This window comes from Phocoena phocoena, chromosome 3 (genome assembly GCF_963924675.1).
Source record: "Phocoena phocoena chromosome 3, mPhoPho1.1, whole genome shotgun sequence".
Taxonomy (NCBI): domain Eukaryota; kingdom Metazoa; phylum Chordata; class Mammalia; order Artiodactyla; family Phocoenidae; genus Phocoena; species Phocoena phocoena.
Window position 1 is genome coordinate 3,251,210 of NC_089221.1, and position 72,089 is coordinate 3,323,298.

Sequence of the window (72,089 nt, forward strand, 5' to 3'; positions counted from 1 at the left end):
ACCATCACACACACCTTCACCCAGTAGGGGTGTGAAGAGTTGCTGAGCTTTTATGAGCAGTGCACACTCTGGATAACTGCTTTGTTTGGTTTCACTAAAAAATAAAGACAGAGCATTTTGTTTTGTAAATTTGTTTTATGCATTTTATTTTCCCTTGGAATTTTTAAGTCATTACCTATCTATCTATCTATCTATAATCTATCACAGTTACTCCAAGCTATGAGTGTTTGAGGTACTATTAATTCTATTTTAGAAATTGCAGATTTCATTAAAAATGGAAAGAAGATACTTACAGTTTCACTGTGGCTCTATTATATGGTGAAGTTGGAATGAGAAACGAATGTTGAATCTGGTGCTTCAATCCAGCAAAAGAACATCAAAATGCAGCCTAAGTGTGTCTTCCAGCTGAGCTGACTTTCCTGGTCAGTGTTACCAGGTAGGCGCCCAGGGACCCAATGCCAGAAAACCAGGCTTACCTGTTACTCCAACTGAATCCCGAGTTGGAAGGCTTTCACAAGTATTTTGAAAGTTGAATCTCTCTCTCTTCTTTTTATTTCATTCTACCAACTATGAAAAAAGATGCTGAAATATTGTTTTATTTTAGAGTACATCTATAATTCCCCAAATAATGAAATTGTACTTTCAAACAGTCACAATGTTTAGAATTATTATATGTAGAGCAGGGGTTACCAAATTCTGTCCCTCAGGCCAGGTCTGATCTGCAGCTTCTTTTGTAAATAAAGTTTTATTGGGACACAGTGAGGCCCATTCTCTTGTGTATTTCCTGAGGTTGCTTTGTGCTCCAATGATGGCAGACTTGAGTAGTTGTGACAGACCACAGGCTCTGACAAAATGTACAACAGTTACTCTAGCCCTTCACAAAAATGCTTACTGATTCCTGTTTTAGGTTAGATCAAAGCTAACCTGCTTATTCACAAATTATACAATTTAGGTCTATAGTTGTTAGCTAACCTCTTTCTCGCCTTCTAGCAGCACAGGTGAAATTTTTTACTGTGGAGGTTTACATAAATAAAATATATGGTATAGACTCTTTCATATCTGACTTCTCTTGCTCAATCTTATATTCTGAGATTCGTTCATGATGTCACGCATAGCTGTCCTGGTTCATTTTTATTAGCACATGAAATTGTATGAATGAACGCATTACAGTCTATTTAGTCTTTCTGCTGTTCATGAACACTGGGTCAATGGCAGTTTGGGACACTGCAAATGATGCTGCCACGAACACTTCTGTTGAGTCTTGAAGTACATGGATGTGGATGCACACATTTCTGTCCGGTAGTGTACTAGTTAGCTATTGCCACATAACAAAGTACCCCCAAACTCTGCCACTCAAAACAGAAAGCACTGATTTTCTCAGTTTCAGTGGGTCAGGAGTCTGAGGTAGACTTAGCTGGATGATTCCAGCTCAAGGTCCCTCAGGAGGTTGCCATAAAGATCTTGAGTGGTCAGTTGATGCTGTAGCCCCTCCTGATGGCCTCCCTGCGGAGGATCCCCTTTCAAGCTCAGTCACATGGCTGTTCAGAGGCCTCAGGGTCTTTCTGGCTCTTGGTTGGAGACTTGAGCCCCTAACGACATGGGCCTCTGTGTTGGCTGTTGGAGTGCCCTGTTGACAGGGTAGATGACTTCCTTAGAGCAAATGATCCCAGAGAGAGAGACAGAGACTGAAAGAGAGAGAAAAAGAGACAGAGATGTGCACACAGAGAGACACAGAGAGACAGGAAAAGGTGGAAAGTGAGAGAGACAGAGAGATATAGAGAAACAGAGACAGATAGAGACAGAGACAAAGAGAGAGAGACAGAGAGACAGAAAGAGAACCAGAGAGAGTTAAAGAGAAATAGTAACTGAGAGAGAGACATAGAGAGACGGAGAGACGGACAGAGGTGAAAAGTGAGAGAGAGACAGACTGATACAAAAACAGCCAGGATGGAACCCACAGTCCTTTTAACCACGTCACTTCTGTGTCGTCTATTTATTAGAAGTGAGTCACTAAGTCCAGTCCACACTCACGGGGTAGAAATCAACATCCACCTCTCGGAAAGAGGTGTGTCATAAAAGCTGGGACTGTGTTTTGGTGCATCACTGGAGCCGAATGACTGGTTTCCAGCATCCTCATAGGTTCGCTTTCTTTGGCAAGGGCTACGCAAGAGTTTTCCAAGGAGACTGTGGTAACCCACACCTCTGCCAGCTCCATGCAAATTCAGGAACCCCCCAGGGTCCTTATCTACTAATGCCAATCTTTCAACTTCAGCCATTCTGAAAACCACCAATGATGTTTTTAAAAAATGACAGCAGGAAAGGAAAGGTACTTATGGAACTTTTACTAGACATGAAGCTCACAACCTGATAACACACGTGTGTAATCACCTTAGGAGGTATCACTCTCCTTAGTTTAGGGGTGAGCTCAGGGCAGTTCTGTGGCCTTGCTTCCAGCAGCAGAGCCTGGACCTGGGAACAGATCTTGCTAGTGCTTTGCTCAGATCTTGATCTTACACGACCCTGCAAGGCTCTTTGGAACTTACGTTGAGCCAGTGGAAGCTGATCCCTGGTCTCAGCTGCATGAGACTGGGGCTGCGTTGCCCCGTCTCGGCCACTGTTCATGTGGGGAGGGCCCTCCCTTTTAACCACATCTTTCACCAGAATCTGATACCCATGCTACACGGAGTTTGGGAAGTGCCTGATCTGTGCTTGTTTGATGGGCTTCAAGGAGCCAGGACCACCCGCCTACTTAATGAGAAGGGCAGCAGCCTTGACCTGGGATCCTCCACCCTCTGGGAGCCTCAGGCAGCTAGGCACAGGGCAGAGACAGGGGCCCCGGAGAGAAAACTCAGAGGACATGAGGTGACCTGGTCCTGTGTAGCAGGGAGGAAGCACTGGGACCGAGGGGCCGAGGGGTGAAGGCAGTGATGCACTGAAGGAAAGAGAAATGCATTTTGTAATATTTTTGTCATCTCAGCAGGTTAAGCAAGACACAATCACAACTAAGGCCAACACTTTGGGCACTAGATGCAAATTCCACATTTATACCTAACAGTGCAGGACATTCTGGGGCTCCAGTATGTATTTGACAACTGTGTGCACAGGGGCTGCTTGATGGGGGTGGTTCTTAAGGGTCCAGGAAAGCGAGGAAGGGGGTTAAATGCCACTGACTGTCATGAATGCCAACGGGTGTGGATTTGACATAAACATGGTACAGACAAAAATGAATCTATGCTACGTATTGTTCACAAACAGCCAGCATCACCTACCTGTAGCCCAGGTACGAGCTACGGCCCCACCTTGCTGGAAGCTTTCACACCACAAGCATCTTTTTGCCCAGAAGAGCAGTTATGATAGTGGCGTGATTGCTCCTTTAGATCCACTTCCCAACTGCAAATCATTTCTTCAAGACTATCCAAGGTTTCAAAGACCTTCCAAGATTTTAATTCCCTTCAGTTAAATTAAGGCAAATTCAGCTGTTAGGAAGTTCGACAGAATAATCTTTATAATATCATGACTATTCCATAATCCCCGATGCTGAAATATTACTCTTCACATTTGTTTTGCGCTGCTATTCGACGCATTGTTATTGGCTATATTGCAACACCAAATAAATAATACATTTTGAATTCTGACAAAGTGTTATGGGCCCAATGCGTGTAGAGGCATAAGGGTGGGTATACAATGACTGTACGTTATACATGTGTGTGCATACGTACTTTGTGCGCTTGATTCGATATGCACATAAGATGGGTTTTTTGCCATTTCTTATGCACGGGGATTTTTAACAATATTTTATGTCTCTCAGGCTTTTTTCACTGTTGAGGCAAAAGGGCAACTTCAGGAATTAAGGAGGGTAAGTATATATAGGTTGATTTTATTCAGCTTAAAACAATATTTTACAGTTCTCCTGAAGCTTGTATTAATGTCGATGAAGTAGAAAGGGGTCTTTTCCTCCCTCACTGGGGCGCTGAGCATGGTTGCCTGTGCCCTTGGCTGCCACCTAGCCCCAACTCCGGGCCTGAGCGCCTGGCACCCCACACGGCCTGCCCGACCTCCCTTGCTGGGCTCTGGCGTGGGCACGAGTTCTGCTGTCCGTCCTACTCTGACACCTGGGACTTCCTCCAGAATTTATTAACCTCTTTCCTTCATCTTTTTCAGAGAAGCCCAGCAGTTTTAACGGTGGATCATTTTTCATGAAAGCAGAGAACATTTTTTGAATGAATTTCTAGTTTATGAGTCTGTCTGGAAGGGTTTGCGAGGGTGTGCGTTTACCCTGCTGGATAATGTACCATAAATTTTCATGAGTGAAGACTAGGTTTCCAAACCAAAGTCGCCTATTGTGAGCAGTTTGCCATCAACCTCATTTCCCTGCTTCTGCTGTGGCTTCAGTGAAATCTCCTTGTGAGCTTCCAGAAGCTGTACTTTTTTGTTTCATTTTGGAGGAACCCGCTTCTGTGTGACCCTCCGACAGGATAATTGCCCGAAGGGAGTTCAGCGACCCAGATAGGACCCACAGGAAGCACATCTATGAGACTAAATGTACTTTGAGAGAATTCCCATGAGTGCAGTGGCCACGGGGACTGAGAGGGGTGATTAGTGATGAGAAGGAGAGACCAACTCAATAGCAAGGGCCTTCCGAGTTCCCACCCTCACTATCTGTCCCTGGATCCTGGCAACCAGTTTGGGAAAGTCCTGGACCACTCAGGAATCTGAGAGATGCTGCTCGCATTAAACTGCTCAGAGCTTGGCCTGGCTTTGAGATGTGTTAACCTGGCCCACAGGTCATCACAGCTGCGCCTAAACAAGGACTTATGCACACAATGCCTTCTCCCAAGGAGTTTAGTTGATTTGCAAACTAGGAAGAGATTAAGAATGAGAAGATGTCAGTGAATAAATCAAGAGAAAAAGTTTGTGGGAAGCAAGAGAGCAGCTAGAGGCCCAGAGGAAAGGTAAACCAGATCCATTTCAAGACTTGGGGTGGGTGGGTTTTGCTCTGCGCACTTTGGGAACCACCCCCGGCCCTTGCTGCCTCGGGCCCAGGCTGGGTGCGAGAAGAATTTCTGTGAGTGTGAATTAACAGCCTCATTTTACAGGAGGACTCCGGAGCAGGTATTTCTGCAAATCCCAAATACCTCGGCCCGGTGTGAGAAAATATCAACTTTTCACCCCATGGGTCAAGTCTCATCTGCCTCCCATCCTCCTCCAGGCCCAAGAGGCGGAAGTGTCAGGGACGTGTGGTCAGGGGTCCAGAGCTTCTAGTCTAGGAGATCAGGTGCAAGCCAGCATCCCCCAAGGGGCACTTCTGGGGAGACCACAGCAGTTTCCCTGAGTTACGTGATCTCACCGTCTCGGGTGGCAGCCACCTTGGGGATGAGCCACCCCAAACCGTCGGACTCATCCTCTCTTCGGTGGCATGAGGACCGGGGCTTGCGGCTGAGACCACCGGCTCAGAGAGCTCATCTCACCCCCTTCTGGCATTTTTATGGGCCTTGTGGCTCTTATCCCACCAACAAAACCCACTCTTTTTTCGTCAAACTCGAGGAGGGAGGCAAAGCTAGGATCCCTCCTGCCCTTGAACTGTTCCTCACCATGCTCACCCAGAGCGCTTTCAATCCTGTACACAACACGTGTGTGCGCAAACACACACACACAAATACACATACAAGACACATTTCTTTTTCTGAGTGTAAAAAGTAATTCATCATTATAGCTATTTTGGCAAAGAAAAAAAAATTATACGTATTTTAAAAATTAAAAATATGTTTATATATTAACATCTTGCTTTGGTCCCTCAAAACTATATTTTGCTCTTCTAAGTGTTTAATACATTGTGATGCCCACTTTATAGGACATTCTGAGAGGTGATGCCAGACTCACCACAGAGGCAAAACTTTTGATTCAACAGAGAGGAGACATCTCACACAGCTGAGAAGGCCACGTATCAATATCGGAATAAACACGAAAAACACCCCACGGAAGTTTAAGGAACGACTAGGAAAGAAACACGTCTCCCTTCCCCTTGCCAGGTCTCTCCTTGAACATGTCTGTGACTTTAAAAGGCCCTTAAGCAGGTGTTGACCGAGGAGAGAACCACCAAAAACAATCCCACAGCACCCGTTTGAGATGGAAAAATCTGAAATTTTCCATTTACCGCAAATAACATATTAGGAACTAATCCCTCCACAGAGAATTTTAATTCACCTCTTGGAAGGATGTTGAAAAGTGGAGACCTTTCATATTGGGTGTATTTATGTATTTATTTATTTTTAAGAAATTCTTCTTGTTCTAAGGCGTTTCAGCCTCAGATCCATGTGTGAAGTGAAGCATCAGTGTAAAGAGGATTTTATCCCCATAACGATTGTCGCCAGGACTGAATGAAGCCATGAAGCAGCTTTTGCAGAATCACTTTCCTAGGCTCGGTGACTACACATCCAAAAGCTGTTTTGTTTTTCAAAGACTCAGAGCCCTTGAATTCCAACTAAAATTTATATGGTTTGCTAATTGCCTACGCGTCAGGAAGGGTGAGCTTGCAATTTCCTTTCACTGTAATTTGAAATCCCATAATTAATAGTTTCTCGTCGTCCACTGGGGAACCGAAGGCTTGGCAAGCTCCAGGCATGGGAGGTTAGCCCTGCAGAGGCATATAATACTGGCACAATGCTCTGTTTTGTCCTCAAAACAATGTTTTGCTGACTCTGGCATTTTGATTTAATGAAAGACTAATAAGTCCAGAAATTCAAATTTAAGAACTGTTCTTTTATTTTTAACAACCAAGAGTAACGATAATCACTAGTTTTCCTTTAAAAAAATGTAGAATTCAACTAAATTAAGTTCATAGACTTTTTTCTTGGACTTATATTAATTTGGCTTTACTGTTCTAGGTCTAAATCTTGAAACATTTATATCTCTGGTTTCAGTTAAACTAATAAAGTATTACTATATTAATAATTGCTACCCACTTTATTAAGAACTATAGACATCAAATCCTTTATATTCAGGACAAGAAAGCCATTGGGCTCTAAATACTTTTGGCAAATTAGTCCTTAAGATATAATCGAGTATAACATGAGGTCTGATTTAAAACATGAATTAAAATTAAGGACACTACTTATATTTGCAAATCATTAAAGGTCTAACTTGGAAGATAATTCTTGTGATGACATTGAAATAGGGACTCACAGGAATAAAAGGGCTTAACTTAGGGTGAGCTTAGAAATTCTTTGTGCAGATGGCGGGACCTTCAATATCACTGAGCTGTTTAATATAAACCTGCAATATTCAAGGTAACAAATAAAGAAGCATAAAGGAAATGGCACACTCAATTAAAGCGACTCATGAGCTGCCTTGAGAGAAAGAATAATTCAGGGGAAAATGCCCTAATTTTAGAGGCATTTTGGAGGTCCTGGATGAGCAGTTGCCTTCTCATCCAATAATATTCAAACTGAGATCAGTTCCGCAATTGGAATTGACCAAGGGTGAGGGAAAAACACTGATTTCTGGAGGGTAGGAGCCTGCTTTACCTCCAAGGCCCCACCAGGAGCACGTGTGATTCAAGAAGGCTTTCTGGATTGGACTGTGATTACTCAAGGCTAAGTGCTTGGGATAGAAATGTGATTAGAAAGTGGTCCCCATCCTTGAAGACATTACTAAGGAGGAAAGTTGGGCTCGAGCATAAAGAGCTATATCACAAGGCAGACTCTGGTCACTGATAAAATTAATATGTAAATAAGTATCGTGGATGTGGATTCTGCTTAGGGAAGAGGCATTTAATAAATGCAAATATCAATAGTGTACTTCTCAGTGGTATGAGCCTTACATCTCATGTTTTCTCAGTCCATGATTACATTCAAATAGATGAGTAAATGCATCTTTAACCTCATTTTCTCTTTTACTATTTTTCCCTCTAAAGATTTATACTACAAAATTACAGCATTGGAAAAAAAAAAGTGCTCTATTCAACTCTCTAAAAAAATGACAGAAACGGAAACTCATGCTTGAAGACATTGGATGAAGCTATACAAGGCCTTTCAGTCTTATAAATGCAAAAAAAAAAAAAAAAAAAAAAAAGAAGAAGAAGAAAAGGATTGGTTCATATCCAAGCATGAAAGCTAACTACTCAGGACTGAATCCAAAAGCTCAGATGGTGCTGATCTGAACCCTTCCTCCCTCTTCTGTCCATTGATTCTGCCATTTCTCATCTATGTGTCTTGGTCTCATCATTTTCCACCACAGACTGGCTTGTTCAGTGTAGCCAGAGAAGAATCCCCACACTGCTCATCAACCCTCTTGAGAAAGGAGCCTCTTTCTGCAATCCCTCCATCAGTCCTAACGAGTGCCTCCCACGGACCCACTGGGTCCCATGCACTTTCCTTGGCGTTATTGCCTGAGTGATGGGGTCCTGTCACCCCTCCTTCCACAAGTAGTAAGGGGGCAGATCATCATGACTGAGGGGCTCATTCAGCCACAGGGGAGAGGGAAGCAGGGTCCCCAAGACAGACATGTGGGCAAACAGAACATCCCAAGTCCCTCCCCATGGCCCTTTGGTGGAGGAGGCAAGCTGAGATGTCCACACTCTATGAACCCATCACTCTTTCTGCCAGACCCCTTGCCTTCCAGACAGGAGAGACTCAAGACAGGCGAGTCAACACTCTGCTGATGAAAGCAAATGAGTCAGAACTCTAAGCAGAACACAACTGGATGGTGAAAATATCCCCACAGAACCAGGCTGCTTTTTGTGTTCTATGCCGTGTTCTCATATCCAACATTGGGTCCTTAATGGAATAACATCTGGTCATGTGATCACTGAGCAGGGCTACACTTCAGTCTTGTCTCCCTGACTCTGAGACCTGGTTTCAACAACCTCCACCTCCAAATCCTCCCCTTCACATGCCATCTTACCCCAGGCAGATGCAGAAAAAGTGGCAACCCGGACATTCTTCCCTTTGCAAAGTATAGGGTTTAAGAACCCAGGCACTTATAAAATTTGAGAAGGAAATGCATTTTACCATTTTTTGTGGCACAAGGCTGTATAGATCCATACAAGTAGATGGTGTCCATGAGTTTAGGTCAGAACCTAATGTCATGCATGGAAAATTTTAAGAATATACTGTATGTATTTCTTATAGGCATCTCTGTCTATTTGCCTTCCTTGGTTCTATTTCATTTATACAAATATTCTCCCTCTTCTCTCCTCATTTGTGTTCTAAAGATGTAAAACTTTAGAAAAATTAGTATCTTAAAAATCAGCAAGATTTCCCTTATATCCAGTCTTCCCTCCCTCTCTCCCTCCCCTTTCTTTCTTTCTTTCTTTCTTTTCTTTCTTTCTTTCTTTCTTTCTTTCTTCCTTCCTTCTTTCTTTCTTTTCTTTCTTTTTTCTTTCTTTCTCTTTCTCTTTCTTTCTTTCTTTCCTTTCTTTTTTCTTTCTTTCTTTCTTCCTTTCTTTCTTTCTTCTTTCTTTTCTTTCTTTCTTTCTTCCCTTCCTTCATTCCTTCCTTCTTTCCTCTCTTTCTTCTTTCTCTCTCTCTCTTTCACACACACCAACACATACACACACACACACACACACACACACACACACACACACACACACACACTCTTGGCATTGAACAAGGCAGGATAAGTCTAAAAGATCTGTATAACTGACTAGCTCCTTCTATAGATGCAACCAAATAGACTCAGGCAAATAAATCTCACTCAGTGATACTCTGTAATCATTTGTTTAAATCATAGAGTTTCATTCTACTTCTAGAAATTGTAAAACAGAGTGTGTCATTATTAACATTTGTAAGAAAGTCGCCTAAGCCTCCATGCTGGCTCTGAGCACACAGTTGTTGATGCAAGGCGTGTGTTTTCCTGTGTAGCTGAGGCCCCACCAGGGTGTGCAGGGAGCTGAGGATGGAAGGAGAGAGGGGCCAGGGAGGCAGGGAAGAGCCAGGAGGACCTTCACTGTGTGAAATAGGAAGGCATGGAGGGCAGCAGCGCAGGTCTCCTCACACCCCTTCCATAGAGTAGGGATGAGCAGGCCAACTTGTGTTTGACTGCACCTGCGTTTGAAGACAGTTGTTGATGGGATGGAAAAGGATCATAGGCCAAGGTCATGGTCTGCTAAGGAGAAGCCCCTGGCCCTTCAGTGCTCCCGCACAGCATGGTCAGAAGCAGCCTGTGGAGCCTTCCTGTGTGCAGAGCACCCCCTGTTTGTTTCCAGGTCCAATTCAGTCAAGAGCAGATCACAGTTTAGACTGTGACCTGTTCTAGACCTGTTCCCGGGTGTGGCTTTGTTCCTCCATTGGTGCCAGCAGATCATATGGCTGCCACCCCTAGTTTGAACTTTGTCAAGCTGGGGCTCGTTCCAAGGCACCAAGGAAATGCACACCCTACTTCACCTGCATAAAGCCCCGCGCCAGGTACTGATGTTACCCGCAGAATCGCAGGTGGAGGAATTGGATGGTGCTAAGGTCACTGGTAAAGAACACACAGTTAAGGAGGCTTTCTAGTTCAAAACCTGAGCCCTAAACCCCCAGCTTCCCCAAACCTTAAGAAGATGATTGCAGCACAACTTCACTGCGTGTCCCCAATGTGGAGATGCTCGACCAGACATCCTCTGCATCTTCTGTGCCTGGCTCAGGACATCTTGCACTATAACATCACGGACAAATGAATGAGAAATAACTAGAGATGTGGTTGAGGACAAACCCTTCTGACCTTCCTAGTTTCCAGCATCGTCTTCCCTTGTTGTCCCTCCAGGCTTCACCATGAGGGAAGTGGGTCACCTCGGGGTCCTGCATCCACCATGGCTGGGGTGATGGTGCTTGCTGCCCAGCCTTTGTGACCTGTTGAGGGTATGATTTCATGAAGGTTGTGGAGCTTTGGACAACAGTCTTCCCGGGAGCCACGTGAAGGACTGTCACCCACATCCCGCTCCACTGCTCAGGGGTAAAGTTAGATCCCGTGGCATTCTCCGGGCTGACTTGCTGTGAGCCCAACCTCAGAACTATCTCTATCCCTCCTAACAGCACGTGACTCATGATCAGTCCTGGTTCAGGAAAGATGAGCTCATGATGGAAGGCACTTAGCAGCGTGTCTGGTGCTTGGTGGCTTGGGGAGAGTCCAATAAATGTCAGATGTTGTTTCCCACCATAAATCAGGTCATGGTTTCAGGTGCACGTTGCATGCTCTATCTCCAGACCCTGCGTTAAAGGAAAACTAAGGGAATGCTAACTTGGGAAACATTTTAAATACTTAAGACATGAAGATGATATCTGTATTAAACTCAAATCACTGGTATGCATAGGATTTCCATGAAACTTCCAAAAACAATTGTAAGTATGGTAAACATTATTAGAAGTCTAAACATCCCCAAACACACACACACACACATGCACCAGTAGTAGATGGATGAATCATGCTTGAATTAATATGCCTTGGAAATGAGCCTCCGCGGAGCAGGCTGTGGTCAAACACAGCACAGAGTGAATGGTTGGCACCAAGTACATCTTCACAGAGATGAGCTATCCTGTTGTCATATTGTTAGTCCTGGAGAAAAGCCACCTGTGGGGAAAACGACTAGACACTGAGCTGAGGGTCTGAGATTGTTACCCTGAGAGGGAAGACAAGCTGTGAGCCAGGACAGTTAGAAACCTTGTCCCCCAGAACATGTGTCCCCAAGAACCAGCAGTGTCCTGGGCAAGGAAGCTGCAGGCTGCCACGGTCATCAGAGATGGCATCAGCCACTGCCAGTCCTGCACAGCTGGGGATCCAGAGACTTGAATGGCCCAGATGGTGCCCGAGAGAGGGGAGAGCACACAGGGCTCTGTGTGTCCCCAGAGCAGCTTCCTAGGCTCTGTCAAGGTGCAATCCCGACCTGGGGCAGTTGTGGCTGAGGAGGGCACCCAGGAACAAAAGGAAAGGAAAGAACAAAGCAGCCACACCTCCTGGCTGACAGTTCATGGTTCAGGGTGATGGGACTATGGAGGGCGGGAGGCAGAGGCTGGCCGGGCTCTGAACTTTTCTTTGGCCCGAGGATCTGTCCCTGACCTCCCCCTGTGCAGGAATGGGGGCCTCGTTAGAGGGCAAAGGCCTTCCCACCCTGGGATCCCCACTAGTCCACCGGAAGGTCTGGGTCACTGCATCTCCTGCCCTCACACCATCCTGTCCTCCCCTCCTTCTGGCTGCTGTCCCCTCCTCCCACTCTGTCCTCCTCCCTCCCTGTTCTTCCAAAGCCAACAACCCAGAAAAGGTGGGCAGGTGCTCTCCTCCATGGGGACAACCTGCTCCCCACGTGATGAACCAGTGAGAGGTCCCTCCTTCCACCCACTATTAATTCCAGAAATAATAAACTCATAGGACTGTGTGTCTCCAATGAATGAAAGTGGAAAAGTGAACTCCTTTGTGACAGTTCAAGAGCAGTAGCTGCACTTATAGGAACAACTTCTGAGCAACATCATTTAAAAATAACTCAGGAAAACACTTGCCTGTGACCTGCCTCTTCCAGACACTTCCCCAGCCAGGAGGGTCCCAGGTCTTGGCCGGCAGGGCTGACAGCCTTCAGGGTGGCCAAGGGTGGCCTCAGGACACCAGTGATCCAAGGTGGGGACCGAGGCAGCCTCACTGAGGCCCGAGATCGGAGCAAAGCAAACTTATAAACTGTTTGCTGCTGTTCAGAAGCGTCCAGCCTAGGCCCCTTCTGTAAACACACACTCCTTTTCGAAAACTTCCCTGCCTTCTGCCATCCACCTCAAACGTTTTCACTTCTGCTGGAACAATTATAAGGTTGACTTTGATTTTTATTCTTAAAAACCCTCTCTCATGCCCCTTTTGAAATGTCCTCTCAAAAGTGAAACGCTACTGTTTGCTTGACCTGTAACCAATTTGAAGGAGCGTAAAGGTGTTGGTTGGGCCCATGGGTGGACGCCCAGCATCAGTCCAGGGACCTGGTGGTGCAAACCTGCTCCCTGTGGAGCAGAGGAGCTTCTGCAGGTGCTGGCAGCTCCAGAAATGCTGTTTACAAATCATTAATGAGGTGACCGCAGCTCTTTTCACTTGCTCACCGCTTTGAACTGCATCCTTAAATGGAAACACAAGAGCAGAGCGAAGAAGCCCACAACAGCCTCATTATCGGGGCCACACAAACACTGGCATGCGGGGTTTATATTAACCTCATCCATTAGGACAGGGGGAAGGAGGGAGGCTCAGGGCCGGGAAAGCAGTAGCTGGAGTTGCCCCCAAAACTTCCCTGCGTTGGACGGGCCCTGTCTTTCTGCACAATGAAAGCCCCTTTCAAAGCCCAGCCTTGGGAGCAGCACAAGAACTGGAAGTCACTGCATTCTCTGAATGAAATAAATGTCTCTTTTTAAGTCCTATAAGGTTTGTGTAAATTCCCTCAGTACAGCATCATTAGGATTCCACAGGAAAGATGCATACATTAGGCGACACTGTGTCCCTTTTGTGTTCTAAACATCAACCCTCTCCTGCCACTGGTGGAGTTTAAAAGCTTAAACAAAGTGAGGGCTCCTGCTGGGGAAAGGAGCTGCCGGCCACTGAAGCCACCTTTGTGTTTGGGAGCCTCATTTGCATAAGCAGCATGTTGTCCCTGGGAGGGCAGACGCTCCAGCCCTCCGTTCCTGCAGAGAGGGAGAGACAGAGCGTTGTATTCATTTTGTTCTTTCATTACACACTAAAACATCTCTTGGATGACCGAATTTCCCAACTACACACAAATACGACCCAGGGGAGATGTGCTGCTATTTGTGTGGCTCAGACGCGTCTCTGCCTGGGACAAGTGACTTTATCCCAAGACTTTCCTCTTCCCACACTGGCTCCCAGCTGCTCCCCTGGAAGGCATAGGGGATGCTTGTCCTCATTAACAGCCCAGGAAATCCCGGGGAATGTGAGGGAGTCTTAGACTGCGGTTCTGGTCTGTTTTCACCTTGTTTTTTCAGCTTTGATGAGACTTAAACACCGCATCGTGGGTTGAACAAGTGGTCAGGGAGATTTAGGAGCGCACGTAAATTGTCAGACTTGAAAGCTTCATTTCAAGTTGTATTATGTTCTCCCTTTCAGATTCGCAGAGATTTTTCTTCCTCACGTTCGAATGGTTTGCATCTTTGCCCTCCAGCCGTCAAGAGATTTCAAGTGTAATAGGAGCACCCTTGATTTGGAGGGAAAGAAGGGTTGCGGAGCCCTACTCATGCACAATGATATAATTCTTGATATAATTCTTAATTTGCAGGAAATTGTCCAGATCTCTGGGGGATGGAGTGAGGATCTCTTGCTTGAATTCTACCACCGTCCTGCCCGTTTCTTTGACGGAATTGCACGAGCAGTGTCTCTGGAACTAGAAAGAGAGAAGTTCGTGCATGGCTCGACATTTCATGTCCTGGGGTAGATTCAAGTAGGTTAGCATATGAGGGCTTCTGGGAAGCAAAAGTTTTAAGTAAAACATTCTGAAATGAGTGTACATGCAGAAACGTTTCCCTGGCAAATTCTAAGAGCCAAATTTGCATTCTTTTTTAATACAGCAGAAGGATTTATTTGAGTTCCAATTTTTAAAGACTTTACTTCTGGGGTTTGGACAAGGGGAAGGGGCTCAGTTTAGAAAATGTATTGGTCATTTGCGAACATCCTCAGAACTCTCCTCTCAAAAACAAAAACAAAAACAAAAAACAAAAAAAATCAAGGAAAAAAAGCAATCAAAAAGCCCTAATCTGCTTTATGGTTTTGCAGGAAAAGCATTGTTTTTATACATGGGAAGACAACATTCTCCCAACCAGTTCAAATTTAGTGTACAAGTTTGAAGTGTAAAAGTAATCTTAACCTAAAGTCTTTATACATAAAGTCTAAGTAATCAGGAAAAATACACCACAAAGCTAGCATTCTGCACTTGATTAAAATGTTTACATATATAGTTTGTACAAGCAGATGAAGCCAATTTAATTAAAATGCTATATAAAATTTCTTTGTAAAGATGCCTATCCTGTTTTGTACACATATCTGTTCACCTTTATTTAGTATTATCATATATGTGTTATTTTTTTCTATTTTATTAAATGTAGTCCAGGCATGAAACGTTACGATACAGAGAAAAGATGCTGCTGTGGCATGTGTTTTAGGAGAGGGTGTAAATCCCTGTTAATGTATTACTTGAATCACACACTTGACATAATTTAACCTGGACAGCATTCTCCCAGCGTGTAAGTTAATACCTAGGTGTAAGGTCATGCGTGTGTACACTCTGTGAAACAGAGCACGGAACAGCAAACACTCTCCACTCTGTTCCCCGCTGTTGGCCCTCACGAATAGCACAGACAGCTCAGCCGCGTCAGTCAGTGGCTGTCCTCATCCATTGAGGGGCTGTGGAGCCAAGGCCAGGTGTCTGGATTAAGCCCCGTGTGCTGTCTTCCCAGGGGTGGAAGAAGACCTCACGGGGTAGACTAAAGAGAACAGTTCCCTGATGTTTACACTCATCCTGGGTCAGCTAATAAAGTTCAGAGGTGTGGATGCTTCCAGTCTCCCAAAAGGCTTTACTAATTGGGGGGGGAGGGGTTCAACCTCAATAAACTATTTATTGATATTTTAAAAATGCAATTTGCATTATTTCACAGAGGATGGTTATGGATTGAGAATTCTTTTTTTGAGTAATTGAGCAATTTTTTTCTTTCTTCCTTCCACAAATAATTGTGCACACATCAAATATATACTAACTTGAATTAATAAGAAATACACCTGAGGATACAGAAATGAATTGATTGCTAGGTTGGACACAAGCGCTTACCTTTACTCTTTCCTCTTCTCCTGATACAAAAAGGTATAAAGTCCAGAAGATGGGAGACAAAGTTAACGAAACGTTGGAAAGGAAATGGATGAATGCTGTTCCATTATTGTTGCTGCATGACTAGCTACCCCAAGTAGTGATGTATAACCACAGATGTTTGACTGTGCTCCCAGATTCTCTGGGCAGGAAACAGGAAGCAATGGCTTGTCTCTGCTCCATGGTGCCAGGACCCTGAGCCTGGAAAATCTGAAAGCTCGGGTTGACGGAAGGCTGGGGGCTGCCTCATCCCATATGTGGTGGCGGATGCTGAGACCTCAGCTGGGCTGTTCCTTTGGACCTCCGACATGCGGTCTTTCCGTGTTGTCTGAGATTCCTCTCAGCATGGCAGTCTCAGGATGGTCAGACGTCTCACCTGGAAACTCCTGGCTCCATAGGTGAGTTCCTCTGCTAACAATGCTTAAATTGTATCTCCTTTTTTTGACCCATTCTTGGAATTCATGTAGCATCATTCTGCTACCTTTTCTTAGTGTGACACAATGCATAGGTTCAGATTCAAGGGAAGAGAATTAGGGTCCATCTAGTAATGCGGGAGTGACCAAGTTCTGGGAGGGCATGTGGAATGAGAGGTATTATTGTGGTCACCCTTGAAGAATATCATCTGTCACAAATGGTAACAGATACAGCTCACCAGAGAGAGTTGGAGCGTAACTGCTCAGAGTTGGGAGGGAAAGGTGTTAGGATGCTGGCTGTTTCTTGCTTCAAAGCCCAGTGGGTGCAGGCAAAGTAGGTACCAGCTACTGCTGAAGGTAGAGTGCAGAGGGTCCTGAAAATTAGCCCATCTTTATAAGGAGCGTCTGTGCCCCCAGATTCCTGCCCATCCATGCACAGTCAGGGGCAATCCTCTCCCCTTAGGCAGCACAGAGGAGGAACTGACACTGGTCATGGTTCTCTAGGCAACAGGAGGTCAATACCTGTACCAACTGTACCCAAACTGGAGATTAACAGAGGTTTGCATCCCCAGATATGAAGATCCATGGCTGCTTCTTCATCAGCTCCACTGATTCAGATTTTCTTCCCCAGAAAATATGGACGGTTTCTTTCTGAAGGATCAGGTTGAAATAGGAGAAAAGACACACAGATGCTGGTATATGGATATTCCGAGTAAAACAGACCCATCCATCCTCCATGACTGCAAAATAAAACCACCAGTCAGTAGGCTCCACTCTCCATCCAGAGCCTGCAAAGACTTCTCATGCCTCTCTCTTAAATATGAATGAAGCACCAAGAAGCGCCGGACACTCAATGACAGCCAGAGACCAGAGTAAACAGAGATGAAAGGAGCATGAGGCGAAGAGTGACAGAGCAGAGAGGAAAAGACGCCTCAAAGAAAACTTTTCATCCATAAACTTAGAACCAGATGTCATACAAATAAACGTTTAAGAAACAGGAAAATGTTCTGGAAAATTAATATATGTAATATATTAATATGTTTATATGTGAATTATATGTAATCTACAAATAGGTTTAAGTTTATATATAATATATCAATTATACATATGCATGTGGAAATTGAAAATAAAACCTAAGATACGGAGAAATTGAGAAAATATTTCATACAATAGACCAAAATACAAAGAGATGGGAAATGGGAGAAAAAAGAATGAGAGAATTAGGGGATCAATCTATGAGTTTCATTATCTAATAAAAAATGAAACAGAGAAGTGGGGGATAAGAAACAAGAGAGTTAAAGAAACTACAAGATTTTATCAGATTCCACTTAAAGATGCTATTGATTATCCAGAAGAGGAAATTATTTTTTAAAAAGGCTTCAGACACACACATTGTTATAGAATTTCAGAACTCTGGGAATAAAGAGAAGATTCCAAAAGAGTCCAGAGGTGGGAGAAATGACCCAGAATGACCCTGGTGGATAAAGAAGGAGCATGGGCAGGGGTCTGAGTGAAATTCTTATCTAGAATACTCTATACCCAGCTCTACTAGTCATCAAGTGTGAAGGAGAAGTAAAGGCATCTTCAGACATCGGAGCTTTCGACAAATTGGCGCTACTGCCAACAATGCATGGAGTACAGGTTCCCCACAAACAGGTGTGTGAATCAAGAAAAGGGAAACAACCTTCAGGAAATGGGTCCAGTGTGGGGAGGAAGCAGAGACGACTCCTGAAATTCCAGGATGAGCATTGAGTGGGTCCAGAGAGAAGTCTAGGCTGGAGCAAGGAGGCAGAGGGTTCCAGAGGGAGGAACACAGTGGGACTGATATTTTATTATTATTATTATTTTAATCTATTTTGAGAGGAGTTTGACAAATCTTGACAACTTTGTACACAAGGAATAAAGCATACAAAAGTCCTGACAACTCAGGAAAAAGCAGAGAGGCTGTGTAAACCTGTCAGTATAACCATAGTATATACTGAGTCTTAGATGGGAAGAAAACACCAAATGCTGCTTTAACCAAATGTGAATTACAATGATATTGAAAGTATACATTAGAAGGAAAGTAGGGTGAGAGAAGGAGGTTGAGGTATAAGTGAAATAAATTCCAATCTTTCATATGAGATTAATAGGTAAGCTCTAATTATTTTCCCAGGAACAGTTTATGTCTGAATTGAAAGGCATATATATATATATATATATATATATATATATATATATATATATATATATATATATATTCTGTATAACCAAAGGATTATTTCTGTGCTAAACCAGGTGTAAGAATTTCTCCACTTCTGAAGAAGAGACTTCTTTACCTGGGCAGTAAATAATTTGATTTCAAAGGAAAAATAGCTGATTCCTGGATATGCATACATACATACACACATATGTACATACAGGCATGCCTGCGTACATAAATACACATTTTCCTTCATTTAAGATTAGTCTTTCATTTCATTATTGAATCCAGTGTTAAAGAGAACCAGTCTAGAGGGATGACACACTGTTAGCTTCCTGAAGTTAGCTCTGAAAATTTCCCAGGGAGTTCAGTTCAGCCTGAAAGATACAGAAAAGGAGCCCAACAAATCTGAGGCTGGTATGTGCAAGTTCACGTAATTCCTAAGCAAAGGACTGAGATTTGACTAGAATCTGCCTAACAAAAGTCTGGATTCACCATCTTCTGCAGACTGCCTGGATGGATGTGGTATCGACAAGTGTGGATAAATTCTAGAAGGATAGAGAAGGTACATTATCTTCCAGTCAGTTCAACTGGTGGAGGCTTCCTTATTTTTAAGACAACTTATGATACTGACCTGCAGTTATCTCATGTTTAGATTATTTCTGATGGAAGCAGAGATGGAGCAATCCTGATTTGAGAGCTAGTTTTGTTGTTGCTGTCAACCATTTAAGATTTTTCATCTGGGTATCACTCAAATTTAACTTTGACCAAATTCAGAGAAAGACAATAGCCTGATTATTCATCAAAATCATGAAATGAGGATCTATAACTGTTAGAAGCACATCACACAGACTATCCTCTAACTTACTGAGTACACTCTTGGCAAATTCTCCCTTCCTGCTTTTAAGGTCCAAAGGCATTTTTGAGTTACCATTTCAAAAGACTCTAAATCTTGGTAATTTTTAGGGTGGGAGTTGTTTGTTTTTAGGAAGCATGAGGTTTCCTACTAAGTAGGGATTCAGTTTCAAAAGGTCTCAATTTAATTTCAAAATGATGTATACTGTTTCCCCTCTCAGAGAAAACAGGACTAGAGAAATAACTCAGAACACGTGGCAAGGGGGTCTGATGTTTCCCTTCTGCCCTGCACCATCGGTGCTGCTTCTTCCAGTGGACACTGCCTTTCCACGCACAGTCCGTTACCCTCTGCTGGTAGCCCTGCCCACACCCCTGGGGACCATCCCCTGCACTGAGATGAGCAATCTAGGAGACGATAGGTCCAGGGTGGGGGACCCACCTTCCACTCTGGGCTTCACTCCCAGTCAGCGTTTCACAACCAGTGTGTCCAGGACAGACCCCGGGAGATGCAACCTGCTGGGCTTGGACTATGAGACAGAAGGCGGGGCCAACAGGAGAAGGGCCCAGGACCACAGCCATATCCTGTGTGCACCTGGGGTCTGGATGTGAGGTAGCCATCAAGGAGGAAGAGCTGAAAATCAAGGAAGGGTTGAATCCACCCTGTGTGAAGTCGAGCTAAACCTCATCCACAGTTCAAGAGCTAGAAAGTTCTTACCCCCTTTCTCTCTTCATCCAGATTCAGCTGGAGTTTTACTTGCAACCATAAGGCTAATAGAATTCCCAGACACCTCCCCCTTCCATTCCATTCTGGTGAGTCTCTAGGTCCTTGTAGACCCTACCTTAGAAGGGCCATCCCATTCAGCAAACCTGTAAATAGTAGATCCATAGGGTAAAATCAGAAGCAGTGAAAGATGAATTTACGTTTTTGGTCCATTTACATCTTTATGGAGTAGCAGAGATACTAAGAGCTTTTTTGAGAATCTTCAAGAAAACAGAAAAAATATATGTCCTTTCCCTGTGGTTCTAAATAGTCCCATCTTCGACCACAAAGAACCCCTTCCTGTGGCTCCTGTCTTGTTCTGATACATCTCCAAGACTCCTTAAAGCTTCCTTACTTGGCACAAACTGTGTCCCAGCCTCATCTTTTAAATCAGTTTCCCCACACCTTGAATCAGCGGTTGTTTCCAAGAATCCCTGCTGGTGATGCAGAGGGTGGCTTTGTTACATCACAGCTGCTCAGGATGTCTGCTTCCTGGTTCCAGGCTGGCATGACATCTACATCTCTTCCATAAACGGAGCTGGAAGATACATCTTCTTGAAATGAAAAAAAAAAAAAAAATGATCACATAAGAAGTTCATGAGAATCTTTCCAATTCAAATTTTATATTACAGGACAACTTTTGATGTTATCATTCTATTCCTTTTCTCTTTACTAAGCATTAATATGTTCCTATAGCCTTAATATCATTACATATTTATTTATTCCACAGCACGCATGCACCATGGTTTCAAAATTTTCAAGAAATGCCAATGTTAGCACAAAGAGTAAGACTATCGAGTGAAGTCTATATTTTCTATGCACTTCCATTTGTCCTTAGAAAATATTCTAATTAACATTCCCTCAAAATATTGCTCTCTTAAAATCAGTCAATTTATTTGTCAACCCTAGGGCAATTGAAATGATTCTTTTCTCCCTATGGTTATGTAAGCAACTTGTCACACAGTGAGGGTCATTAACTTCTTTTGTATCTAATTATATAATACTTGGAATATTACATTTTATGAGGTGGTTATTGTCTAATTCTTGGTAGGATGCCTTTGATTTCCTTTAATTTAATAATATGCGTTAATGCTTCCTTTCAAGGTTGTAAATTTGAAAACTTCGTAAATTAATTTTATTAAACATTCTAGGTTTATGTATTCATTAAAGCATGTTGTTCAAAGTGACAACCGTTTAAAGGATCTTTCCAGAATAAATACTTGACCTTAGTATTTTCAACAAAAGAAAAAGACAATTATTTTAAAAGAGTAGAAAAAATAATGCCACACAAAATTTACAGTCCCAAGAAAATGCAGTTAAAGCCGCATCATTACATTTTTGATAGATGAATCATCCTCCTTAGATTTAAGGGAAGAGACCAGGATAGAACTGGAACTCTTGGGTGACTCACTTGGATTTGCATTATTTGTCTTAAGTATATCCAATTGCCCATATGTCACTTTTCAGTGCAGTTCGTGTGTGTGTGTGTGTGTGTGTGTGTGTGTGTGTCTGTGTTCTGAGCTTTTTCGATTAATTTAACCAAATTGTAATCAGTCTTCAAACCAAGTACATCACTAGATGGAGTTGCCCAATCTGGTGCTCCTAACCTTTCGTGAGGTCTCAGACCACGCGCTGAACATTTGGATCCACTAACAACTCACACATGTGCCTGTAGGTATGCTCATTCTTTAGGGACAAAAGTTTTCGTTCTGATTGTTTCTCAAGTGAATGGCAAATTCCTCTCAAGGATTTGGAGATTTGGAAATCAATGGTTCTCTTCGAGTAACCAGAAATTGAGACGTGTCCACTTCAGTAATGTACAATATCTGATTCTTGTTTGAATTCCACCAATATTTTTAATAATCTCTATTCCATGTGGATTACTATAGCCTTTCACCATATTGCTCTAACATTTGGAATTTGACAATTACATCATTCATTTGGCCTGGAGCTTCCTAAATTGGAAATAAGGTGCATTGCTTCAATATCATGGCCTCCTTCTGACGTGTTAGGCCTGGCCTGGTTTAAAATTAAGGAGCTAGCATTTTCTCCCTTCGTTCCCCATTGCTCCAGAATGTATCAGCTGTTACTGAGTGTCCCGTAACTGTGTTTCCAACAAAGATTACACAGATAGTTCTGTCCAGCTACATGTCCTGCAGGGCTGTTTTGTGGTCTTCCGATCAGTAAAAATGTAATAACATTTTCACATAGTCAATATTTAATTCTGTAAATGCAACTGGTGTAATCTAGGTTATTAACCACATGGTGATTTATGATAGAGGGCAGACAGTGTTGGGAGCAGAGCAGTGGGATGGTCCTCTGGTGACAATAAAAAGGTTATAAATTTCATAGCTCTGCCTGAGAAATGTATTTATATCCTGTATTAAGAATAGCTTTTTATAAATTTTAATGATCCATGTTATTAATGGCACTGTCATCTTCACCGCCTATATGAGACTACAGTCCTTGTTTTTTCTTTTACTTTTCCATCAGCTGAAAGTCTTGTGAAAAAAAAAAAAAAAAGAGCTCTTATTAGCAATTTGCCAAAAAAAAAAAAAAAATCTTTAAGAGTTATAAGCCTATTATTGTTTCCCTGGACTGCAAAGTCTGTGAGTGGTGGTTTGCATAAAGTTTTATGACCAAGGCACACGTTGGGCTAATTGGATAGAGCACAATGGGTGCTCTATCATGTTTACAAAAGCCAAGTCAATATGCAGAAATGAAACCAGGGCCATATCAAAAAGAGAAGCTTATATAAGGAAATTGTCCTTTTCCTCAGCCCCCTGTTCACTTGCTGACAGACCATTTGCCTTCCAGCTCAGCATGGGAGGGTACATACATGCGTGCCCAACTGGAGCTCAGCATGCTTCCAGGCAAACTCACTACCCATATAAACGCCCTTTCCAACTTCATGCATAATGTCTGCAGGCGGAAAGAAAGTAGCATTTTAGGACATGGTCTCGGCGGGGCAAGGGGTTCTCAGCTGGTGGGTTTGGCAGTGCTTCTTATATTCAGACACCGTTTTTTAAAACCAGATGTTCACAAAGCAATCCTAAACAGGCAAAACAGGTTTTGGAAATTTTTCCAAAAATTCTTCCTCCAGACCATGTAATGAAGTTAGAGAATGGCCTGTTGCCAGTTACCTGTTTTTGGTGTCAATCCATTCCACCGTTTTTCCTCCAAAGATTATGTAGCCAAAGGAAGTATGATGGAGAAAGGGGATTTAGGACAAAACAAACACACAAACAAAAATCTGTCTAATGCACAATATGTTTAGTCATTATTTTTTTTACACAAAATACTAATTTATTGTGTTATAACTTTATTTCAATCAAGTTTTAAGGGGGCAAATTTTTTTAATGATTAACCGTTTTAAACTGTTAAATAGTTTCTTTATATAGATGACACAGAAAGTTTCTGAAATCTTTATTTTGTGCTTAATCTCCATTTTGAATTGGAAAATAATGTCTACACGTTTTTAATCAGAAGGTACAAATTAGAGCTATTAGGGAATACTTTTTTTAAGACTTTATTTCTTTAGAGAAATTTTAGTTTTAGATATGTATTTATTTATTTATTTATTTATTTATTTATTTATTTATTTATTTTTTAATATCTCTGTCACCTAAAAGGAAATCATCATATGATGAGCCATGAAAGTGATATATTGGAATTTGACCTATATTTTCCAGTCATTTTTCTCTTCTCCTCATGGCTAAAGTTAAATTTGAGATAAGTCAGGTGAGAATCTGGAATCATTGAAAACACAAAGTGTTCTTTTCCTTTTCTATTAATTTTTATTGGAGTATAGTTGATTTACAATGTTGTGTTAGTTCCTGCTGTACAGCAAAGTGAATTGGTTATACATTGGAATATTACTCGGCCATATAAAAGAAAGTGTTCTTCTATTTTCGCTACTTTTTTCCTTCTGTTTCCTCTTTTGTGGTCCCTCTCCCTCTCCCCTCATCTCTCTCCTGCCGCCTTTTCTTCACCTTTACACACACAGGGAACCCAGCTGAGTGTGCTTCACTTGTGGGTGATTTGTGACTGTATGATATTCAGGACCCCAATGTTCCTTCTTCATCCCCTTTGCTCCACTTACATTAACTGCGGGATTCAAGCAGACTTGCTCCTAATTTTCCTTCCCTGATTCTTCACCTCCACATCATGGTAAATCCCCACAACAACCCCTTTGGCAAGACATCCTTTCTTTCCCTCACATTTGGATTCTACAAGTAGCCAGGACTTGGATGCTGAATGTCCAGCCCAAATTACCTTTTCAAACCATTGGACCAAGACCATAAATCACTAAGCACTCTCCAAGGCAAGACCTGTCACATCCTAAAGAATGCAATTTATTTTGTGCTGTTCCTCAGGCCTGGATGTGGGGTAGCCTTCACAGGTAGCCTCCTGTCCAATGGCCACTGGACCCCCATATTCTGCCACCTTATGTGGGCTCCATCCCACCCACCACGTGCCCAGAATGACTTGACTGCACCAATGCAAAGACACCTTCTGTGTGTTGCTTTGCTTCTCCGCTGAACTAGCATACCTATGAGACTGTGAATAACAGTTACTAACTTGAATTTGGGGCCAAAAAATGGGTAGGGAAATTGAAAGAGGGACCCACCTTAAAAATGCTAAAGTCTAGGGGTCACAGAGAGTCTGAGTCATGAGGACATTCCTAGTCAATCCATTCTTTAGAGGAACCAGGGGGAACCCTCTTTTCATTGACTGTCAGGGGTCAAGAAACTGTCTAATTAAATATGGGATTCAGTTTTCAGATTCGTCACTCCCTCCAAAATGATGAGTAGGCTAAGTGATTTCTAACAGTGTAAGATTTAATTAAAATAGCCTAATAAACAAAAAAAAGTTTAATGAATACTACGATCATCTCTGACACCCACCATATACAATCTCTATTTAATTATTCAAACAAATATGGAAAAATGTGAACTGTGTCTTTATATACAACTATGCCTAAGTAGAATATTAACTTTGTCATAATTATTATATTTTATTATTTCCATTTATACCAGTAAGTATAAAATATTACTCTTGAGTAAATTAAAATAACTCCTTATTACATAGTCTCAGGCAATGCCCAGATTTCTCTAACCACCACTTAGTTGTATGACAGCATATTTTTCTGTGAGAAATGCAATCAAGATTCATACATCATTATGTCCTTTAATCTCACTTGATCTAGACTGTTACCTTTCCTCCTGACATTGGTTTTCTAATGTCAGCCATGGAACACCCTGTGTTTTGTCTTGTGGTTGCCATTTAACTTGTGCCTCCATCCCCTGTATATCCCATAATAACCTGAAAGTTCTGGCCAGTGGTCCATCAGGGTCAGGTGAGACACTTGTGTTAAGAACTCTTTGGCAGCTACATGTTTCCCATTGAACCACATCAAACATGTAATGCCAGGTGGTTTCATCTTTAGTGATGCCAATCTTGAAGGTCATAACAGACTGAACTCTCCATTGTAGGTGCATTTTTTTTTCATTAGCAATTTACAATGACCTTGGTATTCACTGACAAGCTTTGCCTGTATCAGTTGCTCTCAAGGGGATTTCAGCATGGTGATTTTCTCACCCTGTTATTCTTTTTTATTTATCAGAGAGCATTGTTCTATAATGAATTTTCCTCCATCAACTGGGGAGGAGCTACTTTTCCTCTTAGAAGAAAGAAAGAAAGAAACAGACATGACAGCATTCACGCTCTTTACCTTTAATTATCAATTTTCACAGCATGGTTTTGGGGTAACAATAAACTCCAAAGTGATCAAACTGAGAAAAGGAGTCACCCTCCTTCTCACTCTTTTTCGCTTTCCTCAAGTACTATGGGTCCAAATTTTGTTTAAATAATCACTTGCATTTATTTTACATTTTGATGGCAAAATTATTCAGTTTAGCTGTTGATCACCCCATCCATCCAGCTTCAGGTCTTTTTCATATGCTAGCATTAGTCTTTCTGGCACAAGACATCCAGGCTGATTTTGTAAATTGTCTCCCTCAGACCTGGAACTATCCCTTCCTACAAGAATCCCTGCTTTCATTTAATGGGCGATTGTATTTGGAAACCAAGAGGTGGGCGCAAAGTATTCTCATTGCTACTGGTTGTCACAGCTCCTAGAATTTGCAGTGCACAGAAGTAGAAACATACAAATAAAATTGTAAGCATATTTTAATATATACAACTATGATTTAAATTGGCAATATTTTATTACTGTCTTGAATTTTATATTTGTATCTCTTTTCCTTTAGATTGAAAGTCATGGTTTCTATTATTTATTGCTTGTCTATGTCCAGAATATATAAAGACCTTGAAAAAATCATAACCACTGTTAATATGGCCAATAAAACCAATGAGTGAAATTTAAAATATGTTTGATTCCTTTGTTGTCCTTAGAATCTGTTCTAATGAAGATAAAAGTCTGGTGTTAGTGTTGAAAAGTTCTTTTCTCTGGGAGGTTATGTTGTTTGTCTAAAACATTACTGAGTTTATATGTTTTCATTTGTTTTACTTTTAAGGATAGTTTTTTTTTCCCCTCTTTTTGCTTTAATTTGTCCAATGTTATACCTTTACATGATTTACATAACAAAGCTGTATAAAGGGGGATACTCAGAGGAGCCTCACATGTACACCAACCCCTTCCAGCCCAGCCCCTATCTTCTAGCTTATCCTCCCAATGCTTCTTTATGCAAATATCCACATGTACTGTATTTCCCTAAATTCCACAATGGTTAGCAATCTCTAGACTATACTCAGTTCTTGTGTTCTGATCTTTCACTTCGTAAATGTCAGAGTGGCGAAGTTACTGATCAAGAGTGAGGACCAGACAGCCTTGGCTTGAGCCCTGCTTCACTGTTTACAGGCTGTGATTGCCAATCCCTCTGTGCCTCAGTTTCCTTCTTTGAAAAATGGGGATGATGATGGTACCTATCTCTCGGGGCTGTTTTGATTATTAAGTGAGTTAATTGTTGAAAGTGTTCAGAACAATGTCTTGCATGTAGTAAATACTCAGCATTATTAGCCAGTATTACCCTAAAACAGTGGTTATCAATCAGGGAGGGAGGGGAGCAGTTTTTCCCTTGAGGGGACGCTTGGCAACATCTGGAGACAATTTTGGTGTCACAGCCGGGGTAGGGGTGCTACCGTAGTGAGTAGAAGACAGGGATGCTGTCAACATCCTACAATGCACAAGACAGACACCCCCCCAACCAACAACAAATTATACAGTCAAAAATATCGATTGTGCAGATATTTGAATGATAACGAATCACTTTTACAAAATATGAAAGTGAATGAAAAATAATAATTCTAAAAGCTACTTGTAGAATTGCTTGTTTTTATAAAATTTTAACTCACTAAAAATAATTACCCAATAAAACCATAATGATTCCCTCTTCTTGACTCATGTGTTTACCTACATTAAAGAGGATAATTTAACCCCCTTCGACCTGAACATAGTCATTGATAGTGCCCTTGTGTCCCTCAGACTGGACTGACATGAGAATGTTATTCTGAGCATTTCCTCCAATAAACATATGACTCATTTAGAAAATATTTCCTCTTAGTAGAAAAGTAATATTGAACACAGGCTGGTTGCACAGAATTCTCTTCAGTATTGGAGGGAGAAGTATGTGCGGAAAAAGAACAGGGAATGTAACATTTTCTTTTGTTCACAAAGTTATGGTCATATGTTCATGACTCCAATTACTTAGCAAAAAAAGCCAGCAATTAAAGTATGAGGTCATGATTTTACTCTATGGAAATAGGCAGGAAAACAATAATGTCACACACAACATACTCTATTGTTTATTATTTTAAAACATTTATTTCAACTTTAAGGTTTTTCTTTAGTCACTTTTTCTACATATCCTGAGTATTAGAAAATTATATATATTTTTTAAGGGAAAAAGATTGATGAGCCTATAGAAGGCTTATTTCTTTAAAGTGTTAGGATTAATAAAATAGGCAGGGACAATCGAGTATTGGTGTAAAAATACTAGAATTCAAATTTCAGGGTGAATTAAGACTCTTTTGAAGATCTAAAACCACTATGTGATGCTGTCTTGACATTAGCTGGGAAAGAACTATCATTTCAGTGTTAGAGTCCAGAAAGCTGTTTGTATGCTGTTGAAAGACCTACGATTTTGGAACAAGGTCTGGGCTCAAGAATCAGGCTTTCTAGATTCCAGCTGTGTGGACTTGAGTCTTATATAAACTGCTTTGAGCTTGGATCACTTCATATGTAATATGGAAAATTCTCTACCAAATCTTTCTCCATAGGATTCATAACTTGAGCAGAACATCTAGCTGAGAAACACACATACAGTAGGTGCTCAAATAGATGCTAGTCTCTTTCCTACAGCAAGACTACAACATGCTATAATTATGGCTTATGATACAGTGATTCAAATATGTTCTATCCCATCTGAAGCATCCCCAAATCAACAGAAAGATGACCCAACCACTGATAAGTGAGATAAGCAATATGGCCCAATCTCTGATAAGTGCACAAGTGCACAGAGTTTCATGAGAATTTCACCCTTTGCCATGGTTAATTGAAATCTGAAGTGAAGTGTCATGCCTAAGTGAGCATAAATAGTATAGGGGTTAGAAATGCTATTCCTTAAATTATTGTTTTGACGTTGTAAAATTCTGCAGAATGACCTTGTTGTATCTTTAAAAACTCTAATGCTCTATGAGAGTACAACAACCCCCCACCATGTCAAGAAACAGAGACCATGCCTTCCTTAAATCTTTGTCCCACACTCTGTGGAACACCACCCTTTACAAGGCAGCACTCCACACACTGAGGGGCAGGGATGTGATAGACAAATGAGCAGATGATGCAAAATGCTGGACTTGAGTATGGAACCTTGGGGACCCTACGGAGGTCAAGAAGAACGAAGGTGGACCTGACTGTCTGCCCTGAAGGGATCACACAGCGAGGGGAGGTGAAAGGTGTTGTCCAGAGAGGTGAGAACAACTCTGGAACCAGATGCTGAATCTGATTCATATGGCCCAGCTTTTGACAGGTACAAAGACATAGGAAATGAGATCACCTTCATGATCTAAATAGCTTTCTTGTGCCACATTGGACACAGAGTATATTTTGATTAGGAAAATTATGAAAACAGTGGAAAGTGATCTTTTCTATATTTGAACCAAGAAGTTATAAAATAGATTGTAGAGTAATTAGAATCTCAGAATGGGAAATAAATCCAATGGGACCTTATACAACTGTCATACGTTTTAAAAAATAAAATTTGTTTGTAACTCCCTACTTTTGTTTACCTTGGAGACTCTTATTTTCTCTATTTTGTAACGTAAATTTAAATATTTAAATATGCAAGAGAATATATCCTTAAACATCCACAGATATTTCAATATGACTTACATTCACTGTAGAAACAAACTACTGCTAATTAGGAAACTCTTTCTTCGCTGTATCAGTGGTCTGGGCTACTCCATCAAGAGCCCCTGGGCTAACCATATCTCATCAACTGGGAGGATATCACAGCAGAGCCATGTGAAGAAGACCAGGTCATTACCTTCAAATGAAGAGATGACAAATTTTCTTCATAAAGGAGAAAAATAGAGTCTCAAATACTCTTCTGTTTTCTGGTGCCTATGGTCCCATATCCATTCCCAATGAAAGAAAATGGTGCATCACCAGCTATGGAGAGATGACCTTGTGTGCCTGTATCTAGTCTGTGTCAGTGGTGCCCCGTGTTTGTATTATTTTTTTCTATGGCTTTCATTTTGTGCACTGCTTTGTGCTTGGGTATCTTCTTCCTGTCCTGTTTCTCAACTGGGTTCTGGGTTCTTAGTGGGAAGTAAAAAGGTCTCATCTTTCTCTATAATCCTTAGGGGATGTCTGGTCAATGGTTTTCAAACCCTACATGTTTAGTAAAACATTTTATCTTACAAATTCAAAATAAATTCCTACTCAATGTAGCTAATTCCACTTTCCAATTAATGGACACATTATTGTTTTAGCGAGGTCAGTAGATAAAAGTGTTATTCAAGCCAATTTTTTTGGGTACCTGTGCAGCCTGCTGCCCTGTACATACTAGGTGCTCTATAAATATTTGCTGACTTGATTTGATCTACTGGTAAATATATATTCAAGACTAGAATAATTTTTATGCAATAATGTGAACACAGAATTCATTTTGGAAATAAATGCAGAGAAAAATGAAAATAAACATGAAGTAGACAGATCTTAACCAGGGATGTTAAAGTACACAGTAAGTAGTAACCTGCTGTCCTCATTTTTGCTATGACATTTCTCTGGAGGTCAGGGAGAACTCACATAAAGGAATAATATTAGCCTTCCATCCAGTTCAAGGTTCTGAACAAAATAGTCAAGACTTGGAATCTAGGCATTGTGCCAACACTGCTGGATGAGTTTCAGCTTTCTTATAAAAACTGCACACAGAGGAAGGTAGCAAATAACTCAATGCCTCTCTTAAAATCTGAACTTAGCTGCTCAATCTAGAGTTCTAATAAGTGCCTCAAATATGCTCATGTACAAGGGAGAATTCACATATCATCTCAGTAATTCGCTCTACAAGGCTGGGCACTGCATGTGAGCTAGACACATATTAGTTACTACTTTGAACTGCACTCTAGGGAAGATTAGTTCTCAAAGTCTTGAATATGCACACAAGGGCTCATTGGCTAACACAGAACGACCACAGTTTACAGGTGACTACTGCCAGGGAAGATGTTGTTTCACTCATTTGTACCAAGTATTTTGCTATTTTAAGTACTAAATGTCCAAAATTGCTTTTTCTTTGGAAATTAGGGTCATGTTAACCAGCATAATTAATGTTGGTAATAAGCTCTCATTAGCATTGCCTCTGTTGAATAAGTACCACTAACCACATCACATGGTCTCACCATCTCCACACTACTATCACTTTTCAGACCTCCCTCTGGCAGCCTCTCATAGGTGGTCAACAATGACTGTCTCACTTACTCCCTCCTTTCTGTAACATGATTTCCCTCCCTTTGGTCATCTTCCGTTTCCTCTTTTTCTATCCATTACAGTGTAGTCAGGTCAATACTTGGAACTACTTCATTGACTTACTTTGTACAAATACTGTCGTGGAAACGCACAGCACCAGAAGAGTGCGTATGTCAAATATAAGCTAAGGAAATGAATGTTATTCTAGGCATGGGAATTGGAAATATTTTGGTGACATGTTCCACTCTTGTATGAACAGAGAATGAGGATTCTCTAGCTTGTACCCATAGATATGGTGCTTGAAGCTTCATCCTTAAAAAGATTTATGCCCAGCTATTGGGGCAATTTTTTTTTTTTATTCCTTTGTGCCAATTCTGAAAATAATAGAAAGTTGCTTCCAGAATATAGTTTCATCAACTGTGAAATTTACTGTGAGTAAACCTTTTCTGCAAGTGAATTTTTCATGGTCAGAGAACTTCAGAAAGTAAAGAGCTGGGTTCATCATGCTTATGGAATATTTTGCATCAACCATTTTGGCTTCAAGTTTTTCGTAGCCTGATAGTGAGGTTGTATGGGAGCAGCCAACCCTCAACAAACTTTTGGGAAGATACCCAAATGAGACCTGTCAATGAGAATATGAGTTAGCAGAACAAATTGGCTTAGGGCATCTCACTGCTCCATTGTGGCCCAGAATGAATAGGGAAGCTTCATAGAGACAATACCTCTTAGGATGGACCTTGAAGGATGAATAGGATTGAGTTAATCAGAAATGGTTAGTAAAAGCATCTAGATAGAGGGAAAGAAACAATGGCAGACTGACTTAGAGTCAGCAGTGTATTCAAGAACTCACAGGTAGTAAGGTTGGAAGTGTAAGTTGGGTCTCAGATTGTGGAAAGCCACGATCATTGGATGCCTTGTGTTATATTTTGCATTTTATTAATGTACTTGTGCCTGCATTGATGTGTATGCTGGACGTGTATTTTTTGTGGAAGGTGCAGCTCTGTTTGTGCAAAGCAGCTCAGGAGTGTGTTAAGAGCTCCGCTCTGGCTACATTCTATAGGATGGGTGGGGAGGAAGGAGATGATTAAAGCAGAGAGATCTCATGTGGAGGAAGGAAGGAGGGAAGACAGGAGTAAGTTGGGTTTTTCAGACAACATGTATGTGAGGTTACCAAGAGAAGGACTAAAATGTGACAGTATTCATTATGGACAGATTGTGTATGCCTCTCCCCACCATTCATATGCTGAAATTCTAACCCTCAATATGATGGTGTTTGGAGTTGGAGCCTTTGGGAGGTGATAAGGTCGTGAGGGTGGAATCCCCATGAATGGGATTAGTGCCCTTATAAAATGGGCCCCAGAGAGCTTCCTCACCCCTCTGCCATGTGAGGACACAGCAAGAAGACTGCTTTCTATGAACCAGCAAGCGGGTTCTCTCCAGAACCCCACCCTAATGGCACCCTGACCTTGGGCTTCCAGCCTCCAGAACTGTGAGAAACAAACTTCCATATTTTATAAGCTCTTCAGTCTTGGCTGTTCTGTTATAACTGTCAAGACAGGCACAGACAGTACTTGTGGGGTGGCAGGACTTTGTAGGCTGATGTGGTGCTGGGTTATCCCATGGGTAACTGAGACCTGAGTTCTGGGTGGACCTGTTACAGAAGGAATGGAAATGGCCCAACAGGGCTTTCCTGGTGGTGCAGTGGTTAAGACTCCACCTGGCAATGCAGGGGACATGGGTTTTCGACCCCTGGTCCGTGAAGATCCCACATGCTGCGGAGCGACTAATCCTGAGCACCACAATTACTGAAGCCCGCACGCTTACAGCCCGTGCTCCGCAACAAGAGAAACCACTGCAATGAGAAGCCCGTGCACCGTAAAGAAGAGTAGCCCTCACTCACTGCAACTACAGAAAGCCCGCACAGCAAGGAAGACCCAACACAGCCAAAAATAAATAAATGAATAAAAAGAAATGGCCCAACAAACACTGTAACAGAGGAATAAACAGAGATTGAACTTAAAATAAATGATAACAGATAAAGAACAAATACTTTTAAGTCTGGGAAATGCGAAAATGAGGATGGAGAAACAGAAGTATCTAGAGTGGAAATTGATTTGGTGAGAGAAAATAGGAAATGAGAATTCAGGGCAGTCCCACTTCCACCTACCGATGATGAATGGTAACATCTGGCTGACCTTTCCCTTTGATGCTCACCCGATGAGCTCAACCATGTGTTTTATTGGTCAAAATTCAGAGTAGATCTGGTGTGGATGAAGCCTGGAGTCTTTGAAACCTTAGTGTCCTCCAAGAGAGACGGAGCTGTGTACAAACAGAAATGTGACAGAACGACTGGGACCTGAGGTCTGAGCATCAGTGACGGGCGGGAAGGCAGGGAGGGAGGGAGAGAAATTAGAAGCAGAAGCAGAAGAGGAGGGTCAGCCCTGCCCACCCCTGGGTGGCTCCTGACAGCCAAGAACAATGACAGGTGGGAGTCAAAGGGATTTGGCTGCACCCTGCCAGTAGAAAGTTGTGTTTGTGTGCATGTGTGTGTGCTTGTGTGTTCAAACTATCCTGTGAGAGCTCACCAGCCCACTGTTCACCAAAAGTCTAATTCTTTAAATATTTATTTTTTGCACACTGCTAAGTTATGTTTTCAGCAGAAGCTGCAACAAACCACCTACCCATAAAGGGTAACCAATCTTTGCCAGAGCAGTCTCATATGCCTGGATTCTCTGGTGTCCACTCAGCACTGAGATGAGAAAGGGCTTCTTCCTGATCTTGCAGGGTGGACATTCAGCCAAATGGAAGGCCTGGCTGACAGCTGTCCTCCATGTTTTCATTTCAACAGGCTGGGTACCCAAGGTAGGAGGCATAAAGCAGAAGGGAGAGAATGTAGTAACACCTTGAGTTTTCAGAGAATTCTATGATAGCAAAACTCAAAGAAAAAGAGTGTCCACATCTTCAGGCAGCAAACAGGCTGGACTGTAGGTTTTTTTTCATCTTCTTACTGAGTGAATAACCAAAGAGAGAGTTTCCAGCAGAGCAATTGAAGTAGAAACCATTTTGCAACATCAAACCAGCAAATCTAGTCAGCTTACTTGGAGAAATTTGATAGAGGGAAGAGGTGGAGTTCACGGGACCCCTTGCCAGCAGGGCTCTCTGTTTGACTTGAAAGGCCTGTACATATTTTCCAGCTAAAGGTGGGAGCCGGGTGGTCTTCAGTGAAGAACCTTGATGGGCACTGCATGCCCTGCTCTCAGTCCCATCATGTGTCTTTCTAAAGCATCAATCTGGCCCCATAGGCCTCTGTGGGAGAGCCCCCAACACATTCTCTTTGTCCAAGAGTAAAGTTCAAGTGAGTCTCTGCATACCCCACTGAGCCCCCCTTCACCCCGCCAGCCTGCCTTGTCCTCTGACTAGCCGTGCGTGTCCAATGAGATGACTACACAGAGATTCCCACGGTAGAGTGCGTGTGGCCAGCTCCTCCTCCCATGGCCTCCGTCCCTCCCCTCACCTGGGTGGGGGCTGTAGCCACCCCAGTGTTTCCCTGGGGTACCCGGTGGTCCCTCCCAGGACTGCCACCTTCCCCACCACAGCCGTTCATGGGCCCTTTGGTCACTTGGCCTTTGCAGGCCTCTGGGGCCACTGGCACTGACATTTGTTGAGTTGTTTCTGAACTAAAGCTCTTGGCCGCTGGAGACGTTCTGTGTGTGGACTCAGCCAAAGTTCCATTAGACTTATAGTCATGGTGACCTGTCCTTCACCTGCCACCAGCTCTGAACAGGAGAGAGGTCATACCGTGAACCTGTGCCTTCAAAGGCCTTGTGTCCCTGCACAACCCCTATGGAGAGGGCCCAACCACATCGGAGCCCCCTGGGCCTTCTCTGCACTGGTCACTGGTCGAGGATCACCACCAGTCCCATCCTGAGGGGTGAGAATCCTCATCCCCTAGGTGCCTTGCATTCCTGAGCTCCCTCAGGGCAGGGCCACCTCGTACTCATCTCTCCATCCCCGGAGACAGGATGTGCTGGCAGGAAGATGTTGAATGCATGGATGAGCATGGTCTGGGCTTCCTGGTGAGATGAAGAGCTGAGTAAAGGGGTTTGTTAGGTACTGATCAGGGTCAAACCAATAGCAGTGGTAAAAAGCACTTGTAGCAGTCACTGTCGGTGCTTTCAGTCTATTACCTTATTTCATCCTCACTACAGTTCTATGTGTCAGGGACTATTCTCCTCCCCATTTTACCAGTGAGGAAACCGTGGAGCACAGCTAGCGAGCAGCAGAGGTGAATTTGGACTCAGGCTCTCTGGCTCCAGATAAGGTCAAGTTGAATTTCACTTATCAATGTAAGAGAACCATCACCAAAAAGGATGCATGACCTCTTGACATAGAAGTTGTGGGATGTTAATTATTTTGAGTATAGTGTACAGGATGGCACGTTATACCTTTTGGTTTGCTTCCATTCACGTTTAGGTATTTAACCTGCCCAATGAGCATTAAATCAGCAGGTGGCAGGTAAATTCTAATAAACTGGGAAAAAAGCTCAAAGTACATATGGTCTAACTCCATTTTGATTGTTTACTTAGTTCAAAATAAAACAGATTGAAAGGAGAAAAGAAAAACATATAGAAATATTGTTCCAAAAATAGATGTGCTGTTGTTATTAGAATGTTCCCATGTGGGCCAAATGGAGGTCGGTGACAGAGGCCTTTCTAAGGAGAGAGAAGAAATAAAATAAGACAGAAGAGAGGGAAAGCTGTGCAGTCTATTCAGCCATGAAACCTAGATGAAGGAAGGCAATTTTCAGCAAAGATTCTGCTCCTTTCCTCCCTCTGGGTGTTTCCAAGGGTAACTCACATGTTAAACTTGCATCTTCTCATTCCTGCCTCTGGCTACCTCTTCGTGCTTAGTTAAACCCTTACAGCTACAGAATCCAATCTGACTTTTGTCTTTCAAGTGGCCAGCTACACTTTTCACATTTCTGAAAGGAAATAGGCAAGGTACCTGGCCTCATTCACTGGATTTTAGTGAAAATTAATGAAAGCCTGAGGCAGAAGGAGTCCCTGCTGAAGGCTTTCCAAGAACTAGAGTGGTCCATTGGTCTGTGATGTTGGAAGAGGGAGGGAGGTGAAAACACAGTGTAAAGTTTCTGATTTCAATTTAACTCAGCCTTATGGAGACCAGGTCTGAGATGGGTGTAAAGCATGTGTTTTCCAGAAATGGCCGATTTAAAATGAGGGCACACATCCTATTATACATTTCATTTATCAGTTTTCAGAGAAGATGCAATTAGGCTTCAAAACACCACACTTTTTATTTTTAATTTTTTCTGATTTGCAAGGCCATTCCGATGTCAGACCTTTCCTCTGGTGGAATGAGCTGGATGATTTTGATCCGTTTTCAGTCTTGATATTATCATTAATTCCTCTTTCAAACTCAGACACCTAAACCGGTGAGTTTATAATTGACACTAATGGGGAACAGAGCAGCCCTTATTTGCTGGACCTGAGCCAGGGTGGCTGGGTTCAGGTTTGAATCCTGCTCTTATCAAATGACCCCTCTGAATTTCTGTGAATGGAAGTCAGGGCTCAGGTTTTCTTCTAAGGCAGCCCTGAGGCAGACTCTCAGAAATCCGTAGTACAGAGTCAGGGGTGGGGATTTCGCCTTGAAACCATTCATCTGCTATTTCAGTCTCACATCCTCTGTCCTCCTTGACCTTCAGGACTATTTTCCACCCAGTAATGACTGTAAAACTCTGAGGAAAATGCCTTCTGCCTTAGCTGAGTTGCTGCAAGGAAGCTGTTCTTTGAAAGTAGAGTTTGGCCTGAGAACAGAAGCTTCTTATCCCAAAATAGTAGATCTCACACACCTCTTCTGCTCCTGGACCTGCCCCCCTAAGAGCAGGGGGCAGGATGGCAGGCCTGGTGGGGCGGCAGGCAGAGACCTTTACCCCAGGATCTAAGAGTCCCCGATGAGCAGGTACCCAAACGCCCGAATCACCTCATTTCTGTTGTTGCTTGTTTGTTGTTGTTGTTTTTACATCTTTATTGGAGTACAATTGCTTTACAGTGGTGTGTTAGTTTCAGCTTTATAACAAAGTTAATCAGTTATACATATGTTCCCACATCTCTTTCCTCTGGCGTCTCCCTCCCTCCCACCCTCCCTATCCCACCCATCCAGGCGGTCACAAAGCACCAAGTTGATCTCCCTGTGCTATGCGGTTGCTTCTCACTAGCTATCTACCTTGTGTTTGGTAGTGTATATACGTCCATGCCTCTCTCTCGCTTTGTCACAGCTTACCCTTCCCACTCCCTATATCCTCAAGTCCATTCTCTAGTAGGTCTGTGTCTTTATTCTCATCTTGCCCCTAGGTTCTTCATGACATTTTTTTTTTTCTTAAATTCCATATATATGTGTTAGCATACAGTATTTGTCTTTTTCCTTCTGACTTACTTCACTCTGTATGACAGACTCTAGGTCTATCCACCTCATTAAAAATAGCTCAATTTCATTTCTTTCTATGGCTGAGTAATATTCCATTGTATATATGTGCCACATCTTCTTTATCCATTCATATGATGATGGACACTTAGGTTGTTTCCATCTCTGAGCTATTGTAAATAGAGCTGCAATGAACATTTTGGTACATGACTCTTTTTGAATTTTGATTTTCTCAGGGTATATGCCCAATAGTGGGATTGCTGGGTCATATGGTAGTTCTCTTTGTAGTCTTTTAAGGAAACTCCATACTGTTCTCCATAGTGGCTGTACCAATTCACATTCCCAGCAGCAGTGAAAGAGTGTTCCCTTTTCTCCACACCCTCTCCAGCATTTATTGTTTCTAGATTTTTTGATGACGGCCATTTGAACTGGTGTGAGATGATATCTGATTGTAGTTTGGATTTGCATTTCTCTAATGATTAATGATGTTGAGCATTCTTTCATGTGTTTGTTGGTAGTTGATATATCTTCTTTGGAGAAATGTCTATTTAGGTATTCTGTCCATTTTTGGATTGGGTTGTTTGTTTTTTTGTTATTGAGCTGCATGAGCTGCTTGTAAATTTTGGAGATTAATCCTTTGTCAGTTGCTTCATTTGCAAATATTTTCTCCCATTCTGAGTGTTGTCTTTTGGTCTTGTTTATGGTTTCCTTTGCTGTGCAAAAGCTTTGAAGTTTCATTAGGTCCCATTTGTTTATTTTTGTTTTTATTTCCATTACTTTAGGAGGTGGGTCAAAAAGGACCTTGCTGTGATTTATGTCATAGAGTGCTCTGCCTATGTTTTCCTCTAAGAGTTTGATAGTTTCTGGCCTTACATTTAGGTCTTTAATCCATTTTGAGCTTATTTTTGTGTGTGGTGTTATGGAGTGATCTAATCTCATACTTTTACATGTACCTGTCCAGTATTCCCAGCACCACTTATTGAAGAGGCTGTCCTTTCTCCACTGTACATTCCTGCCTCCTTTATCAAAGGTAAGGTGACCATATGTGCGTGGGTTTATCTCTGGGCTTTCTATCCTGCTCCATTGATCTATCTTTCTGTTTATGTGCCAGTACCATACTGTCTTGATTATTGTAGCTTTGTAGTATAGTCTGAAATCAGGGAGCCTGATTCCTCCAGCTCCATTTTTTGTTCTCAAGATTGCTTTGGCTATTAGGGGTCTTTTGTGTTTCCATACAAATTGTGAAATTTTTGGTTCTAGTTCTGTGAAAAATGCCATTAGTAGTTTGATAGGGATTGCATTGAATCTGTAGATTGCTTTGGGTAGTAGAGTCATTTTGACAATGTTCATTCTTCCAATCCAAGAACATGGTATATCTCTCCATCTATCTGTATCCTCTTTAATTTCTTTCATCAGTGTCTTATAATTTTCTGCATACAGGTCTTTTGTCTCCTTAGGTAACTTTATTCCTAGATATTTTATTATTTTTTGTTACAATGGTAAATGGGAGTGTTTTCTTGATTTCACTTTCAGATTTTTCATCATTAGTATATAGGAATGCCAGAGATTTCTGTGCATTAGTTTTGTATCCTGCTACTTTACCAAATTCATTGATTAGCTCTAGTAGTTTTCTGGTAACATCTTTAGGATTCTCTATGTATAGTATCATGTCATCTGCAAACACTGACAGCTTTACTTCTTCTTCTCTGATTTGGATTCCTTTTATTTCCTTTTCTTCTCTGATTGCTGTGTCTAAAACTTCCAAAACTATGTTGAATAAGAGTGGTGAGAGTGGGCAACCTTGTCTTGTTCCTGATCATAGTAGAAACGCTTTCAGTTTTTCCCCATTGAGGACGATGTTGGCTGTGGGTTTGTCATATATGGCCTTTATTATGTTGAGGAAAATTCCCTCTATGACTACTTTCTGCATGTTTCTTTTTTTTATCATAAATGGGTGTTGAATTTTGTCAAAAGCTTTCTCTGCATCTATTGAGATGATCATACGTTTTTTCTTCAATTTTTTAATACGGTGTATCACATTGATTGATTTGCGTATATTAAAGAATCCTTGCATTCCTGGAATAAACCCCACTTGATCATGGTGTATGATCCATTAAATGTGCTGTTGGATTCTGTTTGCTAGTATTTTGTTGAGGATTTTTGCATCTATGTTCATCAGTGATATTGGCCTGTAGTTTTCTTTCTTTATGACATCCTTGTCTGGTTTCCATATCAGGGTGATGGTGGCCTCATAGAATGAGTTTGAGAGTGTTCCTCCCTCTGCTATATTTTGGAAGAGTTTGAGAACGATAGGTGTTAGCTCTTCTCTAAATGTTTGATAGAATTTGCCTGTGAAGCCATCTGGTCCTGGGCTTTTGTTTGTTGGAAGATTTTTAATCACAGTTTCAATTTCAGTGTTTGTGATTGGTCTGTTCATATTTTCTATTTCTTCCTGATTCAGTCTTGGCAGGTTGTGCACTTCTAAGAATTTGTCCATTTCTTCCAGGTTGTCCATTTTATTGTCATAGAGTTGCTTGTAGTAATCTCTCATGATCTTTTTTATTTCTGCAGTGTCAGTTGTTACTTCTTCTTTTTCATTTCTAATTCTATTGATTTGAGTCTTCTCCCATTTTTCTTGATGAGTCTGGCTAATGGTTTATCTATTTTGTTTATCTTCTCAAAGAACCAGCTTTTAGTTTTATTGATCTTTGCTATTGTTTCCTTCATTTCTTTTTCATTTATTTCTGATCTGATTCTTATGATTTATTTCCTTCTGCTAACTTTAGGGATTTTTTCTTCTTCTTTCTCTAATTGCTTTAGGTGCAAGGTTAGGTTGTTTATTCGAGATGTTTCCTGTTTCTTAAGGTAGGATTGTACTGCTATAAACTTCCCTGTTAGAGCTGCTTTTGCTGCATCCCATAGGTTTTGGGTCGCCGTGTCTCCATTGCCATTTGTTTCTAGGTATTTTTTGATTTCTTCAATGATCACTTCATTATTAAGTAGTGTATTGTTTAGCCTCCATGTGTTTGTATTTTTTACAGATCTTTTCCTGTAATTGATATCTAGTCCAATAGCATTGTGGTCAGAAAAGATATTTGATACAATTTCAATTTTCTTAAATTTACCAAGGCTTGATTTGTGACCCAAGATATGATCTATCCTGGAGAATGTTCCATGAGCACTTGAGAAAAATGGGTATTCTGTTGTTTTTGGATTGAATGTCCTATAAATATCAATTAAGTCCATCTTGTTTAATGTATCATTTAAAGCTTGTGTTTCCTTATTTATTTTCATTTTGGATGATCTGTCCATTGGTGAGAGTGGTGTGTTAATAGTCCCCTACTATGAATGTGTTACTGTTGATTTCTCCTTTATGGCTGTTAGTATTTGCCTTATGTACTGAGGTGCTCCTATGTTGGGTGCATAAATATTTACAATTGTTATATCTTCTTCTTGGATCGATCCCTTGATCATTATGTAGTGTCCTTCTTTGTCTCTTCTAATAGTCTTTATATTAAAGTCTATTTTGTCTGATATGAGAATTGCTACTCCAGCTTTCTTTTGGTTTCCATTTGCATGGAATATCTTTTTCCATCCCCTTACTTTCAGTCTGTATGTGTCTCTAGGTCTGAAGTGGGTCTCTTGTAGACAGCATATATAGGGGTTTTGTTTTTGTATCCATTCAGCCAATCTGTGTCTTTTGGTGGGAGCATTTATTACATTTATATTAAAGGTAATTATCGATATGTATGTTCCTATTCCCATTTTCTTAATTGTTTTGGGTTTGTTACTGTAGGTCTTTTCCTTCTTTTGTGTTTCTTGCCTAGAGAAGTTCCTTTAGCATTTGCTGTAAAGCTGGTTTGGTGGTGCTGGACTCTCTCAGCTTTTGCTTGTCTGTAAAGGTTTTAATTTCTCCATCAAATCTGAATGAGATCCTTGCTGGGTACAGTAATCTTGGTTGCAGGTTTTTCTCCTTCATCACTTTAAATATGTCCTGATGTCCCTCTGGCTTGCAGAGTTTCTGCTGAAAGATCAGCGGTTAACCTTATGGGGATTCCCTTGTGTGTTATTTGTTGTTTTTCCCTTGTTGCTTTTAATATGTTTTCTTTGTATTTAATTTTTGACAGTTTGATTAATATGTGCCTTGTCGTGTTTCTCCTTGGATTTATCCTGTATGGGACTCTCTGTGCTTCCTGGACTTGATTAACTGTTTCCTTTCCCAAATTAGGGAAGCTTTCAACTATAATCTCTTCAAATATTTTCTCAGTCCCTTTCTTTTTTTTTTTTTTTTTTTGCGGTACGCAGACCTCTCACTGCTGTGGCCTCTTCCGTTGATGAGCACAGGGTCCGGACGCGCAGGCCCAGCGGCCATGGCTCACGGGCCCAGCCGCTCAGCGGCACTTGGGATCCTCCTGGACCGCGGCACAAACCCGTGCCCTCTGCATCAGCAGGCGGCCTCCCAACCACTGCGCCACCAGGGAAGCCCAGTCCCTTTCTTTTTCTCTTCTTCTTCTGGAACCCCTATAATTTGAATGTTGGTGCATTTCATGTTGTCCCAGAGGTCTCTGAGACTGTCCTCAGTTCTTTCATTCTTTTTTCTTTATTCTGCTCTGCAGTAGTTATTTCCACTATTTTATCTTCCAGGTCATTTATCCGTTCTGCCTCAGTTATTCTGCTATTGATCCCATCTAGAGTATTTTTAATTTCATTTATTGTGTAGCTCATCATTGCTTCTTTCATCTTTAGTTCTTCTAGATCTTTGTTAAATGTTTCTTGCATTTTGTCTAATCTATTTCCAAGATTTTGGATCATCTTTACTATCATTATTCTGAATTCTTTTTCAGGTAGACTGCCTATTTCCTCTTCATTCGTTAGGTCTGGTGGGTTTTTATCTTGCTCCTTCATCTTCTGTGTGTTTCTCTGTCTTCTCATTTTGCTTATCTTACTGTGTTTGGGGTCTCCTTTTTGCAGGCTGCAGGTCCGTAGTTCCCATTGTTTTTGGTGTCTGTTCCCAGTGGCTAAGATTGGTTCAGTGGGTTGTGTAGGCTTCCTGGTGGAGGGGACTAGTACCTGTGTTCTGGTGGATGAGGCTGGATCTTGTGTTTCTGGTGGGCAAGTCCATGTCTGTTGGTGTGTTTTGGGGTGTCTGTGGATTTATTATGATTTTAGGCAGCCTCTCTGTTAATGGGTGGGGTTGTGTTCCTGTCTTGCTAGTTGTTTAGCATAGGGTGCCAACACTGTAGCTTGCTGGTCATTGAGTGAAGCTGGCTGCTGGTGTTGAGATGGAGATCTCTGGGAGATTTTCACCATTTGATATTATGTGGAGCTGGAAGGTCTCATGTGGACCAGTGTCCTGAAGTTGGCTCTTCCACTTCAGAGGCACAGCACTGACTCCTGGCTGCAGCACCAAGAGCCTTTCATCCACATGGCTCAGAATAAAATGGAGAAAAAGTAGAAAGAAAGAATTAGTAGAAGTAGGAAGGAAGAACGAAAGAAAGAAAGAAAGAAAGAAAGAAAGAAAGAAAGAAAGAAAGAAAGAAAGGAGGGAGGGAGGGAGGGAGGAGGGAAGGAATGAAAAAAGGAAATAAAGAAAGAAGATAAAGTAAAATAAAGTAAGATAAAATAAAATAATTAAAATAAAAAAATATTAAGAAAAAAATTAAAAAAAAATAAAATAAAAACGGACGGATAGAACCCTAGGACAAATGTTGGAGGCAAAGCTATACAGACAAAATCTCACGCAGAAGCATTCACATACACAGTCACAAAAAGAGGAAAAGGGGAAAAAATCATAAATCTTGTTCTCAAAGTCCGCCTCCTCAATTTGGAATGATTCGTTGTCTATTCAGGTATTCCACAGATGCAGGCTACATCAAGTTGATTGTGGAGCTTTAATCCACTGCTTCTGAGGCTGGTGGGAGAGATTTCCCTTTCTCTTCTTTGTTCACACAGCTCCCGGGGCTCAGCTTTGGATTTGGCCCCGCCTCTGCGTGTAGGTTGCCGGAGGGAGTCTTTTCTTCGTTCAGACAGGACAGGGTTAAAGGAGCCGCTGATTCGGGGGCTCTGACTCACTCAGGCCGGGGGAGGGAGGGGTGCAGATGTGGAGTGAGCCTGTGGCCGCAGAGGCCAGCGGGACGTTGCACCAGCCTGAGGCACGCCGTGCGTTCTCCTGGGGGAGTTGTCCATGGATACCGGGACCCTGGCAGTGGCGGGCTGCACAGGCTCCCCGGAAGGGGGGTGTGGATAGTGACCTGTGCTCGCACACAGGCTTCTTGGTGGCGGCAGCAGCAGCCTTAGTGTCTCACGCGCATCTCTGGGGTCTGCGCTTTTAGCCGCGGCTCACGCCCATCTCAGGAGCTCCTTTAAGCAGCGATCTTAATCCCCTCTCATTGCGCACCAGGAAACAAAGAGGGAAGAAAAAGTCTCTTGCCTCTTCGGCAGGTCCAGACATTTCCCCGGACTCCCTCCCGGCCAGCCGTGTCGCACTAACCCCCTGCAGGCTGTGTTCACGCCGCCAACCCCAGTCCTCTCCCTGCGCTCCGACCGAAGCCCGAGCCTCAACTCCCAGTCCAGCCCGCCTCTCAGACAAGCCTCTCAGACTGGCGAGTGCCGGTCAGCACCGATCCTCTGTGCGGGAATCTCTCCGCTTTGCTTTCCGCACCCCTGTTGCTGTGCTCTCCTCCGCGGTCCCGAAGCTCCCCCCTCTGCCACCCGCAGTCTCCGCCCGCGAAGGGTCTCCTTGTGTATGAAAACCTTTCCTCCTTCACAGCTCCCTCCCACTGGTGCAGGTCCCATCCCTATCATTTTGTCTCTGTGTATTCTTTTTTCTTTTGCCCTACCCAGGTACGTGGGGACTTTCTTGCCTTTTGGGAAGTCTGAGGTCTTCTGCCAGCCTTCAGTAGGTGTTCTGCAGGAGTTGTTCCACGTGTAGATGTACTTCTGGTGTACCTGTTGGGAAGAAGGTGATCTCCGCGTCTTACTCTTCAGCCATCTTGTTTGTTGTTTTTAATGTTGCTTTTTGTGAAGGTAGATTTGTTACTGCAAATTGACAGTAAATTTAGCCACTTCAGCCGTGGTCATTAATCTTGAAGTAATTAATGGGTTCAATAATGTTTTGAAAGCAACCAGCTTTATAATTGTTATATTGCCCTTGTTTTCAAGTATTAAATGGAAATATTGAATAATGCCAGAAACTGTGCTTCCCTGTGACTTTCACAGCATGGCTGCCCAAAGCTCCCTCTTGCGGGCTCTGGCTGACCCAAGGCCTGCATGCACACCCATATTCCTGAGAGTAGATACATTAGACATAACTTCTTTTAATTGCTCGACCTCTACAAATGATTTTTAAAGCCAACACTAAGACCCTATCCACTGCCAGAAATTGTATAAAGAAATTTCAAAACTCCAGTTTGCCAGAACAAGCCAGAAAAAGAAATTACTTGAGAAAAATGATATCCCACAGGCCATTTCCAAAGCCATTTACTGTAAGAACAGTCTCCTGTGCATGTATTTTCGATGTCACAAAAAGAATATTCCATTTTTATTCACATCTTTGTTTCACTAGATTTTCCAGACATCTACTCCTATCATTAATTCTATCAGTTTTCTTCCAAACCACTAGTAACACTCTCATTATGTTTGCTGATGTTATTGTTACATGCAGTTTGCAGAATCAAGATTTTAGGATGGAGGTTGACAGATTCTTAAATAAAACCATTTCAGACTTTCTATAATTCTGGACCCTGTGAGTCCTGGAGAATCAATTTATCCACTTGGTCTCTTGGCAGGTGGGCATCCAGTGTCAGGAGAAGGAAAGTGTCTGGGGACCTCCCTGCTGGGAAGAGGTGGACCCATGCGGCTTAGAACCGGGTGTCCCAAGTCACAAGTGTGTTACCCAAGGGGCATGGAATTGTGACAAGAACAGGTCCTATGGCGTGCATGTGTCTGTGTGGGTGTGTATGAGTGTGTGTGGGTATATGAGTGTGTGCAGGTGTGGGTATGTGGGTGTGTATGAGTGTGTGGGGGTGTGGGTGTGTATGAGTGTGTGTGGGTATATGAGTGTGTGCAGGTGTGTCTGTGTGAGTGTGTGAGAGTGTGCAAGTGTGAGTGTGTATGAGTGTGTGGGGGTATGTGAATGCAGGTGTGTATCTGTGAGTGTAGGTCAGTGTGGGTGTGCCCCAGAGCATCTGTGTAAGAATGTGTATGTGAGTGTGTGCAAGTGTGTGCCCTCCAGCCCTACAGAGAGGGGTGAGGGAAGGACAAAGGTAGGTAGTATTTCATGGAGAGAAAACTCTGTGAGACCTCCTGCAAAAACTGTGGGGCAACAGCAGAGTTCTGGGCTGAATTGTGTCTCCCAATTCTTATGTTGAAGTCCTGACCCCCAGGACATCAGAATGTGACCTTATTTGGGGATGGAGCCTTTCAGTAGATGATTAAGTTAGAATGAGGTCATCACGATGGGCCCTTCCAACATGACTGATGCCTCGTGTCCTGACAAGAAGTGGACATTTGGACAAAGACGTACACACGGTAAGGCCATGTGGAGAGATGTAAGGGCCTGTGGCCTCTCCAAGCCCAGGAGAGGGGCCTGGGACAGAACCTCCTCTCACGACCCTCAGAGAAAACCAGCTCTGCCAACACCCTGATCTCCAGACCTGGGAAATAATCCATTTCTGTTTTTTAAGCTGCCCAGTTTGTGGAACTTTGTTACAGCAGCCCTAGCAATTTCATATAACCAGCTAAGGGGGTGCCTGCTACGAGATAAGAATAAAGGTAAGGGAGGGAGAAATTGTAGAGGGCCTTGCCTTTCAATGTAACATGCAGCAGGCTTCACATTATACTACAAGGGTCAAAGGGTCGTTGAATGATAGTTATGAGGGGTATGCATGCTCCAAGGTGCATTAAAAACTCTCCTGCAGCAACATACAGTTGGCCTTGGAAGGTGTATCTCTCAAGGCAGGTGGCCTCCAAGATTAGAGCACTAATCCTGGCAAATGGGAAGGAAGAGCAGATGACATTCATGGAGGGGGAACTTCAACAGGAGGTGTCTGGAGTTGGAGCTCAGCAGGTGGTAGAGCCACTGGGATAGAAAGAGGGAAAAGAAACAAGAGGGGAGGAGGAGGCCTGCAGGCCTTGCGTTCTAGATGAAGATGTAGATTTCAGAGCTGCCAGCATTTGGGTAGTGTAAGGACATCACATGGGAGACAGCTGACCAGGGACAAGGCTGGGGGTTTTGGCAGGGGGCTGGATAAGGCGGACCACCCCTGGGGAGGTAGACTGAAAGCAGAGAGAGACAAGTGAGGCTGGGGGACTGAAGGAACAGTCACTCAACACGCCAAGAAGCACGTTAATAACTTCCTGCTCTAGAAGTGTCCCAGGGACATCAGCCTCATGTGTCCACTTATTTATACAAAAGTCAAGTAACGCATGTGAAATCTGCATTTAAGTGCAGAAGACGATTCCATTCTGTTCACGCTCTTCATGTGATAGTTTCATATCAGTACAGATGGATTAGGAGGGTCTTCCCAGTAATCAAGTTTCCAAATCTACTTTTTCTCACTTCCAGAGTATTTGGAATCTGTCTCATGGTTATGGCTTTATGTATTCCAGCAAATATATAAACCATTGTACAGACTCAGGGGAGATTCATTTACAGATTCTGACAGGGGTTTGGAAATACATATGAGAGAGACATAAACATTTCTATGTAAGTAATGGTTAAATGGATGGGTGCCTTTTAATTATTGTAATAAACATTTTTGAAGTAATTGTTTTTTTCTATAAAAAAGTAGATACATGAAGAACTATTGCAAAATAGTGATATTTGAATATGGATCTAAGTAAATAAATTGTTAAAATCAAATTTTGTATGCTATTCTAACCATGCAAGTCCTATAGAAGATGTGATGACATGAAATGATATGATATAGGATATGATTGTTTCAGCAATTTTCTTAGTTTCATTTTTATTTATTTTAAAGCTGACATTCCAAACCTTGGCAACAAAAGGGTACTTCTGAAAATAAACCTGTCTGATCCTACCCTAACTTACTGAGTCAGAATCATTGGGGCAGTGGGGCTGGGCATCTGTATTTTTAATTAGCTCTCTTCTGTCATTTCTATTTGCCCCAATGCTTGATAACATTGGCTTTTAGAGGTTAAAAGATGACCTGTGAAAATAGCTAAGTAATTATGTCATAGCTTCTGTACAGTCTGCCACCCATTACCAAAGGATACACATGCATTACTTTATCCCAAATCTCGGTCGCTCACAATGTATGCTCCTAGGAAGTTTGCAAATCCCCAGGATGCTGTCCTACTAACATACCTGCTACAGGCTTGGGCGTATGCCTCCCTGGGGGATCCCTCAGCCCTGGGCCACCCCTTCCACTCAGTGCTTCCCTGACTCTCTGTGTCTCTATAGAATCACCACTCAATCAGATGCTGAACCCACAAAGCCTAGTCTGACAAGCTCTCAGCTACTCCCTAGAATACAGCCATTGGCAAATATTCTCCCTGCCAGAGTATATCTATTAGGTATTTTGTTATTTCCAGGCACAAATCTCACACCATTTTTATTCTCTCTTGAATGTTATGTGCAGTCTCTTATTATATATCTAGTAAAGGGTAGGAAGAAACTGAACAGTCAGAACTAATCAGGCTTTCCTCACTCCCAGGTGATTAGGAAAGCAGCCACTGCTCCAGTAGGACACTCAGAGATGCAAGGTTATCCTGAATCCTGTCCTTGGCATTTACACATGATGCAGGTGCAAACTTCCTTTCTTCTGATCAATGCAAAGTATATTTGGAAAGAGTTCTCTCTGCAGCTTCCTAAGGCACCAGGGCAATCGATGCCCCTCTGTCCCAGGTGCTGAACAAGCACTTGGAACTTGCTGCAGAGGACTCAGTCTCCAGGGCAGCTGGGACAGTGAGAAGTACCTCAGGCTTCTCTCTCCACCTCCATCTGGCTGTGTGTGCGATATTCCTGCCACGAACCTGAAAGTGTGGCGGTGTCTACCGCTGAATGGTATAGTGAAACCCTTCGCAACAGTTTACCCTATCTTGATGTGAAATTGAAGATAATTTTGGGCATAAAGACAATGTAGACAAAAGTTTTCCATTCACAGACAAAGAAGTCAAATTATTCTAAAGCATTAGAAAATGTTTCCCACCAATAACAGTAGGGAACCCCGTGGAACACTCTTGGGAGGAGTTTGCAGGCATAACTCTGGGTGATGGATGGAGAAACCTAGCACAAGCTGATGTGGTCAGAAGGGGAGAGATTGGTCCCTGGGTCCCAGGGATTCAGGCAGGCCTGCTGTGGGGTCAGGACAAGTGGCCCAGGATGTGGGTATCTCAGGGACAGCCCGTCTGGTCTCTGGGCTCTCAGTACGTGGCTGGATTTGTTCTCTGCCTCCTTCACCTCTGAAAATACCGCTGCCCACACTCGACGTGTGCCTGTGCTGGAGGAGACTAACCTCTGCTTGATTCTTGTTTGGAAACCCTGAGAGAAGCATCCAGCTTCCCAGTATGGCTTTGAGGATTATAACTGGTGCAGCTCAGGTCAGGTGTCCACACCTGGACCACTTTCTACAGGTGACAGGTGGGGTTCTGCAGGTCCTGGAGATTCCCAGCTCAGCCAGTGGAGGAGAGGAAGGGTTCCCAGGAGATAACACCTTTGACAACCTCTAAATGGTCATTGAAGAAAACCTGCATGATTGCCAACGAGTCACAAAGCCACCAACTAATATTAGGTGATGAGGCTGTTCACAAATCTCTACAATTCACTGGTGGGTCCACCCAAAATCAGTGTAAGCCTGAAACTATTTAATTCCTTATCTGATTAAGGCTATTAGATGTGTAAAAGGAATTAGACTACAATGACAAAATATTTAGAGGTCCTCAATCTTTTTTTTTTTCCTTTTTCCTATTATGCCCTTACCTTGACTATGCTAATGATGTTATAGGTAATTAACCCACCTATCTTTAATTTTCTTGGCCACAGTCAAGAGGAACATGTATCTTCAGGGAGTTTACATCCTAAGGAGCTATTGAATATAATAGCACTAAGCTAAGTAAGTTCACACGTAGTAAGACATTGGATCAAATCAGCCGCCCTGTGCAACACACCTTAGACCCATTTTATAGATGGAGATGCTGAGTCTCAGTGTTACTTGGTTAGGTCACCTGGCAGAGCACCTGCACAGGGCCCAGTGCTCAGCTACTATGTACTTAAATCTACGTTTCTTATCCCATCTTATTCCAGGCTGGCTATCTCTATGCAGCTCTCCAGGGCCTTTGTCCCTTCCTGCCCGAGTCAGCGCTTGCCAGGCATCCTAGCCTGTGGGGATGAGAAGGACCCATCCTGGAGGATAGTACCACAGCAGCCTGGTCTCAAGGATCTCCCAGATCAAGGGGCACCAGATGGCAATCCACAGTCAAGGCTGAGCAGGAAAGACAGCAACTCAGAACAGGGCCTTGGGACAGCTGGAGCCAGGGTGGGTCTGATCACACAGAGATAATCAACTTTATGTAAGTCGTAAGGGTGGGAACCTAATCCTGTAGAACTGCAGCCTTATGGGAAGACAAAGAGATGTCTCTCTCTCTGTATGTAATGCAAGCAGGAAGGCAGTCATCTGCAACCCAGGAACAGAGGCTCACCAGAACCCCACCACGCTGGAACCCTGAGAAATACATTTCTGTTGTCTAAACCACTCAGTCCATTTTGTTATGGCAGCCTGAGTAGACTAACACAATGTCCTTGCCCTGAGCATCAAAGTCTCTGCTCTAGAGTTTTCCAGACTTTCCTAGATATTTCTAGAAGAGCAAAGCTGCCCACTTGCATCCCCTGTCATTGTTGTCACTTGTAGGATGACACCCAGCAGTGCCCTTCTTCCAAGCTTGCAGTGCTTCACATTTGCCCCTTTGGAAAAACACCACAGTTAGAGCATTTTAGTTTACATCATTAGTTTATGTGTTCTATTTATCGAACTTGGAAAGTAGCTTTTCTTCTGAAAAATCATATTAATGTTCTGTTTTGTTGTTAATTAAGGCTGTCACAGAGATTGCCACAAATAGGTAATCTCACACTGCTACGTGGCCCCCAACACATTGTTGTGCGTGTCAGTTGCCTCGGTGCTGACATTCTTTCCTGGGAACCACACGGTGATTATCACATGTGCTGAGGATCATAATGAGCAATGAATTGTTCCTTATCTTCATGGAAAATCATATTAGGTGTAATTGGATAAAACCAAGAATAAACAATCAATCATCCTTAGTTTAAGCTCAGTTTTACACCTAGATGGTTAGACGGTGGGGATGGCATTGACCCTGCATCTCATATCAGAGCATCCTGCAGTGGGTGCCATGGTGATCGCAGGGCTGATCAAAACAGGAAGATTACCCTTGAAAGTATATACCTGAGACAGCAGAACTGAAGATAGCACTCAGGGGACCTCACTTAAAAACAAATATTCTGTTGGGCGTACTTTCTCTGAGTAAGACAAATGCCGTTCATCCCATCCCTATTAATGTGCACAGAGCTAAAACTTAGTGACACTTGGTGTGTGTGACACAGAGAAAATGCCCCATGCTGTTGGCAGAACCACGAGACAGGGAACGGATGCTGTGGGTCACACCAGAGTCCACCCTCTCTCTCCTGTGACCCTAAAGAACGGGGAAGCATAACCTCCCATCTGCACCGCAGATCAGGAATAACTCCTAGAAACACGGACCTATGAGGGTCTGTGTACAACAAAGTTTGCCTACAGCCCGAGCAGGCTGGGAATCCTCTACAGAATATCACTGGGAGGATTTCTCCACCACCAGGAGCCCTGATCTGAGGAACGTCCACCTGCAGTGACTTGTTTTTGTTTTTTTTAAATCAAATAGGCAGCTTGAGAAATCTAGGATGTAGGAGCTGGAAGGACACAAGATGGTTTTAACCTAATATCCACATTTCTGCTGACACAATCTGAGGCTCGGAGGGGTCCATTATTTGTCATTTGGCCATGGAGGTGGTTACTGTAGGAGTGTATCTTCAGATGCTCTTTGCACTGTCACAGGCACCTGGAGGAAGTGCAGGTTCAACAGCTGTGTGTATCTGAGTGGCAAGACATAAACTGTATTTTCTACAATTCAGTGTCAACTCCATTCACGTAGCCATTTAATCTAGTCTCTTTCATGTAATTATGCATTATTGAGTCCATTCAGGTTTCAAACAAATCAGGTTAGGAAACAAGAGTCCCATGTCCCCCACTGTCCCCGTTCCAAGGGAACTTGCTGTGTGTCCTCCAGTGAGGAAGGAGCAGCAGGACCGGCCCCCATTGTCCCTCTTCCTCTGCTGGCCACTGTCTCACAGGGCATCCCTCCCTGCCACAGGCTTTCCACCTCGGAGTTCCATCTTCATGGACATTGAATAATTGTCACCTTCCTGCAATGTTCTGAGTCCTGGATGGAGGACGTCAGCCGTGGTCAACATCCCAGACCCGGAAAACAGCCTCTGCTAACACATTCTTTGTATTGATGAGAAGAGAGTTTGACTGACTTGCCTAAAATCACACAGAGCAAGGAGAGGATGGGGCTGAGGTTCAAAGCCCACCCTGAACCATGAAATTACCTGGTTTCCTAGCCCAGCCTCTGGCAGTCCCCTCTCAGACCTGGTCTGCACAGCCAGCAGATCTCAGTCACGTTCTCACTCTTTTGAGGGTGGAGGACTTCTCAGGGTCTCCCTCTGGGCTGCTGAAAGGAGAGTCAGGCTTTGCCTTGGATCTTTCTGACCTGAATCAACCGGCTGGTCTGCTTCTCTCACGACTCCCCTTCCACGGGGTCATCGGGATGTATGTGTAAGGTGGGGGGGACCTACCCTGAGCTACAGGAAGCAAGTATGAGTCACCCTTGCTCCTCCATACCCACCTGGACTCCAGTCACCCTTCTCTCCACACTCTTCACAGTGAAAAATCCTTCTCAAAGACCTTCACCAGGAATTCACTTTATTACTCTCTGCTCTTGACACTTGAAAAGTGTTGATATATTTGCTTAGAACAGAGAAGGCTTGAATCTCCCCTCCTTGTTGTAGGATGAACTGATAATAAAATCTTCATAAAGTTTTAAAAGCATCCAAACTCTACTTCTTAAGACTTCTGGATTCTTGAATTTTTAGATCTTATTTTTAAGTGTTTTTTAGAATTAAAACAAACAAAAAAACTTATCTACCCCAAATTACTGTTCTTGCAATGGGAAGGATGGGCTTTAAAGGAAGTGTCTCTGAACATAGGCATAACACTCATTTACATAAATCTTAGCAATATTTTTTTGGATCTGTCTCCTAAGGCAAAAAAAAAAAAAAAAAAAAAAAAGAAAACCAAAAGTAAACAAATAGGACCTAGTTAAATTTAAAAGCTTTTGCACAGCATAGGAAACCATTGACAAAAGACAACATTTCGAATGGGAGAAAATATTTGCAACTGCTATGACTGATAAGGGATTAGTATCCAACATACATAAATAGTTCATAAAACTCATATCAAACAAACAAACAACCTTATTAAAAAATGGGCAGAAGACCTGAAAGGACGTTTTTTCAAAAGAAGACATACAGAGGTCTAATAAGCACATGAAAAGATGCTCAACATTGCTAATTATTAGAGAAAGGTAAAACAAAACTGCAATGAGGTATCACCTCACACCACTCAGAATGGCCATCATCAAAAAGTTGGCAAAAAACAAATGTTGGAGAGGCTGTGGAGAAAAGGAAACCCTGTACACTGTTCGTGGGAATGTAAATAGGTGCAGCCACTGTGGAAAAGAGTATGGAGGTTCCTCAAAAAACTATCCTGCTTTCCCAGGACAGCATGTCATTTTCTATAAAAGCATAAGAACTTTACAAGTATGCTGACATTTCTCCCCTCCCATCTCCAGTGAACTTGTCACACCTATTACTTTTGCATATTATAGACTACACTATAACTTTTCATTATTGTCAAGAGCTTAAATAATAAAAAATCATATATTTATCCGTGTAGTGACCATTTCCAATTATTTCAATTTTTGCATTGATCTTTATCAGTCTCTTCTGCCTAAGGTTCTTCCTTTAATATTTTTTCTTGTATACCTTTTTTTCTTGTGTACCTTTTATGAGAATTTTGTTCAGCTTTTGTACATCTGAAAATATCACTATTTCACTTTGCTTTTGAAAGTTATTTTTGCTGGGTATAGAATTCTCGGTGGACAGCCCTCCTCCTAGCCAGCACCTTAAAGATGTCCCACTGTCTAAAAAGATACTGTCTGTAACTTGCATTGTTTTCAACAGGAAATCTGTCATTCTTATCCTTGTTTCTGTGTAGCTAGCATTATCATTTTTTTTCCTTTAGTTGCTCTTAAGATGCCCTTTATTGTCACTTTTTGCTAGACACCCTCTAAATGGTCCTGAGTGAGTCCCATATCCTGGCATCCATGTAGTATGTCATCCTTTCCCTTGAGTGTGGATTGGACCTATTTCCTCACTTCTAATGAATAAAATGTGTCAGAAGTGATGATATAGTTTCTCAGTCTGCTCAAGATGCTATAATGAAATATCACAAACTGACTGGCTTATAAACAACATAAATTTATTTCTCAGTCCTGGAGGCTGGGAGTCCAGGATCAGGGCCTCTGAATTTTCACGTGAGGGCTCTCTTCCATGTTATGGACTCCTCGTTGTATCCTTACACTATGGAAAGGGCAAGGGTTAGGGAGCTCTCTCAGGCCCCTCTGTACCAGGACACTAATCCCATTCATAAGGGCTCCACCTTCATGACCTTGGCAACTGCCAAAGCCCACATGTCCTAATAGCACTCACATTGGGTATTAGGATTTCAACATATGTATTTTGGAGAGAGACATTCAGACCATAGCAGATATCATTTCTGAGATTAAATTACAAAAGTCTCTGTCTTCTGTCTGTGTCTCTCTTTCACTTTGATGGAAGCCAACTATGTGTTATGAGCTACCTTATGGAAAGATCCAAGTGGCAAGTAAGTGATGTTTTCAGCCAGTTTTTACTGAGAACCTGAAGCCTGACAACAACCACTGCATGGATAAGTTTAGGATCAATTTCTCTCCCAGTCTATCTTCGAAGTCTTGATCAACACCGCAGTTACAGTCTTGTTAGAGCCAGAGCCAGAAGCAGCCAGATAAATTTTGAGATTATAATACATATTTAAAGTCACTAAGTGTTGGGGTGATTTGTTACATAGCATAGATAGTTAATTTATAGGTTTTGAACAATTTGATTAGGATGAAACTTGGTGTGATTATTTTCATGTCTCTCCTACTTGGGATTCATTATACTTCTGTGGTTTAAAGTTTTTATCAAATTTTGAAACTCTATGGCTACTATACTTCAAACATTTTTCCTGCCTTTCTCTTTTTTGCTGACTTCAATTATAAACTTATTGGTCTGTTTGAAATTGTTCCACATCTGATAATGTTTTGTTCATTTTTCAAATCTTTTCTTTCTGTCATTCTTCCAGGTGTCTCATTTTAAATAGTTTCTACTGTAATATATCACTAGCATTTTCTTTTGCAATGTCTAGTGTCCCATTAATTGCACTCAGAATACTTTTCATCTGAGATGTTGCAGTTTTTGTCTTTATATATTCAACTTCAGTGGGGTTTTTTTATAATATTTTCTGTGCCTCAAGTTAACATTTAGTACATATGGAATACCATTATAATAATTGTTTTAATGTTTGTCTGCTAATTCCAATGTCTATGTCAGTTCTGGGTTAATTTACACAAATTTTTCTCCCTATCATAGATCATATTTTTCTGAATGCTTGTTGAGTATTTTTTTTTTAATACCAGTCTTTGTGAACTTCACCTTGTAGAATTTTGGATAATTTTGTACCCTGGTAAGTATTGTTGAGTTTGTTCTACTATGCAGTTAAATTGACTGGAAACAGTTTATAACTTTGGGTCTTGCTTTAAAAATTTACTTGGTGGATCCAAGCTATCTTTTGTCAAGAGCTTACAATTCTCCATTGCTGAGTGCCCTCCCAAATACCTCATGAATTATGAAGTTTCCACTCTGGCTGGCAGAGTCAAGCCCAGGTCTCAGCTGTTTGTGAGGGCTGAGTTCTATTTTCCTGTGCTCTTTTTGGGGGGGTTCTTTCCCTGTTTTTGGTTTCCTCATACAAATTAAGTGGTCTGCTGAGTACTCCAAGGAGACTGCACATCTCCAGAGCACTTCCTCCATCACTCTGCACTGCAAACTCTACCCATTCTGTTCTTTCTGAACTAGTAGATCTGTCTTCTAGATGTGATTTGTTAAAGGTCAAAAAACAGAATTTTACTCACCATATAATAAATACTTATTCCTTAAACCTGAACTTCTGTGAACCAAGGCAAATAGTTTTTTTTTTTTTTTTTTTTTGGTTGTTAAAGAGGAAAAGTATCTTGGGGAATGAAAGGAGACAGTCCTTCTCACATGAGACTAGGATTACAGAGACCCCAGCCTTTTGTAAGACCTCATATTGCAGAAGCTGCACCTTCTTAGTTGACTTGTTATTATCTCCAGCAACAAAATAAGACATCTTTAATTTTTTTCTACCTTACAGAAAGACTGAGACAGTTTAAGTATAAATTTTTAAAAAGTATGTGATATCTGGAAGTCCTTTGTGATCTGGCCAAACCACCTAGGGCTCCATGGACAGTGCAGCTTTCATCTGTTTCATATGAGGCAGCAAAGAGAAGTTACTGAGACATTTACTGAAATTTGATTGTTGGGCTGTAAGATGTATTGAAGATAGTTTAGATTTGATAAAGAATTACATAAATTTGATTATTTGTCAAAAATATAGGAAATATAATTATGCAATTTGTGGTGCATATATATAATCTGTGACATATGTATAGAAAATTATATATATATATATATATATATATATGTTACCATTCTGTTTTGTTAAGATTTATGCAAATTCTGCTCTATTTAGTAACTTGAAACTTCCCCACTAGTAGATGAAGTCATTCTCATAGTAGATTCTGCTTTCCTTATCTTTACTCCAAATATTTTTATTTTTACAATTTTACTAAGTTTAAAAATATTTTAAAGTATATATTACAAAAAAATTAAAAGTATACATAAAACCTCGATAAGACATTGACCTTTATTATATTAACCTTTTCCAAACTGTAAGGTTCAGCCGCCCCATCTATCAATGTCTAACTTAATAGATCCAATCACCAGTTCTAAGTTTATTTTAATTAGAACTTTTAGCTGGGTTGCTGCATTAACACATTTGTTCTTTGTTTAAATATTCCCTAAATGATGAAACTCTCAAGGTATTTCTTAAGAGTATGGAGACTAAATTGCTTTAATGGATATTGTATAACAGAAAAATAGTAAATCATAAGGGAAACTTAAGAGACACTTTGAAGATTATTTTATACAAATATTTGGGAAACTCATGTGAAATATGATACTATCTCATGGATCTGACAGTCATAACTTAGACTTATTCTATACAATTACAGCCCAACTGGTCTCAACAGAACTTCAGGTGTATCTTAACCATCTCACTGTCAAAGGGGATGGGCTTAGATTTCTTAAATTGTTTGCACCAAACCAAGCCAGAGGATGGGAGAGATCAAACGATTTTAATCACTAGGATCATATGAGTGAAGCCTTAAAAGCCTCATTTATTTATTTCTCTCTAAGGAAGAAGGGCACTAGCCGGGCATGGTAAAGCATATACCAGCCCCGTGTCTGTTCTCTCCAAGGGTGAGACCAGTAGAAGCCTCTCCAGAGGGCCGGCCAGGCATTGCCAGGATCTCAGAACATCTCTTTGTGTTCCCACTGGTCTCTCCCACGCAAAGCAGCACAACTGTGTTATTCTCACATTGATCTGGACAATCAAGTTTGCATTCAAGTGCACAATTCAAATCATCTCCCCAAAACATAAATGCATCCCAGCCTGTTATCTTGCCAATAACCAACTCATGGGTTCTAGTCTGCCCCTCAGTGACATACACTCCTTAGCCACAGAATATTAAAGTTGCTTTTTGTAAAATAAATAAAACAGAATCACTAAGCAGTATGTGTCCAAAGGCTCTGATAAGAGCTCTGTGTGTTAGGTCTCTGTGTCAGGATGGTGTGCACTGTCCCTCCCACCCCACTGCTGTTTGGAGGGCTTACACCTGACTCTGGCTTCTGGGAGGGCTTTCAGTCACTTTAGAAACCAGGGAAACATATGTCCACAGAGTTGTCAGGGGACTTTCAGAGCATCTTTAGCTGGAGAGTCATGTTAACAGATAGGAAAATGCTAAAGACCAGAATTCTCCCACTGCCACATATTGGAGAGAAAAATTCATTTTAGGATAATGCTTTTTACCCTGTGTCCAATGGCTTTCTTAATATCATCCATTCTATCACTTTGTATTTGAAACACTTTAAGCTAATGTTATAATTAGGGACAAAATTGTCTATTTCCCCAAATAGAAAATGTAAACATGTAGTTTGTTTCTAGAAAATAATGTCATAAATGGTTTGAGGTTCAATTTTTGAAATAAACAATGAAATCCTTTTCTAATCTTGTGTTTCAGAATTTCATTGATGAAATCATTATAAATTAAATAATGAGTCCTTTATTATGTTTCAAACAACTTGGAGGAAGGGACAGATTCTGGAGGAATCTCTGTGTCCTGTGATGTTCCTAGCTCCAGGCCCATACGTAGTAGGAGCTCAGTAAACATTTGGCCACAGCACTGAATATGAAGCTTTTGAGCATTGGTTTGTTTGATTGACTGTTTACCCTTATGGCATATTCTAATTCACGTTCTAATGAGCCAGGTTATTGATAGAATTACCTAGTTGTCCTCACAGTGGAATCCTAAAAAAGTTATGAAATGGCATATTAGCTAAACATTTCATAGTGTCCCAAATCTCCTCCCTCCCTCCCTCCTTTCCTCCTTCCCTCTCACCCTCCTTCCTTCTTTCCTTCCCTATGAGTAGGGGAAGTGAGGGAAGATGTAGCCTGCAGATTCCTCTATTTACATAAATTTTTCTGTTGCGTCTTCTTGGAAGGGTTGAACAGAGCCTTGTGCTGCCAAACTATTTCACTTTTACCATAAAGCCCAATTTCCTAAATACTTCTAATTTGTCTTTCTCTTGCCATTCATGGGTTCTTGGTTCCCAGAATGAATGCTCTGTACAGTCTATGTTCTCATGCTCATTAACACCTCAGCTGATTTTGTACCTTTTTGAGCTTTCTGGTACATGTGAACTTCTTTGAAGTTTACACATTTTATATTTTGTTTTGGAATTTGTTGTTTGATTTAGTAGAGGGAAAAATTAGCTTGGATTTAAGTAAGAAAGGTCACTCTCTCATTGTCATTGAGTCAGTTTGTTTCTGTGATAGTTAAAGAATGAGAAGACTTGCACAAAAAATTCTCATTCAAAAAATATTTTGTAGTAGGTATCAAGTAATGAAAGAAGGCAAGTCGATCAATCAATCAATCAATATTCTTAAATGCTTTTCATTGGACACTGGGATATATGCTCTAATATGAAGTATGTTGGGCCTGATGTTTAACAACATACAGTACAGTCTTTGTCTACAAAGGCTGTGATCTTCTGAGGGAGGAAGCCATCCTATCTTCTGTGTCATGTCCTTACTGGGAATCTTCACAGTTGCTGTCTTGTCTCAACTCCAACACAAATGCTGTCTAATCTCACAGACCTTCTGTAGAGATTCCAGGTCCCAAAATAAAATCAACAGAGAAATGGAATATTTAGGTATTTTCCATATGACACAGAACCTTCAGATATTTCACTGTTTACAGAGGAAAGCAGCTTTTTTGTTTGTTTTTTTTTGAAAGTTTAATCAAAAGTCATGAAACAATCTATATAAGAATGTGAAATTAACAGATCACAAATGCTAACATTTTTTTCCTCAATTATACCAGTCTGAGTGTTTTGAAAAACTTGTCATAATGTAAGATGAAATAAAACTAGATATTTTTCTGACTCTGTGAAAATTATCAAGCTAGCTGTGCATGAGTACATAAATCAACCCTTTAACTCTGTCAATACCCAGGTATCTCAATCTTGGCAGGATTGATGTTTGGGGCTGCATTATTCTGTGCTTGTTGCTGTCCTTGTGTTGTGAGAAGTTTATCAGCATCCCTGGCCTCTACCCACTAGATGCTAGTAGATTCCCTCATCTCAGTCACGATAATCAAAAATGTCTCCAGTCATTGCCAAATGCTCCCTGAGGCAAAATCAACCTTGACTGAGGACAACTGATCTATGTAATGGGATATAACACCTCAAATATACACACAATTCCAATATCAATTTAGGAGGTACATGATTATAACTTTGTGTCTCGAGTTAAATGGACAAAACATTCATTCAATTGATTTTTTTCCCCTTTTCAAGGGGTTCCTTTAACTTGGAGCAGGCATAGTAAGAGTTCATCCTGATCTATCAATCAATCTCCCTTGCAGTGGGTTCTTTTACAATGCCCATGGGGCTAACAGATGGAGGTATCTCCATAGCACCCTTTGATGTTTAGACCAAAGCAGGAGGACACCACACATTCGGCATCAAGGCCAGAAACACAGGGAGAGACTTGTAAGGAGGGTAAGAGGGTGAGGGACAACCAGGGGTCAGCATGACATTCAGACCAATTCAAAGCCACCGGTCAGTTCAGCAGGAGACAAAGGTGTCTATGCTGTGATGATCCGGTCATGCTGGGCTTAAAGCAGCAGTGAAGAAATCAAAACAAGGCCTGGGGGGCCAACCTCTCTCTTCTTTACCACAACAACTCCTAGTCATTCTAACTGCACATTTGAAAAGGCCAGTGGAAGCCATTTAGGAAAGAGTGACCCTAGAAGTAGGCACAGGGGGCTCTGGAGTATGGGAAGAGAAGCCACGGTCATTTGGCACCTGCGTGGTGTGGCAGAAACACGTGATTCTGAGGTCACCCTGAAGCTCATTGCATCAACATTCCCAATCTTGGACTCCTACAACAGGATAAGAGTGCCTGCCTTTCATTTCTTCTGGTAGAAGGGTTGGGTAATAACACAGACCCACACTAAAGATATGTTCCCTCTCTCTTAAAATTTATCTCAGTGAATTTTCTGTATCTATGTAAATATATCTACATGCATTTTACATATACGGCAGAAGAACTTGGTCTGTTTAGCACAATAAATGAGAGGGTCTGGGGAACACAGCAGTTGCTTTTACTCTTTTGGGGCTGCCTCTCTGAGGGGGCTTGTGTGTCTCCCCAGGTGAGTAGAACAAGGATCCATGAGTGGAATCTTCATATGCTGCTCTTAAAGGTGGGAATGTGGGGTCACGTCCAGTCCAGTGACCTCTTTCTCCACCTCAGGATTTCTGTGAGCTCAGAAGCCACTTCCCCACTGTAGGCATGATAGATCACTGTGGCCCAGTGAACCACAAAATCTGTTCCAGTGCTTGGCTATCACGGTTGATGGAATGCGAATGCAGAGAAGCAGAAAATAAGCTCTGCACCAGGCTCTTATTCAAGCCAGTGCTCCACAGTCTAATGAGCCTGTAACTTTCCCCCTTCCATGACAGTAGACATGCCCTGCAGTATTGTTTCAGCCAAGGGTTGATATGTTATCTCGGTAGTAACCGCATCCATATTTCGCAATGAAATCACAGCTGGAATTTACCTGAGAGGATCACCTGACTTTTCTTCTCTCCATTCTTCTTAGATATATGGCAATCGTTTATCTATCCAATCCCCATATGTAAACACACACACACACACACACACACACACCACAGGAGGATGAATATATACATCTCTATAACAGGTGTTCTTCTGTCAAGTTTAAGATTCCTCTTGCCAAATTATCAAGAAATGCAGTACCTCCTTCCTGAAACTTCCACCCCATGTCTGACTTTCCCCAGAACCCTCGTGTCTGATTGAATTCTCATGATGTCACAGACTAGGCAGAGAAAGAATGCAGAACACAAAAAGTTGACCAGAGAGCTTCTGGTTTGTATTCATGTTTGCATCTATGTTGCCTGGTAGGCCTTTGTCCGTCATGGTGCTGATTTGCTTAATTAAATATGTCACCTGCAGGGACTCCTGAGGACCTCTATGCTCCAGACACAGGTGTGTCTTTCTCCAGCTCGTGCTGCCTGGGCTTCCCAAGGCCCAAGTGCCACGTCCAGGTGGTTGCGTCAGAGCATATTCTAGCCTAACCACACACTGTGCAGGAACCAGTCATGCCCTGTGAGCTGCAGCCCACGGCACAGTCCCCTTCCCTGTGGTGAGCCCACTGGGGTGCCTGGCCTCCTGTTCTACAACAGACAAGAGTCTGAATCAACCCAATCTGTTCATTTTCTTCCACTCCTGATGATCCTCACCTGGGCAGGACTGTAGACATCTCTATCCCTCCTTCCCAAAGACCCTTGGATCATGTACTATCTACCTTCCAGCTTCCCATGACAACTTGACATGCTAGGGCCGTAGGGAGAGGCAACCTTGACCAGACTCAACCAGGGCAGTGAGTGCCCACTTATAATGAATGTTCATAAGGTTCTTGGAAGATCTAAGGTAGACCTTCTCTAAGATGACTTTGTGTGATTCAATTAAGGAAAAGTAAGATCCAACTCATCAAGACATACAAAACTTCCTTACTTCATACATATATACACACACACACACACTCAGATGTATGAATAGGCTGCACTTTAATAACTAAATCAATAAGCCATGTAAATATTTAGGTAAAGTGTTCCCCAAACTGCCCGGATCTACATGGTGGGTGCTTACTTGTACAGCTAGCACGGGTATTCTTTCCATCATTATTGTTTTCAGTTAGTGTATTTCATATATGTTATTAAACTTCCCTGTGGTTCTCTGTATTTATTTACTTCTCTTTATTGAAAGATTTATTCCCTTCTTTCTGTTGAACACTGGCTGCAGTCCTAGCAATGAGTCCTGCTTGGAAGAAGAGCTGTGAGTGATAGTAACCCATATAATGTTTCTTACTGTAGATGTGTAAAATCTAAAATTATGATGCAACCATCATTTCAATTCCTAAAATAAGGTTTGCTCTGTTAACTACTGCTTTAGATAATTTAAATACAGACCACAGTCTAGGCCACATTGTCATAGGTTCGGTAAACTTGGCATTTGATTCAATTTGGGTGGTATTTTAATCAGACACAAAATTTTAGAAGTGTGATTTGTCAAATGTATATTGAAAATACATTGAAAAATATTTAAAAACTGAAACATCTTTTAACACAGAAATCATTTTTCTGAGATTTTCTTTCCTAAGGAGATAACTAAGGTATACAAAAGATATAAGGATAAATACAATATGAATTCAGTGGACTGTATGATAACAAACATTGGAAACAACCTAAATTTCAATAATGATGGGATTTTAAAATAAATTAATAGTGATAAAACGGAATGTTAAAGAGTGTCAGAAAGTACCTGTGTTATCCATGTTATGTGCAGCTCTCATTTCAGCATGGTGAAGATACACAGAGAGTGCTTATAACAAAGCAAACACCCAGAACACTCAAATAGTAATATTCTGCCTTTCTTCGGATTTTTTTTCAAAACTTAAAGTAGTACTAAACTGAAATATGATACTATTAGTTAGGTGTGTTTCTTTGTTTTTCTTTCTGGTACAGTTTCTCTCCCTACTTCCAGTCAAGAATCATGTGCAGCATTTTTTTATAATCCATGATTTTATCTTTACCATAAAGAAATGTATCTACTTTCTATCTATTTATAAACAATTATTGTCCCTCAGCATTTCAAAGATGTATTTTTTTCTGATTTTCCAGGTTTTGTAGTTGTGGAGGAGATGCCTAATGACAATGTAATTATCCACATTGGTGATTATAAGTTTTTTTTTCTTTTAAATCTCATGCATTTTCTATTAATTTATTTTTGTGTAATTTCATTAAAATGTATCCATTTTACATTGTATTTTTTCTTCTCAGCACTGGATATATGCTGAATATCTAAAAGCCATGGAAAAAATGCATGACTGTTATCACTTTAAGTATTGTCCATCATTTCTTTCTTTCTTTTGTTTAAATTTTTGAACTTTTATTTTTCTCTGTGATGTGTGTGTTTTTAATCATTGTCTTCACATTTGCTAATCCTCTCTTTAGCAGTTTCTAATCTAGAATTTATCTATTCTATCAAGTTTTTAAAAACGTATTTGTTTACTATATTTTATTTTAAGAATTTTTAATTGATTCTTTTAAATATTAAATGTATTTTTAATCCTTTCATTTTCATTTATTTTTACAGATGAGACTTATTCCTTCATGTATTTGTTTCTTGAATAATTTAAACATTCTATCAATATTATTTCTGGACTATTCTGTCATTTCAATTTTCTGGTGAGATATTTCTCCCATTTGGAAAGATTTTTCTTTTTTCCTGTATCTTCTCAGCTCTTCATTTTTCTCATGTGTATTAAAATGTGTTGTGACAATCCATGTAGAGCAAGGTCTCCTTTTTACTCAATTCAGAACCAGATCCTGGGTTGTTAGCTTTGGATCTTGATCCACAAAGACAGCAAAGATTCCAGATTGAGCCAACTTAAGTCCTCTCCTGGTTCCTGGGTTCTGGTGTTTCTATGGTTTCCTGCTGTGGCAGACAAGCAGTTCAGTTCTGGAAATGACTCTGACCATTTGAAGATTTTTAAAGCCTCGCTTAATGGGAAATCTCTCCTACACAATTAAAGTGTTCCCCACTTTTCCTATTTCTGTTTACAGAGCCCAGCAAGCCTTTGACTTTATTCCTTTCTCATTGTCATGTGTTTAAGCTTCCTCTTTGTCTCTCTCTCTCTCTCTTTCTCTCTCTTCCCTCTCTCCCAACTTTCCAGTATATATAGATATTAATATTCAGTTATGCTACTTTCAAACTCCCAGCTAAATCTGACAACTATTTGGATGTTACTTTGTGTTGCTTTCCACTGTCTTCCATGGGCCACTGGGAGCCATCATCATGTTTATTCCCTCAGGGATCTGCTTCGTTCATTATGGTCAATTATTCCAGCCTCATTGATGCGATCCCCTTTGGACCTATTGGAGTCAGTGTACCCCTTAACTCTGGGCTCCCTGCTACCCTCTGTTTAAACTGCACAACGGTGTGCACAGTGGGGACCCAGCACCTCTGAACATGTGGTGCAAATGACTGGTCATGAAAAATCCTATTGAATTAATATATTAACACCCATTCAGATGTGACCAGAAATTAACCTCTATAAGGACAGTGATCTTTGTCTGTTGGTTCATGGTCTCCAGCACCCTCAGCAGTGCACAAAGCAGGGACTCAGTACCTGTGCTCTGAATGGATTGATGAGGTCCTGAGGCTCTGCACCATATTATTATCACAGAGAGAGTGTGGCATGTTTGTCAGTCTGAGGATGAAGAATTGAAAATGCCCCATGAACAGGATTATTCCACATCAATGTTGTATATCACGTCTCTCCCCTATTCCCAGCGTGAGGCTCTTCTCTTTCTATTCAAATTTAACTCAAATGTTCCTTGGAAATTCACAGATGATTTTAGAGCTCAAGTCAAGAAGAAGAATATTCAATTGGAATCTCTAAGGTAATTTCCATTAAGTATGTTGTTTGATAGCATGAAAACAGATGGGAAGAAAATATCTTCATCTCTTCCTTATGGTTCACTGGAAATAAAAAGTTAGAAAGTTGTCATAAGATGAGGTCTATAATTTAAAACAATTTGGGTTGATTTCACAGTTGGTTAAGCAATTCTTTCAGTTTCGTTTTGCATTGTCAGAAACTAAGATGGAAGCTTCGTCTGTGACTGTTAATTATTATCTTTTATCACAGCCATGGCACTTATGATTTTTTTTTGCTGTAGTGTTCTCTATAATTCAGTGTTATTGTCAAAATGTTTATTTCTGCCAAAGTTTTTTTTTTTTTTTCTAGCAGGGATATCACCTCCACTTCTCATTTAAAATTTAAAGCAAAGCCTGCAAAACTTGCATGGGGCATCTCTGCTTGGGATATGACACCTCTGCTTGGGATGTGGCATCACTGTATGGTCCCCACTGCATCCATTATCAACATCACATTGATTTCCCCCCATAGCTGGGCACTGGGTAGGTCCCCCCCACACTCACCAAGTCACCCTGACTATTTCTGTTCTCAATATAAATGCAATGCATTTACTTTATGAAATATCTGGAGAGCACACACACACAAAAGTGCACAGAAGAAAATAAAAATCTGCTGTAATTATACCATCAAGAGAAATCCTCACAATTATTTTTGGAGGTATACCTGGTTCTTAAACATGTTTTTGAGAATCTCTTTAACCAGTTACCATTTTATTGTGAGGCTTTTCCCTTATATGGAAAGATACTTTGAGAGTGTTATTTTGTGGCTGAAGAGAATACCCTCTAATGATGCACTGAGGTAACTTACCATCCCTTTAACAGGGGATGTAGTTATTGTTTACAATGTTTTATCACAAATAAGGATTTTTGATTCTGTTTGCAAATACACACTTGTTTACATCTCTATTTAACTGGCATACATTTCTAGAAATCCACACCTTTTAGGAATAGTCACTAATTATCAGAATGATTTTTTTCTTTTGGTAGAAAGAAGTATTTTTTTTTCCTATCAGGATAATCAAAAAGAGGGTGGTATAACACCTTCTTTAAGATGAAGAATTTAATTAAATAACAAATTTTAAATGCCTTAAGGTTAAGCTGATTTTTATTTAACTTAGACATTACAGCAAATCACAAAAACCATGATTTAAGTTTACCATCTCAGAAACACAGTTCCCTCTCTCTTCTTCTCCATTTAGAACTTCTTCTGACTTTGGGGGTTACTTCTGGGGCTGACCCAACGTGGCCCTGAGCTGCAGTTCAGGCCCGGGAGCATGTGAGTGGATGGAGATACGGATGGGGAGATGGAGGATGGGCATGCGAAGACAGATGGTCCCTGAGGATGCTTTCCTGACTCCCTGGAGCAGATGACCAGTGAGGCTGTGATGCAGCAGCAGTGCTCATTTCTAATATCATTCAGTTCCTGTACAGGTTGGATTGTGTCCCACAAAAGACATGTCGAATTTCTAATTTCTGGTACCTGTGAATGTGACTATATTCGGAAATAGGATCTTTGTATACGTGATTGAGTTGAGATGATGTTAGGGTGGGACTAATGCCATCTGACTGGTGTCTTTGTAAGAAGAGGAGACACAGATGGGAAAGGTCTTGTGAAGATGAGGTGGAGACTGAAACAGTGTGTCTGCAAGCCACATACGGAGCACCAAAACCAAGGGCTGTGTCCAGAAGCTAAGAGGGCAGCTCGGAACAGGTTCTCCCCTGGAGCCCTCAGAGGGAGCACGGCCCTACCCACACTTTGGTGTTGGACTTCTGTCATTCAGATGGTGAAAGAATACATTTCTGTTGTTTAAAGCCATCCAGTTTTGGTCCTTTATAATGGCAGCCCAGGAGCTAGTTCAAGGCCCAAGGAGTCTGGTCACTGAGGACGGAGGTACAGACCAGGCAGCATTAAAAGAAACAAAGCCTGAAAATGCATCTTCAGACCTCCCATGTCCTCCCTGTGCAGCGCTGGTGGATTTGGTGCCTAGAGCCTTGTTAAGGGCTGATGTGGCTGCTGCATGCAGGTGCGTGTCCTCCCTCCCTCAGCCCAGTGATGTCACTCTTCCCCCTGTGTCCTCTCTGTGAACCTCTCAGCCAGCGTGTTGGAAATGGAGGCACAATCCCAGGCAGAGTTGCAGGTTAATTTCCTGCCAGACCAGCCCCTGCTGACACGCTGAGTCATCTCTCTTCATTTCCATCAAGCACACTTGCCTGCCTACAGGTTCTGGATTTTTGTTTGTTTGCTTTTTTCCTTTTCAAGTGGTCAAATGCCAACCTCTTTCATCATTAAAAACATAAGAACAAGATAGTCAACATTCTATGGTATTTGGGTTAACAACAGTCTGAAGGAGAACATCACAGTGTGAATATTATTGATGTCTCCCTCTCCATCCTCCACTCACTCTTCCCAAAGCTGCATTTAGATCTTGTTCTTATTGTCTCCCTTCTTCTCCTGGTCATAACCACCACCTCTCTCCTGTTTTGTCCTCTGCTTTATCCCTATTCTTCCTCTTCCCCTTTTGTGTTTCAAAATATTTGCAAACTATTTTGAAAACTACTGAAAAATGTTTGCAAAGTAGTGGCAAAATATTCTCAAATTTTACCAACTGCTTTTGAAGGACAGTGTAACACCTGCATTTGAAGAATCCATATGAAATTTAAATTTAAATCCTGGAAGGATTCCCCCAGTGGATTATGTAACAGCTGGTAATATACTATAAGCATGGGTATCTTATTGCCCCTGTCATGGTTGACATAGAGCAGCATGTGAATTCCCATAAAAAATTAGGATATATTTCTATTACTGTTTTACAAAAACACACTCTTTTTGTTGATTTAATTAGTACTCTTCTTTACAGACTGGTTATAATATTGAAGGGAGATATAAAATAATCCATGCTTGAAAGAGAATTTAGAAAACAAAAAGCACAATCATATCATCTTACAGGGCTCACACATGCTTTTTGAAATATTAATGAAACATTTGGCTCTTAAGGTATAAAAAGTTATAAACATTTGGTTTCCTAAGGTATAAACATTTGGTTTCCTAAGGTATAAAATGTTTGTTGGGAATAAAATGAATTCAAAGATCCGTCTGTGTACAAAGTCTATGAAGTTGATTTTAGAAAAGCCCGTTGCAGGATTTTCGAAACAATGTCATGTATGGCACCTGGGCCTCGGGTTTCAAAACAGAAACACATTTCAATCCTGGGTTGAAAAGTGCCTGGAATCACTAGATGCCAGAGCAGCAGGAAGACGAGCAGTGTCCTCCCGGCCAGGGTGAGGTCGCTTCCACCCCAGGACAGCTGGAACCCTGCATGTCTGCCTCATCTGAGGACCCAGTGCCTTGGTCATCCTTGGGCACAGCCGGGCGTGGAGTCAGTGGTGGACTCAGGACATATTGCTGCGTTCAGTGGAGACACTTCTAGATAATAAAGCAAACCATTAGGTTGAGAAAAGAATGTCAGTATGATATAGAGATTCCCCTTGGAATCAATGATTCTGTAGATTATATATAAAGAAAGTTTCCCAGGTGTGGGCACTTCCTTCTTGATGTCAATTTGTCGACTGGACACAGTAAAGGGGTCACTTCCTAGGACAGAGCTTGATCACTGGGCAGAGATTCCTATTTCTGCTGATCAGAGCCAGTACCGCTTGTAGCCTTTATCCACCAACTCTAGTACACGTCTGGCACGGCCATGGTCATAGTTTCCTCAATCCAATCTGGCTGGCCGTGTGAGAAGTTCCTGATGCCATCATATTAAAGTGGAGTTAAAAATGTAACTAGATGACCTACAATGAAGATTTCCCAATACTTTTTGCCATTACTCCTTTTTAGTATACATGGAAAGGTCCATGGGGAAGAGTTAGCAAGATGAAGTAGGTAAAGATGTCCTTATTGTTTTCTTTCCTTATAAACCAAGTTATAAAATTAATTATAGATTTTATGGGTCTGCCATCAATACTACCCATAAAAATCCGTGAGCGTAGAAATTCCTGGTCTTTACACAGCAAAGTCCCCAACCCCAGACAGCCCTGCACACCACTTCCAATGAGAAGAAAGAGCACCATCCCCTCCCTCCACACTGAATGTTAATCACGGTGATTTACACTCATTTTCTCAGTTGTTGACACCGTCCTCCTGTTACTCTACATGGAAAGACAGCTCTTGAACAGTTTTTTCTTTTTTCTTAACAATATGGTTAGTTTGAGAATTTGATAGAAGACTAAGTTAAGTGTCTTTGCGTAAGTCTTATTTCTGTCAGCACAACAAATTTGCCGCTTTTGTTTGCTTTTTTGACCCTAATCCCCTCTGACTCGTTATTTCAGACTGAAGAGTGGATAAAGCTTTTCTTCATTTTCTTAAGTGTTCTGAGGACTTAAGCTCCCATCAGGGCCTGTGCTCTTCAAATGTGCTGAGTGGTCATCTCTGAAGAGAGGGCTCTGGTAGGAACAAACGGGTTTTATCTGGAGATCACGAACCCACTGCTATCCTTCCTCACATTTCCTGTAAGGAAACTCTACCCGCAGCAGCCTTTCGGGTGGGAGCTGTCCAAGGGACCCCCGCCTCCTTATTTAGGGTGCAGGTGGGTGGTATGGCTCAGGCTCTCCCCATCCATCATTCCGTTTAGGTACTTTCTTTATGGAGACTTCTCCTGGGGAGGCGGAGACCAGCCCTGGGAATGGTGCTCCAGGTCCAAGCTTGTTTTCTACCTTTATGTCAAGCCGTCTGCAGACCCCTGTCTTCATCCCTTTCCGGTGGTGCAAGAGGCCAGAGCTGGGGTCTTTTCTGTGGGTTCTAGATTACTTATCCAAGGTCCCTTAACTCTCCAGACCCCTCCTCCTCTACACACTATCCCCAGCCCATATGATTAGTATCCTTTGTTTAAAAATTGAAAAAGGAGAAGTATTTTCACAACTGCCTTTAGAAACCATTCCCACATGAAATGTGCCTTTCTCTTTTTCCTTTTTTGGTTGTGCCATGCGGCATGCAGAGATCTCAGTTCCCCAGCTAGGGATCCAACCCAGGTCCCCAGCATTGGAAGTGCAGTCGTAAACACTGGACTGCAGAGAAGTCCCAGGAAGTGTGTCTTTTGCCCCATCTGAGGATGACGAGCACGTGCTTCTCTGTGCAGGGCTCACAGAAGATGGTTAAGATCTGGTCACAAATGGTTTTTCTATAGCCATCAGTAAGAAGGGGCAGAGCATTACACACACTCCAGATACTACTCTTAGTCATGCCACCAAGTAGATTTTAATTTTAGTTTTATAGTCAAGCTGACAAAAGTAGAGCCCTATAAAATATAGATGTTTACAAAGACATTCTGCTGGCCTGGAGATGTGGTCTGGAGCAGGCTCTGGATTCCCTGGGTCACTCTCACCAGTCACACTGTGACCCTCTTCTGTGTAGTGACCTCAAGTCCGGCCCGTCTTGTTGAGGAGCAGAATGTGGACGCAGCTGGGCTGAGGGGAGGGGTGTGCAGGGCCGGTGTGGATCGTGGACGGACCCTGCAGGCCTCTACCATCAGCTTAAGGCCTCCCATGAATTTTCCTTTGGGGCACATCATGACGTCACGTGGTCCTTGGGTCACACACCTGAACCTGGCTTAACCACTTCAAATAGGGGCCCAGAAAATTCAGTCCCCCTCCTAGAGCTTATTAAGATCACCCACTTAACCATTTCCAGGGCCCTTTCATCTGCTCTCTTGTGGGCCAAGACAGCCTCTCTGCTGTTTTTCTGCCACGTTGGTCTTCACAAAAGCAGCCAGTGCGTGCATTCATGTCTGGGGTAAGGAAGTCTTCTTGTAATCAACTAAACTGATCCTACAGATCTGGCAGAAAGGAATCCTTGTGGGCGATTCATGGGGTGAATACAAGCTTGCTCCTTTTCTGAGCTCTCACTCTCAGCCTTGAGTTTAAGATTGCAGCTTACACTGTCAAAACGCATGCTGATTTGATCCTCTTTCTTATAGGTCTGGATTCATAGACAAGCTGGCTCTGTCGTGGTGATAAAGGCCTATTCAATGTGGGGTCTGACCCGCGGAGACACGCGGTGATGCTGGAGTGGGAATGGAGCTCTTGCTCCCCCTACAGACCAGAAGCCGTAGGTTCATCACAGAGGCTGACTTTTTTTTTTTTTTTTTTTGAATGACTCTTTCACAACCAGATCATTGGATGATTTATTTATCATGATGCATTAGTGAGCTTCAGAGTTTATGTGTGGAGGCCTGAAAGTCTCTGATATATAAACGGAAACCATTTCTCTCTCCTGGTGCTCAAGCAGCAGCGGGCCCGTCATCCCTGCCTTGGAGGGAGTTCTGGGTGGTGAAGGTGGACCCTCCTGGGAGATGCGCTCCCTGCCAGCTGCACGGGCCGAGGAGGGGATTTCACATGGTGTTCCTAGGAAACGTCACAACTTTCAGCCCGAGGTCTCAGTGGTCACTTTTGCAACAGTTCGGAGGAAAAAGCAGCGGGTTGCATAAGCCACTGGCAGCTGCACAGAGCCGGATTGGGTGCCTCTGTTGTCCAAAGGCTGGCCTTGACTTTGTGGCAGGGAGGCTCGGAACCAGCCTACCGTGGACGAAAGGGGAGGTGAATATGAAAAGATGTCTTTATATCTCTATATACATACACATATATAGCATATATATATATATTATGTATACACACATAGTGTATATATATAATGTGTATATATACACACATATAGTACATATGTATTTTGTGTATATATATACATGCACACACATATAGTATATATATTATGTATATATACACACACGTATAGTATATATTATGTATATACATACATATATATATTATGTATATATACAGACATATATATAGTGTGTATATATATATATATATATATATATATATATATATATATATAATGTGTATATATATATATACACACACAAACACATGCATCCCAACTCCTAAGCCCAGACCCAGAGCTTGCATTGTCAGTGTGACTTCTTCTCAGTACTA